Source organism: Hypanus sabinus, chromosome 17 (assembly GCF_030144855.1).
Source record: "Hypanus sabinus isolate sHypSab1 chromosome 17, sHypSab1.hap1, whole genome shotgun sequence".
Taxonomy (NCBI): domain Eukaryota; kingdom Metazoa; phylum Chordata; class Chondrichthyes; order Myliobatiformes; family Dasyatidae; genus Hypanus; species Hypanus sabinus.
The window spans coordinates 79,533,852-79,605,649 of NC_082722.1; the positions used below are offsets into that span (position 1 = coordinate 79,533,852).

The following is a 71,798-nucleotide window of genomic DNA, read 5'->3' on the forward strand; positions in this document are numbered from 1 at the left end:
CAGTGGCCACTTTATTAGGTACAGGAGGTATCTAATTGAGCGGTCACTCAATCAAAGTATGAAAGTAAGGCAGAATAAAAACAGGATGTAGAATATAGCATTATGGAGAAAGCGCAGTGTGGGAACACAAAGGGCAGCACAGTAGCACAGTGGTTACATAACGCGCCTGCGATTGGGGCTCAGTTCCACCTCTGTCTGTAAGGAGTTTGTATGTTTTCCCTGTGACCACGTGGGTTTCCTAAGTGTTTCATCCCCCATTTTAAAGATGTACAGGTTAGAAAGTTGTGGACAAGCTATGTTGGCCCTGAAAACAGAGCAACACTTGCGGGCTGCCCCCAGCACAGCCTCGGACGGTGATTTCACCAAATGTTTTGATGTACCTGTGACAAATGAATCATTTGGAGTTGGTTCTTTGATTATGCTGGCTGCTTTACTGAGGCAGTGAGAACTATGGAGTATGTAGAAAGACCACGTGGAGGGGAATGAGAAAGCAGCAATGAGAGGCTTGTGGTGAGTCTGGGACAACCCAGTACGAGAACTAACCTGCTCCCAGATATCAAAGACAAGAAGATTGGCTTCCTCCCCATCCACCATGATCGATCTGTCGAAAGTGTCTCCTGGAAGAAGGAAGGTGGGATTTAGACTGGGAGTACAATATAGAACCTAGCAGCAGAAGTGGTGAATGTAGTTTTGAGCTCAGCATTTACAAGAAGTTTAGATAAGTTCATGAATGGGAAGGCCATGGAAGGCTAGGGTCCAGATGCAAGGTAGGATGTCTTGACAGAATAATAGTTCAGCATAGACTAGACAGGCCGAATGGCCTCTTTCTGTACCGTAGTGTTCCATGACTCTAACAATGAACATTACAGAAAGTGTAGACTCTTTAGCTAAGATGTTTTGCCAATCTTTTAACCTACTCCAAGATCGATCTAACCCTCCCCTCCCATTAAGCCATCCATTTTTCTTTCATCTATGTGCCCATCTGAGAGTTTCCAAGAGTCAAATGACAGATACTGCAGCACACTAGTGCTGGGATCATCAAACTGCCCAGCCCTTCCCGACACACTCTTGTACTCAACCCTTCTTACAGTAAAGAACAACCTACCGTTTACCTTGCTGCTGATACTATGTACTAAGTCCTGGAGGGATGTACATGAGGACACGCCCTCTTCTCATTGCTACCACCAAGGAGGAGGTACAGCAGCCTGAAGACACACACTCAACAATTCAAGAACAGCATCTTCCCCTCTGCCATCAGATTTCTGAATGGACAATGAACCCATGAAAATTACCTCACTATCTTTTTCAATGTTTCAAGCCAAGGCCCATCATAAGTTCTGATGAAGGGTCTCGGCCCGAAACATTGACTGATTACTCTTTTCCATAGTTTCTCTAGCATTTTGTATGTATTGCTTTGATTTCCAGCATCAGCAAGTTTCAAACCCGCAGATAAGGAGGATACTGTAGTACTCTGGCGTACTGACCTCTACCTTGCAGAGGCCCAGAAGCAACTCTCAGACACCTCCTCTTATTTACCCCTCGAACAGAACCCCACTAAGGGACACCAGGTCATTGTCTTCTACACCATCACCAACCTTATTGATTCTGGGGATCTCCCATCCACTGCCACCAACCTCATAGTCACCTCACCCCGTATCTCCAGTTTCTACCTCCTAACCAAGATCCACAAATCCGCCTCTCCAGGTAGACCCATTGATTCAGCTGTTCCTGCCCCACTGAACTCATATCTGCATACCTCGACTCTGTTTTATTCCCCGTAGTTCAGTCCCTTCCCACTTACATTCACAATGCCTCACACTCTCTGGATCTTTTCAATGATTTCAATTTCCTTGCCCCCCCTTAATCTTACTTTTACTTTGGATGTCCCTCTTGGCACTTATCCTTTCAAGCAGAACAAGTGCTTCATCTGCCCCTACACCTCCTTTCTCACTACCATTCAGGGCCCCAAACAGACCTTGCAGGTGAGGCAACACTTCACCTGTGAGTCTGTTGGGGTCTCCTGCATATCGATGCAACCCAACGTAGATTGGGAGACCACTTCGCTGAGCACCTACGCTCCATCTGCCAGAAGAAGCAGGATCTCCCGTGGCTACCCTTTTTAAATCCACTTTCCATTCCCATTCCGATATGTCTATCCACGGCCTCCTCCACTGTTGTGATGAAGCCGCACTTTGGTTGGAGGAACAATACCTTATATTCCGTCTAGGTAGCTTCCAACCTGATGGCATGAACATCGATTTCTTGAACCTCCAGTAATGCCCTCCCCTTCACCATTCCCACCCTCTCTTCCCTACCTCACCTTATCTCCTTGCCCACCCATCACCTCCCTCTGGTACTCCTCCTCCCTTTTCTTTCTTCCATGGCTTCTGTCCTCTTCTATCAGACTCCCCTTTCTCCAGCCCTGTACCTATTTCACCAATCAACTTCCCAGCTCTTTACTTCATCCCTCCCACTCCAGGTTTCACCTGTCACGTTGTGTTTCTCTCTCTCCAATCCCCCCCCCATCTTTTTTTCCTTTAGCCCTGCCGAAGGATCTCGACCCAAAACATCAACTGGACTCTTTCCATAGATGCTGCCTGGCCTGCTGAGTTCTTCCAGCATTTTGTGTGTGTTGCTCGGATTTCCAGCATCTGCAGATTTCCTCATGTTTGTGATACAATCACTATATTTTTTTCTTTTTTTGCTCACTTTTTGCACTACTTATTTAATTTAATTTTTATGTATAATATTTCTTATTGTAATTTATAGTTTTTATTACTATGTATTGCACTGTACCGTTGCCACAAAGCAGCAAATTTCACAACATGTCGGTGACATTAGACCTGATCCTGATTCTGAGGACAACCCAACCACTAACCACAGGCACCACGGACTCCTCCCCAGACTACACCAGAATATATGGATTGGCCTCCACAGCCACCCCAGGGCCCACCAATAGACAAACTCTTAACAGAACCTTGTACTCAACTTGGCTGATTGCACTGCTCCTACACAAGGATACTCGTCCTTTCCATCTGTCACCCCTTAAAACCATAGATCTGACTGTACATCTATCTGTGACCTTCATCCATTTAATTATCCCGTCTCTATCCCACTGATTCCCTCCTGCAACTTCCTCACAGCATACCACAAACCAAATGTCAGATCCCAATCATACAGTGGAATCCTCAAGACCTGGCATCGTTGGCACAGACAACCATCATGGTCCACCTCACTGCCCTAGAGAAGATAGGGGTGTCCCATCTTCTTCATTTGCTGCAGTCCTCCTGGTGAAGGTGCTCCCACAGAGCCTGTGCAAAGGAAATTCCAGGACTTAGACCCAGCCATTCCTAAGATACACAGGGTGTGGGAGTCTAAGACTCAAGGCCATAGCCTCAGAACGGAAGGACATACGTCGAGAAAGGAGATGTGGAGGAATTTCTTTAGCCAGAAAGTGTTGAATCTGTGGCATTCATTGCCATAGACAGCTGTGGAGGCCAACTTATTGAGTATATTTAAAGCAGAGGTTGATAGGTTCTTGACTATAGGTTCAGGGCATCGAAGGTTGGAGTGAAGGATAGGGAAGGCAGAAGAATGGGGTTTGGAAGGATAATAAATCAGCTATTACTGAATGAGAATGCAGACTCAACGGGCCAAATGGCAAAATTCTGCTCATATATCTTACAGTCTTATGGACTAGAACCTATTGTAAACCCTAAACCAGAGAATTGTGGTAATTTGGTTTATTATTGTCATGTATACAGTGAAAAGTTTATTCATAGAAATCATTGCACTGTGCATCAAGGTAGGACAAGGGAAAACAATTACAGAATGCAAAATAAAGTGGTGCAGTTACAGAGAGAGTGCAGTGCAGATAGTCAACAAGGTGTAAGGGCCATAACAAGGTAGATTGTGAGGTTAAGAGTCCAATTTATTGTTCTAGGGAAGCATTTAACCCTGCCATGGACATTCTCAAGCCCGACTGCAAAAGGAGGAGGGTTGGACATGGGGCTAACAACCCCATCCCGTAAAAACCCAGAGCTACAGAAACACCAACAGAAGCTCCAGGGACCTCACCCCTGGGAGAGGAATGATCTTCGCCTGGAAGACTGAAGAAGTTGTGTGGTGAAAGCAGACGCCGCAGGGCTGATCAGCTTTCTGTCGGCCCAGGACAGAGGCCCCTGACGAGCTGCTGTCAGCAGCCTAGGGGTGATGTCAGCACCCCTAACATAGGGGTAACAGGCTTATGAAGAAAAAGGAAACTGTTTAATAGTCTTATCACAACAGGATAGGACCTGTCCTTGAGCCTGGTGATACATGCTTTCTGACTTTTGTACCTTCTGCCTGATGCGAGGGGGAGTTGAACGTGCATCCAGGGTGGGTGGGGTCTTTGATTACCCTGGTTGCACCACACGCCCATTGTCTCCCTGACCTGCTTTCAGAATATTCCCACTGAGTAACTTGGGCAAAGTCAAGTTAATTTTTTAATTCAACTAAAAATTTTTGCTCTCTTTATTTAATTTACTATTTCCTTAATTTATTTTTATGTTTCTTATTGTAATTGATATTTTATGCATTGCACTTCACTACTGCTGAAAGACAGCAAACTTCACAACCCACAGTGATATTAAACCCGATTCTGATTCTGAAAATTAAGCAAAAAACATGGCAGATAAAATGCTGGAGGAATTCAACGGGTCAGGTAGCATCTACAGAGAGGAATAAACAGTCACTGTTTCAGGCTGAGACCCTTCATCAGGGAGGGGGAAAAGGCCAGAATAGGAAGAATGGGGGAGGGGGAGGAGGACACGCTGGATGGGAGAGGGGAGGGGATTAAGTGAGAAACTGGGATGTGGTAGCTGGAAAGATGAAGGAATAGGAGAGGAGAGTGGACCATGGGAGAAAGGGAAGGAGGAGGGGCACCTGGGGGAGGTGATAGGCAGGAGAGGAGAAGAGGACAGAGTGGGGAATTGAATAAGAGGGAAGAGGGAGGGGCAAAACATTACCAGAAGGAGAAAATGCTGAAAATCTGAAATAAGTGCAGATACTTGCAAAACTTCCACTGGGATTAATGGGATCAGCCTCTCACACTGTGGACAGAGACTGTTTTATGTATGAGTCTCCATCTCTCCATCACTGAAGAGATTCTGTTTAAGATCCATCAATTATTTACGGCTGAGATTAAAGTAGCTGTCGGGGAAACCCTGATCTCAGGCAGTGGGTTCTATTAATATCTCCAGCAAACTTTGCAATTTACTGCCCAGCCTCAGGAGATGGAGAGACCAGGGCCAATTTTAACAGTCAATAAAATGCTCAAGTTTCCGGCATGACTGAGCTGTGCGGAAACCCCGGCCGGAGGAAGGAGGAGAGGACAGGATATTTGGCTTTCTTTTAGAGCATGGAGAACATAGAACAACACAGACAAAATGCTGACCCAGTCCTGATGAAGGATCTCAGTCTGAAACATTGACTCTTTATTCCCCTCCATGCTGAGCTCCTCCAGCCTTTTGTGTGAGTTGCCCAAGACTTCCAGCATCTGCAGAATCTCTTGTCTTTACAACATTACTGTAAAGTACAGGCCCTTCAGCCCACAACATTGTACTAACCCTTTAACCTACTCTAAGATCAATCTAACCCTTTCCTTCCACATAGCTGTCCATTTTTCTATCATCTATATGCCTATCTAAGACTATGTCTAATTATCTGTCTCTATCACCACCCCAGGCACATTCATCACTCTCTGTGTAAAAAAAATGTTACCTCTGACATACCCCTATACTTTCCTCCAATCACCTTAAAATTATTCCTCCTTGTATTAGCCATTTCCACCCTGGGAAAAAGGCTCTGGCTGTCCACTCTATCTATACCTAATCATCTTATACACCTCTATCAAGTCACCTCTCATCTTCCTGATTTCATCGGTTTCTCTGAGAAGCCAGGGTCAAACCCGCGGTGACTACATTCACCCTGCCCACATCAGACAGACGGATCAGGGTTGGGCTCTCAGTGGGACAGTGGCCAGTCAGGAGGCACAGGTGGCGAGTGAATGAGATTCAGTGAGAGTGACTACAGACCACAGCACTCCCTGCGATAGTCAACACCGCCAGGAGTTCGCAGATACCTTCCTGAGCCTGGGCAAACAGATGTGCACTCCTTTCCCTATTGACATTCACCAGGTTCCATTATACAGGGCGCTTTCCATATTTCCTCTAGCTATTTCTGTTTTTGTATCAGTCTCCCTCTCTTCTTTCTCTGCCCCCCTTTTTCTCCATCCCCTCTCCCTCTCTGTCTCACTCCCTTTCTCTCCCTCTCTGTCTCACCCCCTCTCTCTGCCCCCTCCCCCTGCCTCTCCCCCCCTCTGTCTCACCCCTCTCTCTCTGCTCCCCCTCTCCCCTCTCTCTCACACAGTTCCAACATTATTCACAAATCTTGCTCCCCAAGCACTTGCTTCCTCCACCGAGGTTGCAGATGGAACTGCTGTTACTCACCCAGTCTGACTCAACAATGCGTCCCTAACACATAACCACAAAGACCAGCAGAAACAAGGGCAGTGGGAAAGGAAAACCTAACCACCTGCAGCTTACCCACCAAGTCCCACACCAACACACAAAATATTCTCCCCCATCCTTCTGTGCCATCTTGACAATGTCTCTCTCATTCTCTGTGTTGAACTATTAATCTGCCTGGTCCAATTGACACAAACCATGACCATAGCCCTCCATACCCATCCCATCCATGAACTTACCCAAATTTCCCTTAAATGTTGAAATGAAACCAGCATCCACCTTCTCCACTGGCACCTCTCTCTGTGAAGCCCATCCCCTTAAACATTTTTCCTTTCACCCTGAACCCATGACCTCACCCAACCTCAGTAGAAACAGTCTGCTTGCATTTACACTATCTATACCCCTCATAATTGTGTACAGCTCTGTCAAATCTCCCCTCATTCTCCTACACTCTGGGGAATTTCCTAACCTATTGACCTTTTCCCTATAACTCAGGTCCCAGTATTTTACCTCCTCTGAAAGCTCTCTCTCCCCCTTCTTTCCCTTTTCTGTCTTTCCCTCCCCCTACTGGCCCCCTTTCTTTCTCTGGATTCTCCTTCTCCTCCTCCCTGACTCTCCTGCCCCTTCTTCCACACACACCCCTCTCTACACCCCTCTCTCTCCCTCCATCCATCTACTCTTCCCTCCCCTCCTCCCTTCTTCCATCTCTCAATTCTCCCTCCTCCCTCCATCTCTCCATCTTCTGTAAGGGGTTTGTACGTTCTCCCCGTGAGTGCGTGGGTTTCCTCCGCGTGCTCCGGTTTTCTCCCACCGTTCAAAGACGTACTGGTTGGTAAGTTAATTGGTCATTGTAAATTGCCCCATGATTAGGCTAGGGTTGCACCCTGTATTTCAATAAATCTCCTCCACCTCCCTCTCTTCCCCCTCCTCTCCAGCTTTACCCTCCTCCACCTCCCTCTCTTCCCCCTCCTCTCCAGCTTTACCCTCCTCCACCTCCCTCTCTTCCCCCTCCTCTCCAGCTTTACCCTCCTCCACCTCCCTCTCTTCCCCCTCCTCTCCAACTTTACCTCCACCTCCCTCTCTTCCCCCTCCTCTCCAGCTTTACCCTCCTCCACCCTCTCTTCCCCCTCCTCTCCAACTTCACCTCCACCTCCCTCTCTTCCCCCTCCTCTCCAACTTTACCCTCCTCCACCTCCCTCTCTTCCCCCTCCTCTCCAACTTTATCCTCCTCCACCTCCCTCTCTTCCCCCTCCTCTCCAGCTTTACCCACCTCCACCTCCCCCTCCTCTCCAACTTTACCCTCCACCTCCCTCTCCTCCCCCTCCTCTCCAGCTTTACCCTCCTCCATCTCGCCCGTTCCCTCTCCCCCTTCTCTCCCTACGCCAGCGCTTTGCTCCACACTCACCTCTTCCTTCTACCTCCTGAGGTTCGCCATCCTCCTCGCCCCCGAATATCCGCGCCAGGCTGGTCTTGCCCACCCTGTGGCCCCCGAGCAGGATCACCTTGTAGGGGCTGGCGGACTCGCTGCCGCTGGAGGTGACCGAGTCCGAGGAGCCGGGGGTCCAGATGCCGGGATGTGGTTGCCCGGAGCGGCGGGACAGCGGACAGACGTTCCCAGCCTGCAGATCCCGCTCGTCCACCGGCATACTCCGCCGGTGCAGCTGATGAACGTGTAACGGCGTGCTGCCCCTTCGCTTGTCCAGGGCCCGGCCTCGGTCCGTGCGGTTCAGCGTCATGTTGTCCGCTCTGTGGGGACAGGGGAAGAGGAGCGAGAAGGGTTAGGGCAGGAAAGTGGAGAGCGAGAGAGCGGCTTGAGCGAAGGGCTGGCAGAAAATGGGATGAGAAACGGAAGAACGAGAGGGAGGGGAAGGATTGAGAGGAGAGGGCGAGAGAGTGAAGGGTAAACGAGAGAAGAGGGAAGGAAGAGCGGGGAGAAGCGAGGGAGAGAAAACAACGAGCATGAGGGAAGAGGAAGAGATAGTGGAAAGGGGTGGAAGAAACGGGGAGGGGGAATAGAGAGGGGTCCGTGAGGGTGGGGTAGAGGGAAGGGGAGATGGTGGGGAGGAGAGGGGGAGGGAGAGTCGGGAAGAGAGAGAGGGAGGGTGAGGATGGGGTAGCGAGTGTTGAGGAGAGGAGAGAGAAGGGGAAAGTGAAGATGAGCGAAGGGGAGAGGTGAGGGGGCGGAAGAGGGAAGGGGAGTAGTGGGATTACAGGACAAAAGGGGTGAGAGGAGAAGAGAGGTTGGGACGGGGAGTGGGGAGGGAACGAATGAGAGGCTGAAGAGAGAATCCTTCCAAACCCATGTTGCTGCGCCTGGAGTAGGGACCCAATCCCCAGACCCCAACGACGCACCGCTGGACTGGTGTTCTCCATAATAAACAACCAAAAGTTCAGCAGTGACCAAACCAGGGGTGAGTGATGTGAGGGAGCTCCCTTTCAGGCGGAGAAGTCCTGCCGGAGCTGCGACTCGTTTGTCAGCCTGATCTCGGGTCGCGGTTCTCCGGTGGACTGCTGCAACACTGGTAGCCGACTGTCTCCCCACACAGAGCGAGCGTGTGGTCCGTCGGCCGGCGGGGGAAGTGAGGGAGCTCACCAGAGCTCTCGGTCCACACCGCGCAGTCCCCGGGAAGGACGGCCAGCTTGGCCGGCCACGTTCGCCGTCGCCACCCCAGGTGGAGCCAGCAGGGAGTGGGGGAGGGGGGGTTAAGGACATGTCAGGGATGGGAAGAGATGGGTGGGTCACCCGGTCAAAAGCTGGAGACACAGAAGTAGGAATATAAACTGCCAAGAGAAACTCGAACAGTGTTTATGGGGAAAGATGGACTGGAGATTTGGAGCCCAGACCTTTTATCCTGAATGAGGATTTCCCCGCTCATAATTTAACTTACCTCATCTCTCTCTCTCCCGTCCCTCTCCCTCTCTCTCTCTCTCTCTGTCTCCCTCCCTCTCTCTCTCCCTCTCTCTCTCTGTCTCCCTCCCTCTCTCTCTCCCTCCCCCTCTCCCTCTCTCTCTCTCTCTCTCTCTCTCTCTCTCTCTCTCTCTCTCTCTCTCTCTCTCTCTCTCTCTCTCTCTCCCTCCCTCTCTCCCTCTCTCTCACACACACAGATGGGTCTAGGAAGGGATCGGGGTGTAAATCGTTAGTTCCCTGAACGTGGCCGCGCAAAAAGATAAAACCCTCTCTATGACCCGTCCGGACAGAGTCTGCCAGAATCTTTCCCCCAAGGTAGAAATACCAGAGGACACGTATTTATGGGTGGTGGGGGTGGGGGTTGAACAGAGGTGTGCGGGTGAAGTCTTTTTCTTCTCGGAGTGGTGGGTGTCCAGAATGGGCTTCCAGGGGTGCTGGTGGAGCTAGAGGGGTTTCCGAGCACATGAATGTGCTGGGAATAGAGGGACATGGACCATTCGCGGGCAAGAGGAGTTACTTCACTTAATTAGGCATCGCCTTCGGGATAAAACAGGGGACGGGGTGGGGAGGGGGGAAGAATAGGTTCCAAACCCCTTGAAGGTCGAATGAAGAGGCAGAGAGGGGTACCGGGGAGATGTTACCGGACAGAGCATGTTTACTGCGGGGACATCTGATCGAGACGCGAGAGATGAGTTATATAGAGACGAGAGCTCCCTGGGTAGAGGGACAGCGCCGATGGCTCCTGCTCGACTCATCCTCGGGAATCCCTGGGCAGCCCGCCTTTCCCGTCAGAGGCATCTCCCTCCGCTCCGAAGTGCATTCCCCCAGCCGCGCTCGCAGCTTCTTCGGGCAGCGGTCTCCTCCAGCAATCTTTCCCCGTCTCCGAGACATCAGCGTCCCCGCTCCAACAACCCACGCGGCCAACTCCGCTCCTCTCCTTCAGCGATTCAAACGGGATTAACTGATTCCTCGGGGTCCACAAACCAAGGGGAAGAAAGGGATTGAGAGAGGGAAGAAAGATGCCCGGGTCTATCGCAGTAATTCCTGGTTGGGTGTGGAAGGGGGTTCTTCGGCAGTAACGAGACGCGTTGCCCAGAGTCAGTCTCCCGGGCCCGTTCCTACCTGTGAATGTGAATCGATCGTTCGCTCTCCCCGTCTGGCCGGTGTCCTACCAGTGTCTGTCTGCCCTCTGGAAGCTCCGCTCTATTTATGCTCCCCAGCCGCTGAAGTCAGCCTGACATCACGCCTCTCCATTACCCTGCCGCCCAGAATAGCTGGCAGCGAGCGGCCCCGCACTGGGCAAGGCGCCCTCCTACCTCCCCCGCCCACCGCATCGCCTGCTGCAGCCCCGACCTCGGTGTGCAGTTGGCACTGCTTGTTATCACGGGACGGATCATGACACTGGGAATTCCCTGCTGGGATCAGGATACCCCTTTGGCAATAGTTCCTGCTGGGATCTGGGCACCCGCCTGGCAATAATTCTTGCTGGGACTGGGAATTCCTGAAGGCACTGGGGAAACCCTGCTGGAAATAGGAATTCCTGCAGGCAATGGCATACCCTCCTAGCAGGCACTGGGAATTCCTGCTGGGATTATGTTTCTGTCTGTTCTGGGAACACCAGTTGGGAGTGGGAATTCTAGCTGGGATAAGAATACCCTCCTGACAGTGGAAATTCCAAATGGGATTGAGGATTTCTGGTGGGATTGGGAATTCCTGCAAGTGCTGGGAATTCTTACTAGGAAGGGAATTCCTCCTGGGATTTGGAATTCCTGCTACTGCTGGGAAACCCATTTGGTTCTTGCAAGCACTGGAAATTCCTGTAGGATTGAGAATTCCAGCTGGCATAGGCAATTCCCACAGGTACTGGAATTTTCCTGTTATATCCTGGTGGGACTGGGATTTTCTCCAGGGCAGAAAGTGGAATAGGAATTACAGTCAGGAGGGGGTGATAATTGGTGAAGGTGACATCCTTGGCAATAGGATTAGGTTACTTAGGTAATTAACTTTTGGTGCTTCAGGTATGATTCAACATCATTTATTGCCATTTGTAAGCAGACACATAATTAGAACAAAGTTAATGTTACTCCGGAAAGGGGCTTGTTATGTTGTTGCTGTTTGTGTTGTTCTGCTGAATGTTGTGGACTTGCTATGTGAGCACCAGAATGTGTGGCAACACGTGGGCTGCCCCCAATACGCCCTTGAGTGTGCTGCTTGTTAACATAAACGACGTATTTCACTGTATGTTTTAATTGGCACGATCAATCAGAAACTTCCATGACGCAGAGCAGCGGACCCACTAGTGTAACCAAAGGTCTTGATAAAAGGCTAAATAGGTCAGGCTACATGGAGTGTTATGTGCAGATTTGGGGCCCTTATCTAAGGAAAGATATACTGGCAATGGAGAGGGTTCAGAGGATGTTCACAAGAATTATTCTGGGAATGAAAGGGTTAATGTATGAGGAGCTTACAAAGGCTCTGGGCCTGTACCCTCTGGAGTTTAGCAGAATGAGGGGGATTGCATTGAAACCTATCGAATATTGGAAGGCCTAGATAGAGTTGACATGGAGAGGATTCCTAGAGTGGGAGAGTGTGGGACTAGAGGGTACAGCCTCAGAATGGAGGGACATCCATTTAGAACACAGATAAGGAGGAATTTCTTTAGCCATAAAGCAGTGAATCTGTGAAATTCATTGGCACAGATGGCTGTGGAGGCAAAGTCATTGAGTATATTTAAAGAGGTTACAGGGAGAAGATAGTAGAATGGCATTAAGAGGAATAATAGATCAGCCATGATGGAATGGTGGAACAGATCTGATGGGCTGAAGGGCCTAATTCTGCTCCTATGTCTTATGGTCTAAGTCATGAGTAAAATATCACAGGGAGATCTTGAACTTTAATCCTTGGAGTGAGGGAAGCTGAGAGATGATCTAATGGAGGCTTACAAATTCGTAGCAGGGGAGGGGAAGGGTGAGGAGGTATAGATGGCAAGAATATGCCCAGTCTTTTACCCCGGGTTAAGGTGGGGGGGCAAATTTAAGGTGAAAGGGTGGTCAGTATGTAGAATAAGGAGGTGGTTGAGGCCGGTACATAAATGACATTTAAAAGGTTCTTGGACAGGTGCGTGGAGAGGAAGGTTTTAGAGATTAGCTTTATTTGTCACATGAATTGTTTATGCACAGAGGTGCTGGGGGCACCAACAGAGCATGTCCACAACTTACTAATCCTAACATGTATGTGGGAGGAAACTGGAGCACCCAAAGGAAACTCTGATCTCAGTCACAGCCCGAAACGTCACATCCATAGACGCTGCCTGACTTGCTGAGCTCCTCCAGCACTTTGTGTGTATTGCAAAAGGAACACAGGGGAGAACATAAAGACTTCTTACAGACAGAGCAGGAATTGCATCTCGATCATACAGCTGATGGTATTAGCTGTGAGAGATTTGATGAGGTATGGTATTAGCACATACAGGATCTTGTTCAGTATACAGTAGTCCAGCTGGGCCAAGGGGCTTGTTTCTCTGCTGGGTGATTCTACAAGTAATTACCATAAAGACAGAGACTCAATTGGCGATGAATGGGAGAGGGCCTTGCCCACTGTGCTCACAACATGGCTTTTTGTGCATCCACAGGGACCGAGGTTCTACAAGAGACTTCAGCTGCCCATGTCTATTATTTTTCCCAGTCAAGGAGTACACTGTTGCAAGGTCAGAGAGTCTAGACACAAGTGAAAGGAGAGACTCATTACCATATCATACACTCTACACTGGCAGCCTGCCAGAATAACTGACTTGCCTTGGAAAAGTCTTGGAAACATTCCTCCTTGAGTGCACCAAATGAGTTGGTTCAGTTGTATCCAAACAAAAACAGTGGTATTGCGCTCAACGTCAGTAAGGTCAAGGAGTTAATTATGGACTTCAGGAAGGGGAAGTGAGGGAACACACACCTGTCCTCATCGAGGGATCTGCAATGGAAAGGGTGAGCAGCTTCAAGTTCCTGGGCATCAACATCTCTGAAGATCCATCCTGGGCTCAACTTATTGATGCAATCACAAAGAAGACACATCAGGCACATCAAACTACTTCATCAGGAGTCTGAGGAGACTTGGTGTGTCACGAAAGACTCTCACAAATTTCTACTGGTGTGCCGTAGAGAGCATTTTTTCTTTCTTTTTCAATCTTTTTATTACATTTTTCACAGACAAATACATAGTGGTCATAATAGTACAAAGGGAGTGGGAGTACATTGTTGGCAATTCACACATGTGAGTAGAAACTATAGGTAACACCAATATAATTGACCTCCCAAACTCTTAATATAGAAAAGATACAAGGAAATAAAAAGATGGAATAAAAAACCCAAATTGAAAAATCAAAAACAAAGTAAACTAAACTAAACAGAACTAAAACTAATCAAAGCTGGGCTATTATATTGGATAAAATCATTAATGTCGACAACTCCACTCCTCTACTCAAATTAATGAATAATATAAAGGAATCAGAAAAGGTCAAATTACATTCTATGTAAGTATTGAATAAATGGCCTCCAAGTTTCTTCAGATTTAACCGAGGAACCAAAGGTACCACTTCTAATTTTTTCTAAGTTTAAACAGGATATGGTTTGGGAAAACCATTGAGATGTAGCTGGGGCATTCATCTCTTTCCAGTTCAATGAAAGAGATCTTCCAGCCATTAGCGTAGCAAATGCAATCATCCACCGAGCTGCAGAGGGCCGATCAATCATTTGTAAACCAAAAATTGCAGTGATAGGGTGAGGTTGTAAATCAATGTATCAAAAATATCTTTCCAAAATTTTTCCAGGACAAGACCAAAACATATGAGTCAGAGAGGCTACCTCAGAATGACATCTATCGCAGAACAGATTTATATGAGAGTAAAAACAAGCTAATTTATCTTTAGACCTATGAGCCCCATGCACCACTTTAAATTGAATCAATGTGTGTTTAGCACAAATAGAAGATAAGTTAACTAACTGAAGAATTTTCTCCCATTTCTCTGTAAGTAAAAAAAGTTGAAGTTCCTTCTCCCATTCATTTTTTATTTTATTGGATATATCTGACTGTGTTTTCATAATCATATCATAAATGATTGCTATTGATAAGGGTTTAAGCCTAAAAATTTTTCCATGACATTGGTCGGATATGAAATCGGAAAAGTAGGTAGCATTATATTCAAAAAGTCTCTGATTCTAATTGGTTGCATCACTGTCTGGTATGGAGGGGCCACTGCATAGGATCAGAAAATGCTGCAGAAAGTTGTAAAGCTAGCTGCAACATTGAGGGTACTTTCAGAAGGAGATGCCTCAAGAAGAAGCATCCATCATTAAGGGCCTTCACCATCCAGGACACACCCTCTTCTCATTGCTATCATCAGAGAGGAGGTACAGGAGCCTGAAGACAGACACTCAACAATTCAGGGACTCAAATTTCTGAATGGACAATGAACCTACAAACAATACCTCACTATATATATTTGTGCTCTCCCTTTGCTCTACTTACTTAATTTAATTACATACTTTAATGTAATTAAATTATATATATATTTTATATTGTTGTAATTTAATTTTTTATTATGTATTGCAATGTACTGCTGCCGTAAACCCACAAATTTCACGACATCTGCCGGTGATATTAAATCTGATTCTGGTTATGACAAGAGGGATGTTCGTGACTTACGTTGACAGCTGAGGAAACCCTGTGCAGTTAGAGAGATATACACTGTGTCCAACTGACATCATCGCAGATCTTCTTACTGAGACATTTCACCCACTCTCAGATTTCTTAGAGGGTGGCTAAGACTCATTGCAATGTTAATACACCCAAGTGAGTCATGGCATGTGGAGGCTGTCCTGGAAAGGGAGGTTGTGTAAGGTTAGCACGAGGTGGCCAGAGAGCGGAAGAATCAGAAGTGATTTCATCGTGAGCAACACACACAACTCAGCAAGTTAGGTGACAAGGTAGCGTATCAGTTAAAGTAATCACTTTGCGGCAGCAGCATGAACTGATCAGGGTTCACTTTCCACACTGTCTGTAAGGAATTTGTATGTTCTGCCTGGTTTCTTCACACATTCCAAAGTCTTATGGGCTGGGGTTTAGCAGGCCTGTTATATAGATGCTTAAGAATCAGGAGAAATTTCACTGTGAAATCTCAGGACTCTTGTTCCCAAAAGGCTGTGGATTCTCAGTTGTTGGCGATATCAGCAGCAGAGATGGGTAGATTGTCAATAGGTTAATTGATTACATTAGCATAATTGGGAGGTGTGTACTCACTGGGCCTGTTACTAACTCTATCTCTAAATACAATAAAATGTTCTGGTACATGAGAGGGCAGAGTGATCAACTCCTGCACCCGCCCCTTGAGCTCTTCTTTCTTCTCCTGTCTCCCTTCGGGCAGAAGACAGCAAAGCCTGAAAGCCTATGCCTGTACCACCAGGCTTGAGCAGGACAGCTTCTACCCCCTGTTATTAGACTCTCAAACGGTTCCCTAATACAATAAGGTGGACTCTTGACCTCACAATCTACCTAGCTATAACCTTGAACCTTACTGTTTTTCTGCACTGCACTTTCTCTGTAACTGTAACACTTCATTCTGCATTCTGTTCTCACTTTCCCTTGTTCTACCTCAATGGACTGTGTAATGATTTGATCTCTCTGAACAGTGTGGAAGACAAGCTCTCCTCAGTAATTCAGTACAGGAGACAATAATAAACCAATTTACTAATTCACAAAAGTACCAGTTTAAAGGTTTAGAAAAGGTGGATCTGGAGTGTGACTCAGAACAGAAGTCAAAGGGCAATTGGCCTGTGGTGGGACTTAGCAAGTTCCAGCCTGATGGGAACCAGCAATGGGGACAAGCTAAATTTCCCTTACCTCCTGATGAAGTAGAGGCATTGGTGAACTTTGTTGGCTGTTGTATCTATATGATTGGACCAGGCCAGGTGATGTTCACACCTAGACATGGACTGATTAAGGATAGTCCGCATGGCTTCATGCATGGTAGGTCATGTCTAACCAAGCTTATAGAGTTTTTCAAGGAAGTTACCAGAAAAATTACTGCAGGCAAGGCAGTGAATGTGGTCTACGTGGTCTTTAGTAAAGTATTTGGCAAGGTCCCTCATGGGAGGTTGGTTAAGAAGGTTTAGGCACCCAGCATTCAAGATGAGATAGCTGACTGGATTAGACATTGGCTACATGGGAGAAGCCAGAGGGTGATAGTAGATAGTCTGATGATATTGGTCAGGCCTAACTTGGAGTATTGTGTGCAGTTTTGGTCACCAACCTACAGGAAAGATGTAAATAATGTTGGAGTGCAGAGAAACTTTACAGGGATTTTGTTGGGTCTGGAGGGCCTGAGTTATAAGGAAAGATTGTGACTTTATTCCTTGGAATGTAGAAGATTCAGGGGAGATTTGATAGAGGTATACAAAATTATGAGGGGTATAGATAGGGTAAATGCAAGCAGGCTTTTTCCACTGAGGTTGGTTGGGACTGCAGCTAGAGGTCATGGGTTAAGGGTGAAAGGTGAAAAGTTTCAGGGGCATATGAGGGGTGATTTCTTCACAGTGGGAAGTGAGAGTGTGGAATGAGCTGCCAATGCAAGTGGTGCATGTGAGCTGGATTTCAACGTTTAAGAGAAGTTTGGGTAGGTACATGAATGATAGGGGTATGGAGGGCTGTGGACCCGGGGCAGGTCGATGGAGTAGGCAGTTTAAGTACCTTGGCATGGACTACATGGGCCAAATGGGCTGCTTTTGTGCTGCACTTTTCAATGATTCTATGACTCGTGATGTGGAAACTTGGAACACTCGACCTTCTTAACCTCGGCACCTGGTGTGGAAACTCAGACGCATAAGAGGCTACAGAGAATAGTGGGACTCAATTCCATCTTGAATGCACCTCTCCCCACCAGCAACGACATCTACAGAGAGTGATCGGACTCAGTTCCATCTCGAGTACATCTCTCCCCACCAGCAATGACATCTACAGAGAGTGATGGGACTCAGTCAATTCCATCTCGACTACACCTCTTCCCACCAGCAATGACATCTACAGGGAGTGAAGGGACTCAATTCCATCTCGAGTTCACCTCTCCCCACCAGCAACGACATCTACAGAGAGTGATGGGACTCAGTCAATTCCATCTCGACTACACCTCTTCCCACCGGAAATGACATCTACAGAGAGTGATGGGACTCAGTCAATTCCATCTCGAGTACATCTCTCCCCACCAGAAATGACATCAACCGAGAGTGAAGGGACTCAATTCCATCTCGAGTTCACCTCTCCCCACCAGCAACGACATCTACAGAGAGTGATGGGACTCAGTCAATTCCATCTCGACTACATCTCTCCCCACCAGCAATGACATCTACAGAGAGTGATGGGACTCAGTCAATTCCATCTCGAGTACACCTCTCCCCACCAGCAATGACATCTACAGAGAGTGATGGGACTCAGTCAATTCCATCTCGAGTACATCTCTCCCCACCAGCAACGACATCTACAGGGATGATGGGACTCAATTCAATCTCGAGTACACGACTCCCCACCAGCAATGACATCTACAGAGAGTGATGGGTGTCAGTCAATTCCATCTCGAGTACATCTCTCCCCACCAGAAATGACATCAACCGAGAGTGATGGGACTCAGTCAATTCCATCTCGAGTACATCTCTCCCCACCAGAAATGACATCAACCGAGAGTGAAGGGACTCAATTCCATCTCGAGTTCACCTCTCCCCACCAGAAATGACATCAACCGAGAGTGATGGGACTCAGTCAATTCCATCTTGAGTTCACCTCTCCCCACCAGCAACGACATCTACAGAGAGTGATGGGACTCAATTCCATCTCGACTACACCTCTTCCCACCGGAAATGACATCAACCGAGAATGATGGGACTCAATTCCATCTCGAGTATACCTCTCCTCACCAGCAACGACATCTACAGAGAGTGATGGGTCTCAATTCCATCTCGACTACACCTCTTCCCACCGGAAATGACATCTACAGAGAGTGATGGGACTCAGTCAATTCCATCTCGAGTTCACCTCTCCCCACCAGCAACAACATCTACAGAGAGTGATGGGACTCAGTCGATTCCATCTCGAGTACATCTCTCCCCACCAGCAATGACATCTACAGGGAGTGATGGGACTCAGTCGATTCCATCTCGACTACACCTCTCCCCACCAGCAATGACATCTACAGAGAGTGATGGGAGTCAATTCCATCTCGAGTACATCTCTCCCCACCAGCAATGACATCTACAGAGAGTGATAGGACTCAATTCCATCTCGAGTACACCTCTCCCCACCAGCAACATGTACAGGGAGGTAATTCTCAGGAAGGTGATATCTATTGTTTATTTATTTGTAAATAAAGTGTGACACCAGTCGGCTGCCTCCCCCCCGAACATATCCTGGGTTTCAAATGTACATTTAGTGTCAGAGAAATGTATTCAATATACATCCTGAAATTCTTTTTCTTCACAGACATCCACGAAAACTGAGGAGTGCCCCAAAGAATGAATGATAGTTAAACGTTAAAACCCAAAGCCCCCCCAGCTCCCCCCTCCCACACACAAGCAGCAGCAAGCTAATAGTTCCCCCCAATCACCCGCACCAGCAAAAAAGCGTCAGTGCCCTCCACCGAGCATTCAAGCATCAATAAAGGCACAGACTTGCAGTACCCCAAACACTACCCCTGTTGGCTGTGAAGCAAACAACACATTTCACTGTACATTTCCTGGTTCTCATAATAAATAAGCCTGAGCTGTCACCGGGAGACTCTGCTGAGCACTTTCCAGCTGATGTTTGTCACACTGTTTCTGAGAAGCAGGTGAAGGGTGACACACAACAGAGATGTTTCAGGCAGCAGCTTTTTCAATAACAGTTGGCAGCTCAGCTGGTGCTGGGTGACAGTTGGCAACAGTTGGCAGCCACACTGCTGGGAATCAGTGCAATGTTTGTTTCTGACTCCGAATCGGACAGGAAGTCACATCCTCACCTGGAAATCCCACTCCTGGGAAGTGAAGTGGAGCCACACACACAAAATGCTGTCGGAACTCAGCAGGTCAGGCAGAATCTTTGGAAATGAATGAACGGTTGGTGTTTCGGGCTGAGTCCCGTCATCAGGACTGGAAAGGAAGAGGAAAGATGCCAGAATAAAAAGCGAGGAGAGGGAAAGGAGAACAGGCTAATAGGCGGTTGGTGAAGCCAGGTGGGTAAAGAGGGGTGGGATGTGGTGAAGTAAGAAGTTGGGAGGTGATAGGTGGAAAAGTCACAGGGCTGGAGAAGAAGGAGTTTGATAAGAGAGGAAGAGGAGCACTGGGAGAGGTGATAGGCAGGGGAGGTAAGAGTGGAAAATAGAAGAAGGGGGAAGAGGGAAGGAGAAAAATTATTGGAAGTTGGAGAAATTGATGGTCATACCATCAGGTTGGAGGCTACCCAGACAGAATACGAGGTGTTGCTCCTCCAACCTAAGAGTGGCCTCATCATTATAGAAGACAAGCCCATGGACTGTCATATCAGAATGGGAATGGGAATAGGGATTAAAATAATTTGCCACCAGGAAACTCTGATTTTGCAAGTGGAGCAAAGGTTCATGGTGAAGCAGTCCTCCAATCAACATCGGGTTTCACCAAGAGGAAGGTGCTTCGGGAGCACAGGACACAATAGACAAGCCCAGCAGATTCACAAATGAAATGTTTCCCCTTTTGTTGCTTGTAAGAGCAGGTTGGCCATTTGGCCCTCTACCTGTTCGTCCTTCACTAGAATCAAAACTGATCCAACTGTTGACTCGGTTTCATTTTTCTGTCTGCGCCCCGCTACCTTAGACTCCCCATGAAGCAGAAACCGAAGTCTGAAGAAGAGTGAGTCCAAGGCGAGTCCTCTTTCCAGTTCTACCATTGGGAAGGAAAATCAGAATCAGGTTAAATATCTTTGACTCACGTACTGAAATGTGTTGGTGTGTGGCAGCATTTCGATGTTCAAAGTGAATTTATTATCTAAGTAACTGTATGTCACCATATACAACCCTGAGATTCATTTTCTTATGGGCATTCACTGTAACTACTAGAATCAATGAAGAACTGTACACAAGATGGACAACCAATGTGCAAAAGTCAATAAACTGTGCAAATACATAAAAAGCAACCAAAATAATAATAGTAAATAAGCAAGAAGTATCAAGAACTTGAGATGAAGAGTCCTTAAAGTGAGTATCTGATGATTATGATTTATATTATATTTTATATTCTGCACTGTATACCACCACCCAGGACATGCCGTCTTCCCACTGTTGCCATCAGGAAGAAGGTGCAGGAGCCTCAGGACTCACACACCGGGTTCAGGAACAGTTGTTACCCCTCAACCATCAGGCCTTTGACCAGAGGGGATAACTTCACTCAACTTCACATGCCCCATCACTGAACTGCTCCCTCAACCAATGGACTCACTTTCGAGGACTCTTCATCTCATGTTCTCGATATTTATTACTTATTTACAGGATTATTATTATTTTGTTTTTTATATATTTGCGGAGTTTGTTGTCTTTTGCACATTGGTTCTTTGTCCATCTTGTGTGTGGTTTTTCATTGATTCTGTTGAGGCCCAGCATCCGACAACCTGCAACCTGAGTTTGTGGATGACATCACTGTAACCCATGTCCACGCAAGATGGGAATTGGGAACCCCGGACAACGTAGCTGTCTTCAAGGTCAGGAAATCTAGATGCACGGTGATCAAAAAGGGCAAGGTTACTTGCAATTTCAGTCTTCAAGTACAGGGAGAAGTCACTCCATCCATAGAGGACAACTCAGTAAAGTGTCTTGAAAATTGGTTTAATGCAGCAGTGACAGATGGCGCCAACATCACCGACACTTCAAAGCAGACTGAAGAGTGGCTGAAGAAGAATCAGATTCCAGACACCCTGCTAAATTGAAGACATGGATGTACCAACATGGTCTTCTGGCTTTTCACGGTGTAGAAGTTCCCCATGACCACTGTAGAAGGCATTGAGAGGAAAGTCAACAAGCCCCTGCAGAGGTGACTGGCAACACCCCCCAGGTTTTTCTTCAGTGGGGCTATATGTAAGATCAGGCCAGCTACAGCTCCAGTTGTCATCAGTAGTGGAGGAGTTCAAGGTGGCAAAGTGTAGAGAGGGGTTAACACTGAGAGGCTCCGATGCCTAGCTAATAAATCAATATGGGTCACAACAAGATAGGGCCAAAACTGGGCTGCCAACTCAGCCATAGACCCATGGGTTATCATCAGTAACCCATGCCTGGGACAGCAAGGCCACAGCTCTGTACACTGCCAATGATGGGGGAGTGCAAGTGGGATAGGCGAGACATGATGCAGGCAGAGGTTTGGAGCCATGAGAATGAAAGGTGGGTATCGAGGACAATAGAGTCAGGTCACAGGGCCCCTGCATGAAATGGGATCTTCCCAAGTGCAAGATCACTTGGGCAGAGCTTTGGAGACTGGAGCCCCTCTGCAGCTCTTTCCTCCTGTTGTCTATGCATAACACTCTCCCTACAGCTGCACACATGGGGGCTGAGAGAGTCCCTATCTGCAAGCTTTGTGGTCAGCAGGGTTCACTGGCACACAGACTGTCAGGGTGCAAAACAGCTTTAACACAAGGATGGTATAGGTGGCACCACGACAAGGTCCTGCCATCCCTTGCTGCCACACTGGAGCAGGAGAGATGAAAAAAAGAGACCAGCTGGCAGAGAGGCAAACAGGGCAGCCATTTTCATCAAGGAAAGGGCCACACCAGATATATCAAAGAGGCCTAAATCCAATCTGCTGCAAACTGCCAAATCATGGGAGATGAAGGTGGATGTGGAGAGGAAGCTGTAGTACCCACGGGTGGTGCTAACCACACTTCGACTAGACATCTACTGTGGTCCACCAAAGACAAGAAAATCATCCTGGTGGAGCTCACAATACCGTGAGAGGAAGGATGCGAGGAGGCTCGCGAAAGCAAGGCTCTGAAGTACCAGTCCTTAGTCCGAGTGCAGGGACAAACGATGGCAGGCGTGGCTATTCCCTGTGGAGATTGGCTGTTGGGGGTTCTGGGCCAGGTTGGCATGGAGGTTGCTGTCTGTGCTGGGTCTTGATAAGAAGAGCAAGAACCAAGCAGCTCACAGGATGGGGAGGAGGCAGAAAGAGCCTCTTGCTGGATGTGGAGCAGAGGAGAGGAGTTGAGCTGGAAGTCAGGAGCAGACGGGACTTGGCTACTGACCCGCCAGATGGAGAGTGTAGTGGTTAAGGGTCGAAACACTCGATGAAGATTGGGCACCTCCTAACGACATCTGCTCCTGGCCAAAGGCTACGGTTACTTCATCAGGTAACTGAAGAGAGCACACCGGTGTATGGTGCAAGCAAGCATTTCTTTCTATTTACTGTAAATGCCCACAAGAAAATGCATCTCAGAATTATATATATACTTTGATAATAAATTCAGTATGAACTTTGAACTTTGATTCACTCCAATTCCCTCGGCTCATGTTGGGCTGTGTCTCATTGGCGGTCAGTTGGTGGCTTCAGATTATCGCTGAATCATCCGTTTAGATATGAGTGTGCTTGGTGAGGTGACTTTGTGATGTCTAATAAACATATGAGTGAGACGCTTTCCCCACCCGATGGCTGCGTAAGAGCTGAAATCAATATCTGCTTGAATTGCACTTTGCAGTGGGTCCAGATATAAGTGGACAGTGAATCTCCAGTCATGTGCTCAGCATTTGACTTTGGTGTCACGTTGCAGTATGTTACCCACGATTGGTATTTTGATACAGTGAATGACGTATCTCACTATATAGGATTACAATCAAATATACTGTACTCATGATTTCCCACTTCTCATCACTATTAACCCTTACATAGCTGCAGAGCGTGCAGAGACCTCCTCTCAGAACCACGCTTCAATGATTGCATACCTTTCAGGGACCTGCAAAGGTATTGATGACTCAGGGTCTGTACTCACTGGAGTTTAAAATCATGAGAGGGGATCTCATTGAATATTGAAAGGCCTAGAGAGAAAAGGTGTTCCCTACAGTGGGTGAGTCTAGGACCAGAGGGCAGAATAGTCTCAGAATAGAGGGATATCCGAGATAAGGAGAAACTTCTTTAGCCAGAGTGGGGAATCTGTGGAATCCATTACCACAGATGGCTATGGAAGCCAAGTCATTGGGTATACTTATCATGCCGGTGGAAAGAGGTTATGGGGGGAAGGCAGGAGAATGAAGGATAGTAAGTTAGCCATTGAGCGGACCCAATAGGTCGAATGGTCTAATTCTGCCCCCGTGTTGTATGGTCCTATTGTATTCCACACACGGATGGAAGGAAAATGGAGGGCTATGTGGGAGGAAAGGGTTATATTGATCTTGGAGTAGGTTAAAGGGTCAGCACGATATTGTGGGCCAAAGGGCCTGTGCTGTGCTGGATTATTCTGTGTTCTGTGTTTTAAATTACTTTCCCTGTGCTAGCGTACACTGGACTTCTTAGAATACTCTGTGCATCCTCCAAATTCCCAGCATCCCTCGTTACTGAAAACAGGATCAGTACTTCTTTTCTTGGAGAAAATTCCCAGCACATTTTAGAAAATACTGGGTAATCCCCAGCTCCCTGATGATTCCAGTATTCTGGAATCCCGGCTGGTGCGTCACAGCCCCTCTTCACATCCATTCCTACTGCTTGGCGTGACCCACTTGACCCTCACCAATTTTTAATCACCACACCATAGAAAACATCCAATCCAGTGCATCCTGGCTTGGCACGACAAATGCTCTGCTCGAGACCACAAGGAACTGTGTAGAGAGTTGTGGACACAGCTCAATGCGTCACAGAAACCAGCCTCTTCTCAGTGCCTCAGTACCCACCACCCAGCGTCCACGCCAGGAGCACCAGACTCAAAAACAGGATCAACACCTCCACCCACTAACCCAGCCCTGCATCAGATCCACAGTAACAATTATTTCATTCACCATCACGCTTGGGTTACCAGAAATGACATTAAATAAGCTTGCGTCTATCCTAATGTCACTTTATGCATATACAATCAGTCCATGTATATTTTAGCTATCGGATGTTTTTGTGCTGCTTATTCTGTTTTTGCTTATTGTGTTCATTTAATGCTGCATCGGATATGGAGTTTCCTTCTCCTTGACACATGTCTGTTGAAGGATGGCAATCAACAATCTTAAATCAAAGACCCCACTGACCTTGGACAATCCCTTTCAGGAAGCACATACCACCAGGCTCAAAGAGACTTCTACCCCATGGCGATCAGGCAATTGCACGACAAATTGGACACTTCACCTCATGATCTACCTGGATATGACCTAGCTTCCTAATGTCTACACACGCTACAGTTCAGCACATTGCCTTCGGGTGAAGGACGTAGATGCAGCTATTGGCGACGACGTAAAGGTTCTTCCTCAGAGAATGCAGCTCTCCCTCGGAACCGGAGTGTGAGGAGAGCCTGAAGTTCAGTGTGGAGGGCCACTAAATCTGGGTAGAATTCTGGGGATTTACCCCACTGAATGAGATCTGGGATTTACCCCACTGAACGGTGATCTGGGAATTACCCCACTGAATGAGATCTGGGATTTACCCCACTGAACGGTGATCTGGGAATTACCCCACTGAATGAGATCTGGGATTTACCCCACTGAACGGTGATCTGGGATTTACCCCACTGAATGAGATCTGGGATTTACCCCACTGAACGGTGATCTGGGAATTACCCCACTGAATGAGATCTGGGATTTACCCCACTGAACGGTGATCTGGGAATTACCCCACTGAATGAGATCTGGGATTTACCCCACTGAACGGTGATCTGGGAATTACCCCACTGAATGAGATCTGGGATTTACCCCACTGAACGGTGATCTGGGATTTACCCCACTGAATGAGATCTGGGATTTACCCCACTGAACGGTGATCTGGGAATTACCCCACTGAATGAGATCTGGGATTTACCCCACTGAACGGTGATCTGGGAATTACCCCACTGAATGAGATCTGGGATTTACCCCACTGAACGGTGATCTGGGATTTACCCCACTGAATGAGATCTGGGATTTACCCCACTGAACGGTGATCTGGGAATTACCCCACTGAATGAGATCTGGGATTTACCCCACTGAATGGTGATCTGGGAATTACCCCACTGAATGAGATCTGGGATTTACCCCACTGTACGGTGATCTGGGAATTACCCCACTGAATGAGATCTGGGATTTACCCCACTGAATGAGATCTGGGATTTACCCCACTGAATGGTGATCTGGGAATTACCCCACTGAATGAGATCTGGGATTTACCCCACTGAATGAGATCTGGGATTTACCCCACTGAATGAGATCTGGGATTTACCCCACTGAATGGTGATCTGGGAATTACCCCACTGAATGAGATCTGGGATTTACCCCATTGAACGGTGATCTGGGAATTACCCCACTGAATGAGATCTGGGATTTACCCCACTGAACGGTGATCTGGGAATTACCCCACTGAATGAGATCTGGGATTTACCCCACTGAATGAGATCTGGGATTTACCCCACTGAATGGTGATCTGGGGTATCAGTCATTGAATACTACAGTAAGTTTGCATCGTCCACTTTTTGAATCCCATTTCTGGGCTCGGAGCCCTGCTTCACCAAACATTACAATGGATTTCTCTGGCCCGCTGTTGCTCAGACCTCACACCAGTGTGGCTAAATGAACACTTCCTCAGACCTTCTACCTTCCTAGATCTGCCTCTCTCTCTCTCTCTGAGACCCTCTTCTTTCTCTCAGAGCTGTCCCCTTTCTCACTGACACCTCCCCTTTTTCTCAAAACCAATCCCTTTTTTCACAGAAACCCCCCTCCACTTTCTGTCAGACCCATTCCCTTTCTTACAGACCCCTCACCCCTTCTCACAGCCAACTCCTCTTTCTCACGGATCCATTTCCTTTCTTGCAGCCACATCCCCTTTCTCACAGCCCCACACCCTTTCTCACAGACCCACCCCTTTCTCACAGCCCCACACCCTTTCTCACAGACCCACCCCCTTTCTCACAGTCCCACACCCTTTCTCTCAGTCCCACCTCTTTTCTCACAGACCTATCTGCTTTCTCACAGACCCATCCCCTTTCTCACAGCCCCACACCCTTTCTCACAGACCCACCCCTTTCTCACAGCCCCACACCCTTTCTCACAGACCCACCCCCTTTCTCACAGTCCCACACCCTTTCTCTCAGTCCCACCTCTTTTCTCACAGACCTATCTGCTTTCTCACAGACCCATCCCCTTTCTCACAGACCCACACCCTTTCTCACAGACCCACACTCTTTCTCACAGATCATCCCATTTCTCACAGACCCACACCCTTTCTCCCAGTCCCCCTTTCCCACAGACCCATCCCCTTCTCCCAGTCCCAACCCTTTCCCACAGACCTACCCCTTTTCTCACAGACCTATCCCCTTTCTCATAGTCCCATCCCCTTTCTCACAGCCCCACACCCTTTCTCACAGACCCACACCCTTTCTCACAGACCCACACCCTTTCTCAGTCCCACCCCCTTTCTCACAGACCTATCCCCTTTCTCATAGTTCCATCCCCTTTCTCACAGCCCCACACCCTTTCTCACAGACCCACACCCTTTCTCACAGTCCCACCCCCTTTCTCACAGACCCATCCCCTTTCTCACAGACCCACACCCTTTCTCACAGACCCACTCCCTTTCTCACAGTCCCACCCCCTTTCTCACAGATCTATCCCCTTTCTCATAGTCCCATCCCCTTTCTCACAGACCCATCCCCTTTCTCACAGACCCACACCCTTTCTCACAGACCCACTCCCTTTCTCACAGTCCCACCCCCTTTCTCACAGATCTATCCCCTTTCTCACAGACCCACACCCTTTCTTACAGACCCACCCCCTTTTCTCACAGACCCATCCCCTTTCTCACAGACCCACACCCTTTCTCACAGACCCACCCCCTTTCTCACAGTCCCATACCCTTTCTCACAAAATCCTCCCATTTCTTCTCGCCTCATTTGCTCTGTGGAGTCGCTCCGCCCTCTGGCGGGCCGGGGCCGCTATTGATACCCGTTGCCTGTTTCTGCGGGACGAGACGCGGCGGCTCCGCTCTTCCCGTTAATGGAAACTGGGTGGAACAAATTCAACAGCTCCGCGCGCTCCTTGTATCACACTAATACTGAACGGGAGGTCTAATATCACTGACAGATGTCTTGGAGATTAGCTGTTTTGCGCCATCAGAACAGTGCAAAGACCTAAAATTATTGTAACTTACAAAATAAATGAATAGCGAATCAAATGGGAAGATATTGAGGCAATGTCCAAGCGTTATTTGTCCGTTTAAAAATCAGACGGCGGAGAGTAAGAAGTTGTTCCTAAATCGTTGAGTGTGTGTCTTCAGGTTCCTGTACATCCTCCTTGATGGTGGTAACGAGAAGAGGGCATGTCCTGCCTGGGTGGTGAAGGTACTTAATGACGGGTTGTGCCTCTGGAAGATGTCCACGCTGGTGGAGAGGGTTGTGGCCGGGGTGGAGCTGGCTGCGATAACGTACAGAGAATCCTCTTATCTTTACTGATCACCGATTGCTAAGACAGTTGCTCTGCCCGTGACTGCAAGAAATTGCCGAGAATTGTGGACACAGCTCAGCACCGAACACGCACCTCGTCAAAATCACATCTCTCCATCCTTCGCTCCAAAGAGAATACCCCAGGCCATTCTATCTATCCCCAAATGCCATGCTCTCTAATCCTAGTAAATCTCCTCTATGCCCTCTAAAGCTTCCACATCCTTCCTATAAAGAGGCAACCAGAACTCAACACAATATTCCATGCGCAGACTAACTCGGATTTTACGGATCTCTGACATTACCTGATGGCTCTTGAATGTGACGATAAAATTCAAAGCAAATTTGATTATCAGAGAAGATATGTCACCGCATATAACGCAGACATTCATTGCTCTGTTTGCATACTGAGCGAATCTGTGGCAAACCTATAACAGGATCAATGAAAGATCAACCAGAGTGCAGAAGACAACAAACTATGCAAATGCAAATATAAATAAGTAGCGATAAATAACCAGAATATGGGATAATACAATATGGTCCTTAAGGTGATATCCAGATCAGAATTCCGATGTTAATTGTGCACTCGCATCTGGTGGGTAAGTTTTGAGCATTTGTGTTAGGATCTAGGCATCCCAATGTGGCCGCACCCATGGCTGAGTTTGTTGCCGTTTCTGTTCTGTTCCCACCCATGGGTGGCTCAGTGCCACCCACAAAGGAGTCCGGTCCCACTGTGATTGACAGCCGAGGCGGCGCAGCCCCGCCCCTCGCCTTTGGCCAACCAGAGCCCGGCGCCAGCGACCCCGTGACCCGGAGATGGAAGTGCGACGTGTAGCGGGAGGCGGCATGGCGGGCGGGCTGCGGCTGGAGAACGCAAACCCGCTGGTGTTCGGCCGGAGCGCCGAGCGGCCTGTCACTGCCGCCGAGCAGGACGAGCGGCAGGCCGAGCTCATCGACGGCAGGGAGGTCTTCGATATCCGGGCCCGGCCGAACCGGGAGTTGGAGGGGAAGCTCCGGATAAAAGTTTCAGGGCAAGGGGCTACCGGGATGAATTGTCAGGATAAGGGTTTATCCCGGGGTGAAGGGTCAGGATATGGGGATCCCGGAGTGATGGGTCAGGATAAGAGGACCCCGGGGTGAAGGGTCAGGATATGGGGATCCCGGAGTGATGGGTCAGGATAAGAGGACCCCGGGGTGAAGGGTCAGGATATGGGGATCCCGGAGTGATGGGTCAGGATAAGAGGACCCCGGGGTGAAGGGTCAGGATATGGGGATCCCGGAGTGATGGGTCAGGATAAGAGGACCCCGGGTGAAGATGTGTAAAAAGGGTCCGAAGGATCATTGGGGACCCGAGTCACCCCAACCACAAACTGTTCCAGCTGTTACCATCCGGGAAACATAAAACAGCATAAAAGCTAGGACAGCTTCTTCCACCAGGCCATCAGACTGATTAATTCATGCTGACATTGCTGTATTTCTATGTTGACTATCCTGTTGTGCATAATATTTATTATAAATTACTATAATTGCACATTTGAATGTAAATTAAAGATTTTTGCTCCATGTATTTGAAGGATGTAAGTAATAAAGTCAATTCAATTTAAGGATAAGGGGATCCTGGGATGATTAGTCAGAATAAGGGGTTTCCCAGGTTGAAGGATCAGGACATGGGGACCCCGGGGTGAAGGATCAGGATAAAAGGTTTCCCCAGTGTGAGGGGGTCAAGATGGGAATTTTTCCAGAGTGAGGGGGTCATGGAGTCAGAGTAGGGGTTTTCCCAGAGTGAGGGGCAATGGAGGAGTATCAATCAATCGTACACCCATCAATCTACAGGCAGGCCAGAACCTGGGCTTTATTATTTTTTGTTTGGAACTATGTTTTTCTGCTGTCGTAAATATATGTGCTATATGTGAGTGCTGTTTCACACCTGGGCCCCAGAGGAACGCTGATTCATGTGTATGGCTCACTGACAATTAAACTTGAACTAGAGGGGTCATGCAGGAGGGATTCTTCAGGGTGAGGGGTCATAGAGGAGAGATTTCCTGGGGAGAGGGGTCAGCAGGTTGAGGAATTAATGAGGAGAGCTCTAGGGTGAAGGTCATGTCAAGGGGTTTCCATGGGAGAGAGGTTGGGGGCAGAGGGATTCCCCACGGAGAAGGGTATAGATGTGATAACCCCACCCCTGGGATTCAGGTTCCCCAATCTAGCCATGGAAACCTGGTGTTCTGTGTGGGAGACCATCGCGGGATTGAGATCCCGGGTAGAGGTTTGAGGCGAGATCAGGAATTAAAGAGGGGAGAGGCATGATCGAGGGCAGGTATCAGCAGTTCTTACAGAGTGTCTAATGTTGAGTGATTCTCTTTGATCAAACATTCCTTAACATCTACATCTGATCAGATCGATCAATGACCCAGAGCACCCACTGAGTCTGGAGGAACTGAACGTGGTGGAACAAGTTCGCGTTAATGTAAGTGCAATTCAACCTCCGAGATTTTATTAAAATAAGATTGTAGAGATTCTGCAGATAGTGGGAATCCTAAGTAACACAATTTGTGGAGGAACTCAGTAAGTCACGGGCATCATGGATGGAAAAGAGTAAGTCGATGTTTCGGGCAGGTTCCCTTCAACAGGATTCCTGGTGGGATGTGGACCATAGATTACAACAGGAACTGGAAAAGACCTGTCAAAAGTGCAATGTTATAATATTCTTGGGAGATTTCAACATGTAGGTCAATTGGGAAAATCAGGTTGGTAATGGATCTCGAGAGTGAGTTGATTGAATGCCTACAAGATGGTTTTTAAGAACATATAGGGGATGAGCAAAATGGATTGGGTATTATGTACTATAACAAACTGGAGGTGATTATGGAGCCTAAGGTAAAAGAACCCTTAGGAAACGATGATCACAATATGATTGAGTTCAACTTGAAATTTGATTGGGAGAAAGTAAAGTTTGATGTAGCAATATTTCAGTGGAGTAAGGGAAATTACAGTGGTATGATAGGGGAGTTGACCTGTGTAAATTGGAAGAAGATGATGGCAGGGATGATAGCAGAGCAGCAATGATGTGAGTTTCTGGGAAAAGTGAGGAAGATGCAGGATAGTTGTATTCCAAAAACAAAAATACTCAAATGGCTGACAAGGGAAGGAAGTCAAAGCTAATTATAAAAGCAAAAGAGGACATACAACAGAGCAAAAATTAGTGGGAAGACAGGATTGGGAAGCTTTTAAGACCTTTCAAAGAGTAACAAAAAGAATCATTAGGAGGGAAAAGATGAAATATGAAAGCAAGCAAGCAAACAATATCAAAGTAAATAGTATGTAAAAAATAAAAGGGGGGTGAGATTGGATATAGGACGGCTAGAAAATGAGTCAATTGTTAAGGATGAGGTTATGGAGTACTTGGTGACACATGACAAGGTAGTACATGGTTTCCCTCAGGGAAAATCCTGCCTGACAAACTTGTTGGTATTCGTTGAGGAGATTACAAGTAGGATAGATGAAAGGGATGCAGTAAATGTATATTTGGACTTTCAGAAGGCCTTTGACAAGGTGCCACACATGAGGCTGCTCATCCAGTTAACAGCCCATGGTATTACAGGGAAGTTACTAACATGTTAGAGCATTGGCTGATTGGTAGGAGGCAGCCAGCAGGAATAAAAGGATCCTTTTCAAGTTGGCTGCCAGAGATGGTGGTGTTCCGCAGGGGGTTGGTCTTGGGATCACTTCTTTTTATGCTGTATAGCAATGATTTAGATGATGGAATAGATGGCTTTGTTGATAAGTTTCCAGATGATGTGAAGATTGGTGGAGGGGCGGGTAGTGTTGAGGAAACAGGTAGGCTGCAGAAGGACTTAGATTAGGAGAATGAGCAAGAGAGTGGCAAATAAAATACAAAGTTGGAAAATGCATGGCCATGCACTTTGGTGGTAGAAATAAATATGCAGGCTATTTTCTAAATGGGGAGAAAATCCAAAAATCTAAGATGCAAAGGGACTTGGGAGTCCTTGTGCCAAACACCCTAAAGGTTAACTTTTAGGTCAAGTCAGTGGTGAGGAAGGCAGATGCCATGTTAGCATTCAATTCAAGAATGCAAGAATTTGGAATGCAAGAGCAGGAATGTGATGCTGAGGCTTTATAAGGCACTAATGAGGCCTCTCCTTGAGTAATGTGAACAGTTTAGGGTTCCTCATCTAATAAAAGATGTGCTGGCATTGCAGAGGGTTCAGAAGGATGATTCTGGGAATGAAAGTGTTATACAAGGTATGTTTGGTGGCTCTGGGTCTGTATTCGCAGTTTAGAAAGACGGTGGGGGGATCTCATTGAAACTTTTCAAATTTTGAAAGGCCTAGATAGTAGATGTGGAAAGGATGTTTCCCATGGTGGGGGAGTCTAGGACAAGAATGACACAGCCTCAGGACAGAGGGGCATCCATTTAACACAGATGCAGAGTAATTTCTTTTGCCAGAGGGTGGTGAATTGTGTGGAATTTGTTACCACAGGCAGATTTGGAGGCCAGGTCATTGTGTGTATTTAAGACAGAACTCAATAGGTTTGACTGAACATGGCATCAAGGGGAAAAAAGATCAGCCATGATTGATTGGAGGAGCAGGCTCGATGGGCCATATGGCCTAATTCTGCTCCAATGTCTTATGGAAATGTGGACAATATTCATTTTCATCGATGCCGTTCAACCTGCTGAACTCCTCCAGCATTTTGTGTTCATCTGTCTTCGTAGCATCATAATATTTTATGTCTTGCACAGTACTGTTGCTAAAAAAATACAAATTTAGAGACACTGTCAGTGATAATAAACCTGAGTCGGATTCTACCTGACTGTCGACCTGTTTTACTTGCTGCCTGTTACGCTACTGGCATTTAGGGCAGCAATGAAGTCCCTCCATCTCTGGCAGTGTACAGAGTTTCTTTCATCGTGTCATCAGCTTCTTCTTGGTTTTCACCACTGTCAGTCATACAAGTATCGAATGGAGACTCCGGAATATCGTCACACTTGGATGTAGAAGGATTCTTCATTGCTGTTGCCTGAACAGTTTTGTTTGACCAGTTAGGGTTGTTAGCCCTGAACCTGGAGGACACTCAATCTGGCCTCTCCCTTTTAACCTGTTTGGTACCAAGTAGCTCTAAGGGGAGATTGTGGAGAACTGGTTGAAGGTGCATTGAATGTAAAAGTTGTTTCATTGGATACAACAGATAACTTGACAGAATCACAGGTGAAGTGTCAGCTCACTTCGAAGGACTGTGTGGGGCCCTCATCGCTGTTGAGGCTGGCCGTGTGCATGTGTCGTGTTGTCACGTCACGGTTTCCATTAAAGGTAGAATCAGCTCAAGTTGTGGAAAGCGGGGCCTGTTGATTGACGATTGAGCAATTTTATGAATATATAACCCTGAACTTTGCATGCATTCTGTAAGTTAATGCATTTTAAGTCAAATTAGTCAAAAAGAGTGCTGCTGTAATGCGCCGTTTGGGCTAATTGGAGGTCACAAACAGAGCATGAGAGTTTTAGTAGTATATAGATAAATTCAAGCAGGCTTTTTCCACTGAGGTTGAGCGAGACTGGAACTAAATGTCATAGATTTAGGGCAGTGGTTACCAAACTTTATGTTACCATCCCCTTGGCTCCCAGATCTCCTCCCCAGGCCCCCCTCACTTTCTGGCCATTGCATAAAAACTATGAAGAAGTTTGATTGGCTATGTATGGTGTAAGAAAAAAATAGGAACTGCTAATTCAAAGCAGTGACAAGTAACACAATTTCTTCAGTCTGGATTTCTCCTGATCTCTCGAATACATAAGTGTCAAGTTGCTTTTCAACAACTATAACGCACTTCAAGCAATGACTAAGAGAATGGTGGGATAGCAAGAGATAAGATGATTACTAATAATAAATACTTCGTTGATCACAAGTGGGAAATTCTTTTGTTACAGCAGCGACATTTAAAAACAGACTTAATGTGCAGACTTAACCAATAATAAAGTACAGAACAGTAATAATTTACCAATGTACAATAATGTACGAAATAACGAAGCAGAGACTATTGTACTATGATGTGTGTTCATCTATCGCACAGCAATGAACCTTTGCATATGCTTATTGCACTTAGTAGGAAAGATTTTCTGTAATGATCCCTGTGACAGTGGAGCTGAATGAGTCTGTTTGAAAGGATGCTCTGCTGCTCATTCAGTAGGTCACGGAAAGGATGTGTCTCTCCACCACTAAGAGACTGGGTTGTGGTCAAGGACGGATCCAGCTTTTCTGATGAGTTTATTTAGTCCTTTTGCATCACCAGCACTGATGCTGCTCCCCAACATAGAGCAGCAAAGAAACCACAATGATCTCTGTATTATGTGATCATTGCAGTCAATTTTGAGGCATCAAGGATCAAATGCTGATAATTAGTAATGTATTTAAGTATTAATTTCTTAAATTAAGCTTGTAATCTCTCAGCTGCCTCCCCCTTTACTACCAAGTGCCTCCCCACCATCCCCTTAGATAAAACCACTAAATAAAACCACCCCAGGATAAAAGGTGAACTATTCAAGGGGTCCTGATGGAGAACTTACACACCCAGAGGGTGGTGTGAGTTTGGAATGAGCTGCCACTGGCTGTTGCGGTTGCAGGTTCATTTGTAACGTTGTGAGAGAAAATTGGGTAGATAGACGGATAAATGAGGTATCGAGGGCCATGGTCCGGGTGCACATCAATGGGTCTTGGTAGAAGGTCAGATCTGCATCGACTAGATGGGCCAAAGGGCCTGTTTCTGTGCTGAAGTATCCTACAAACACCAGTGAAACCTGTGACATTGCACATTTTAAACCAAGTTCTTTTCTCTGTATTTTGAACAAAACGAGCTGTGCAAAGGTTAATTTTGGGAGGCGTGGAGTTGCAGCCAAAGAGATCTTATGTCAGAGCAACCCGAACTCTCACCGTTCATTCACCCATCTGTCCTGTTTGCTGATCTGTACTGGCACATTCTTGTTGTTCAGATTTTTTCACAGACCTCCCTCCCAGTGTTACAACTATCAAACATACTTTTTTGACCATATTCTGGGGGAGTTGCAGCTTAAAAATAAAACATAGAACATTACGGTACAGTACAGGCCCTTGGGCCCACAATTTTGTGCTGACCTTTAAACTTGCACTTAAGTTTAATCTAACCCTTCCCTCCCACATAGCTCTCCATTTCTCTATCATCCATTTGCCTATCTAACGGTTTCTTAAATGTCTCCAATGCAATCACCTTACAATTATGCTCCCTTATATTAGCATTTCTGCCCTGGGGAAAAAGGCCCTGGTTGTCCATTTACCTATTCCTGGTATAATCTTGGACACTTCTATCAATCACCTCTCATCCTCCTTCACTACAAGAGAAAACCCGTAGCACGCTCAACCTTTCCTCGTAAAACATACTCTAATCCACGCAGCATCCTGGAAAATTCCCTCTGTGTCCACTCTAAAGCTTCCGCATCCTTCCTGTGATGATGCAATCAGAACTGAACACAATATTCCATGTGTGGTCTAACCAGGGTTTTGCCCCAGTTCACCACCCTCCTCATCCAACCAGCACATCTCTATGTTCCTGTTCAAAGGTTAAATTTAATGTCAGAGAAATGTATACAATATACATCCTAAAATGCTTTTTCTTTGCAAACGTCCATGAAAACAGGTAAGTGCCCCAAAGAATGAACGACAGTTAAACGTGAGAATCCCAAAGTCCCCCCCAGCTCCCCCCCCCCCCCGCGTAAGCGGCAGCACACAACGATCCCCCTCCCCCCACCAGCAAAAAAAATGCCCATCGGTACCATCACCGAGCCCAAGCATGTGTTAAGTTCTCCTCTTGCCTTTAAAGTTAAGAAAAGCTTCCATTACATGATGCACTCCAAGAGAATCTACAGAATCTGGTATTTTAGAAGATTATGTACAAGATGTTAGATCTGATCAGAATAAGCTTTATTTATCACTGACCTATCGTGGAATTTATTGTTATGTGGCCTCTTTACAGCGCAAGACATAAAATTACTATGTTAGAAAACTAGTGCACAAAATCCTCCAGAGTCCATCAAAAACTACAAACTACTGTCCATCCCAACACTGACATCTCAGACAGGCTTCCTCTCCTGCAACGAGAGGGGAGACCAACTGCTTGCTGTTCCAATGTTACAATCTGCAAGAAGGCAGACAGGTTGATGGGGAAGTGGGGAGGGTGACAGATGTAGCTAGAGAGCATTCTGACTGTTTACATCACCACCTATATGAAGTCTCCAATGCACAGGGTCAAAAGAAACTGCAGAGAATTGTAGATTAGGGCAGCTTCATCGTGGGCACAAATCACCCCAGCATCAAGGACCTCTTCAAAAGAACATCCATCAGAACCAGAATCAGGTTTATTATCACCAGCAAGTGTCGTGAAATTTGGTAACTTAGCAGCAGCAGTTCAATGCAATACATAATACAGAAAAAAAAACAAAATAAAATAATAAATAACTAAATCAATCACAGTGTATTTATATGGAATGGATTAAAAATCATTCAAAAAACAAATGGGCATGGTTTGAAAATAAGGGGTAGGTCATTTAGGACAGAGTTAAGGAAAAACTTCTTCTCCCAGAGAGTTGTGGGGGTCTGGAATGCACTGCCTCGGAAGGCAGTGGAGGCCAATTCTCTGGATGCTTTCAAGAGGGAGCTAGATAGGTATCTTATAGATAGGGGAATCGAGGGATATGGGAAGGCAGGAACCGGGTATTGATAGTAGATGATCAGCCATGATCTCAGAATGGCAGTGCAGGCTGGAAGGGCCGAATGGTCTACTTCTGCACCTATTGTCTATTGTCAATATATATTAAAAAAGTGAGGTAGTATCCAAGGGTTCAATGTCCATTTAGGAATCAGATGGCAGAGGGGAAAAAATTATTCTGAATCGCTGAGTGTGTGCCTTCAGGCATCTGCACCTCCTTCCTGATGGTAACAGTGAGAAAAGGGCCATGCCCTGGGTGTGGGAGATCATTACTAATAGGCTAAAAGCCCTCACCATCTGGGACCTCAAACGAGAAAATGTGCAGATGCTGGAAGTCTGAGCAACACACACAGAACGCTGGAGGAACTCAGCAGGCCAGGCAGCATCTACGGATAAAGGTACAGTCGATGTTTCGGGCTGAAACCTTTCTGCAGGACTGGAGAAAAATAGCTGAGGAGTAGATTTGAAAGGTGGGGGGAGGGGAGAGAGAAAGACGCCAGGTGATAGGTGAAACTTTGAGGGGGAGGGATGAAGCAAAGAGGTAGGAAGTTGGTGAAAGACAGAACACCACGGAAGAAAGAAGATGGGGTGGGGGGAAGCACCAGAGAGAGGCAATGGGCAGCCAAGGAGATAACATAAGAGAAGGACAAAGGGGTAGGAAATGGTGAAGTGGGGGAGGCATTATTGGAGGTTTGAGAAATCAATGTTCATGCCATCAGGTTGGAGGCTACCCAAGTGGAATATAAGGTATTGTTCCTCCAACCTAAGTGTGACCTTATCCCGTCAGTGGAGAAGGCCATGGATGGACATAATTGGAATAGGAATGAAAAGTGGAATTAAAATGGGTGACCACTAGGAGATCCCGCTTGTTCTGTGTCGGGTCTCGCCAATATATAAGAGGCCATACTGGGAGCACCGAACACAATATATGCCCCCAACAGACTCACAGGTGAAGTGTTGCCTCACCTGAAACAAAAAACACAATAAATATTGAGAACATGCAATGAAGAGTCCTTGAAAGTGAGTCCATAGGTTGTGGGGACAGTTCAGTGTTGAGGTGAGTGAGGTTAAGTGACGTTATCCCCTCTGGCTCAAGAGCCTAATGATTGAGGGGAATTAACCGTTCCTGAACCTGGTGGTGTGGGTTCTGAGGCTCCTGTGCTTCCTTCCTGATGGCATCAGTGAGTAGAGAGCATGCCGAGATGGTGGAGGTCCTACAGCGCTCCATGTAGGTGTGCTTAGTGCCTTTACCCATGATGGACTGGGTCAGATATCCTCTAATTTTTTGTATGCTTTTCCATTCAAGTGCCTGGGTGTTTCTATACCAGACCATGATGCAGCCAGTCACTGTACTCCCCACTGCACATCTATGGGAGTTTGTCAAAGTTTTAGATGAAATGCCGAATCTTTGCAAACTTCTGAGGAAGCAGATGCTGAGGGTTTTGGGCAGAGCAGTTGCCATACCTAGCTTTGGTGCATTGAGATGGGATGCTTCTATGTACAAATTGGTGAGTGTCAGTGGGGGCTTGCTAAAATTCCTCAACCTTCCATGTTCACAGGTTACTCAGAAAGCAGTGCATACAAACAATTTGATTCTAATTTTCACACTGTTGGTGTCACAGGTTGCCTTGATAGTAGAATCTGAACCTTCCAGCTTTGCCCCTCAGACAGGTTTGCCTGTGAGACAGACTAACAAGGAGTTTCTGCAGATTGTACTGACCTTGCTTTGCCTGTCCTTGTCCAGGTGGTCGATCAAGAGAACAGTGTGTCAGTCGCCTTCACGCCAACAATCCCTCACTGTAGTATGGCCACACTGATTGGCTTATCCATCAAAGTCAAGCTGCTGCGATCTCTACCTGCCCGCTTCAAGGTGAGAGCTGCATAACAACGTGGTTGCATACCAGTTACTGTAGAGCGACTGGGTGTGCGAGAGTGCATGTATGTGTGCGCACAAATGCAAGGAGGCATCACTTGCATGGTGATCCATGCGTGACTGAGTGTATGTGTGTGTGCGCAAGTTTCATTTGTGGGGTGATGGGCTTTAATCAGAATCATGTTTGTTATCACTGACAGGTTATGAAATTTGTTGTTTTGTGCCAGCAGTGTAGTGCAAAAGAAAAATTTGTTGTAAGTTACAAAAATAAGTAAGTAATGCAAAAAAGGAATAAGAGATAATGTTCATGGACTCTTCAGAAATCTAATGGCAGAGGGTAAGAAGCTGTTCCTAAAATGTTGAATGTGCATCCTCAAGCTCTTGTACCACCTCCCTGATGGTAGTAACAAGAAGAGGGCATGCCCCAGATGGTGATGGATCCTACCTTCTTGAGGCACCACCTCTTGAAGATATCCTCTAGTCGGGAGGCTTGTGCCTATGATGGAGCTGACTGAGTCTGCAGCCTTTTCCAATCCTGTGCATTTGTCTATCCATATCAGACAGTGATGCAACCAGTCAGAATTCGTTCAAAGGTTCACATGTTTGTTCATTATGGGCCATGTACGACACTGGTGACCATGATTGATCTTGGTAAATTTTTCTACAGAAGTAGTTTGCCATTGCCAGTGTCTTTACAAGACACGTGACCCCAGCCATTATCAATACTCTCCAGAGATTGTCTGCTTGGCGTCAGTGGTTGCTTATCAGGACTTGAAATAAGCACTGGCTGCTCATGCGACCATCCGCCACCTGCACCCATGGCTTCACATGACCCTGACTGGGGGAGCTACGCAGGTCTTGCACCTTGCCCTAGGGTGACCTGCAAGCTAGTGGAGGGAAGGAGTGCCTCACACCTCTTTTGGTAGAGACATCTTCATCCCACCACCCATGTCTTCACAGTAGAAATTTGCGAGAGTCTTTGGTGACATAATGAATCTAAAACCCTAATGAAATATAGCCATTGCTGATCCTTCTTTGTAATTCTGCCTCAGTGACGATTTCATATTCGCACTTACATCCACAGTAATGAAGTGTTTCCAGAGGCTGTTGATGAAGCAAATTAGCTCATGCCTGAGGGGTGATTTAGATCCACTCCGTTTTGTCTTCTGGAGGACCAGGACCATGGCAGATGTCATCTCATTAGCTCTTCACTCAACACTGGAGCATCTAGATAGCAAAGATGTACACATCAAAACGTTCTTTATCCATCACAGCTTATTTAACACCATCACCCCTTCTAAACTAATCAATAAGCTTCAGGAACTACCGGTGGTGGGGGGAGTGCACAGTGACCGGGTCTCTGATACCGAGTCTGGTGCTGTGGCTCAGGAGAGCAGAGGTAAAGAGGACTGCAATGTTGATAGGAGATTCCTTAGTCAGAGGAACGGAGGCAAAGTTCTGTGGGCGCAATAGAGACACTGGGATGGTAGTTGCCTCCCTGGTGCCGGGAACAGGGAACATGTGTCAGATCGGGTCCATGGTGAGGGTGAGAAGCCAGAAGTCTAGATACATATTGTCACTGATGACATAGATATAGACAAGGTGAAGAGGTCCTGAAGAGAGATTTTTGGGAGCTAGGTAGAAAGTTGATAAACAGACCTCTCTGGATGGCCTGTGCCACAAGCCACTAAGGGTAAGAATAGGATGATTTGGCAGGTGAATGTGTAGCTCAGGGGCAAGGGCAGGGATTCAGAGTTGTGGGTCATTGGGATCTCTTCTGGGGAAGGTATGTCCAAAGGGCAGATTACACCTGAACCCGAGAGGGTTCACTATAAGGGCATAAGGCATATGAGCAGCCCATCGAGTCCGCTCCACCATTTCATCATGGCTGATCCCAGATCCCATTCAACCCCATATTCCTGCCCTCTCACCATATCCCTTGATGCCCCGATCAATCAGGAATCTATCAACTTCTACTTTGAGTATATCCCATACTTGGCCTCCACCAGTATGTGGCAGAGCATTCCACAGATTTGCCACTCTTTGTCAAAAAACATTCCTCCTTACTTCCATTTTAAAAGGTTACCCCTTAATTTTGAGGCTCTGCCCTCTATTTCTAGCTACCCCCACCAGAGGAAACATCCTTTCCACATCCACTTTGTCAAGTCCTTTCAACAACAGAGTTGTGACTGGATTTTGTCCCTGTGTTGCCATTTTGCCACCTTGATGGCTCTATGTAAATCATAGTGGCTTCTCTGGAGCTGAAGGCTTTATCCCTTGTGCTGAGAGCAACACGCACTAAACTTTTTATCCAAGGCTTCTGGTTTGGATAGACTGGGACAGATTTTTAGGGAGCAATGTCTTCAGTGTGCTTCCAAATGAAGCTTGTGGCCACTTCTGGGTATTCGGAGATGTTGTCAGCTCAAAATGATTCCCAGGTGATGCTACCAAAGCAGTCTTGTAACATTGGGCAGTGGATAGTTTTCACTGTGGCCTCTTCCTGTTTCAGTTTCTGCCTTTCGGCAAGCAGGCAGGCAAGAGCAAAATGGAGGAATGGTCAGACTTTCCAAACGGAGGGTGGAGAAGTGCTTTGGAGGCATTGCGGAAGGGAAAGTAGCAGTGGTCATGTATGCTTCCTCCCCATCTGCTTACCTCGATGTGTCGGATAATTTGGAAGGGAGATTTTGCAGGAAAGGTCTAGTGAGCAAAGAGGTGCTCATTGATCGGGCGGGACACAATGGGCTACGGAGTTAACATGCCATCCTTTCCTCAGACCCTGCTTTTGCTCACCATTCTTGACTTTATGCCCCTCCAACTTCTGTCCTGAACTTGACCTTCTGTTGTGGGTTTATCCTCCCTGCAGGTGGATGTTCACATAACACCAGGGACCCACGCATCTGAACATGCAGGTAAGCAAGCCAGTATCATCAGCAAACACTCTAATTGTGCCTCGTATATTCACATCCAGATCAATTACATAAATGCTGACTAATAGGGATCTCGACACTGACTCCTCCTGGGGCACCCCACTCGTCACAAGCCTCCAGTTGTTGAATTAACCTTCAAACAATATCTTCTGCTTCCTATCATTGAGCCTATTCTGAATCCCAGTGAACTCAGCCTCAAGATCAGGGGCCCATGGTGGCCTAGTGGTTAGCATGATGCTATTACAGCTCGGAGTTCAATTCCAGCAATGTCTGTAAGGAGTTTGCACATTCTCCCTGCAAGTCCATGGGCGTGCTCCTGTTTCCTCCCACATTGCAAAGGCGTATAGCAGTAAGTTAATCGGTCCTGTGATTAGTCTGGGGTTAAATCCATGAGTTGCTGGGTGGCTCGGCTCATTGGACCCGAGGGGTCTGTTCCACACTGTATCTCTTAAAAAAAATAAAATCTGCTTGCCTTGCGGGACCTTGTCAAAGGCCTTATTAAGATGCATGTAGGCAGTAGCCTCTCCCCTACCTTCGTCTCTTCTTAATAGCTCCTTAAAATCTTGAAACGATTCCTTGGAATATCCTCTTAAGCCCTGATGTATGTCTTCCCTTATTACAAAAAATAAACAATAATCCCTCCGTAGAACGTAGAACAATACAACACAGGAACAGGCCCTTCGGCCCAGAATGTTGTGCTAATCCAATTAAATGGCCAACTAATCTCTTCTGCCTACACAATGTCCATATCCTTCCCTTTTCCTCATGTTGATCTGCCTAACAAAGTTATAGAGCACGCAGCGCAGAATCAGTATCCCAGGACACTGAGCTGCCAGTCCTGACCTTCTGCCAGACATAATTCTGATATGGCCACATTATTGAATATTGGAAGGCCTATATAGAATGAAGCTGAAGAGAATGTTTCTAATAGTGGTGGAGTCTGGGACTGGAGGGCACACACGTCTCTTTAGAAAAGATATGAGGAGGAATTTCTTCAGAATGAGGAGGAATTTTCTTAGAGAATGGTAAATCTGCAATTCATTGCCACAGAGTCTGCAGAGGCCAAGTCAGTTGAGTATGTTTAAAGCAACCTTACTAGTTAAGAACCTATCAACCTTTGCTTTAAATATGCCCAATGATTTGGCTTCCACAGCCTTCTGTGGCAACACATTCCACAAATTTGTCACCCTTTGGCTAAAGAAATGTCTCTTAATCTCTTTTCTAATGATGTTTTCTGATCCAAGACTCCTCCACTGCAGGAAACGTCCTCTCCACCTCCACTCTATCTAGGCCTTTCAATATTAGATAGGTTTCAAAGAGATCTTCTGGCACCAACGTGGCCTGCCCTAACTTACTAACCCCAACCAATACATCTTCGGAATGTGGGAGGAAACCCATGCGGTCACGGGGAGAACGTACAGACAGTAGCATGAATTGAACCGCGATAGCTGGTGCTGTAAAGTGTTGCAGTAACCACCGCGCTACTATGCCGTCCATTGCAGGGGAAACCTGTGAAGCTTAGAGTTTAAAACTTTACAGCACATTAACCCCTTACAGACAACAGGAGGAAGTGAATCCAGGTAACGAGTGCTGTCGAGCAAACGGTGATGTCACCCTGTGGAGTTTTTCTAGCCTTTATATTTTTATATCAGATTTCTTCAAGGAAGCATCAATAGCTAGATCAACACTCCAGTCACCCAGAGAAAGGAACTATAAGACCATAATACAAACAGAATTGGGCCATTTGGCCCTTCGAGTCTTTTCCACCATTCAATCATGGCTGATTTATTTTCCCTCTCAACCTCATTCTCCCTCCTCCCCGTAACTTTTTACACCCTGACTAATCAAGAACCTATCAAACTCCATTTTAAATATACCTAAAAACGTGCCCTCCACAGACATCTCTGGCAATGAATTTCACAGGTTCACCGCCCTCTGGCTAAAGAAGTTCCTCCTCACCTTCATTCTAAAGGGACGTCCTCGTATCGTGAGGATGTGCCCTCTGGTGCTAGACTTCCGTACTGTAGGAAAAGGTGTAAATGTAGCCACCTCTACCACTTTCTCTGGCAGTTTGTTTTCATCTTCTAGTACAGAATCACTTTATTGCCAGTATGTGAAACATACCAGGATTGATTGTGGTTCAGTGCCAAGCAGAAATCACAGGACAATACCATAACAGACAATAGTGAGCAGAATGGTCACATGTGCAAATGTCAATTATCAAACTTAAATAAATGTGAACATATAAACCAGTTAAATAATCATCAACAGAAGGAGAATACGAAAGACCACTTAACGAATGTTGTGCAGGGACAGTTAAGGTATTACACTTGACTGAGTTTTGTTGGGAAACTTTCCCTCTCCTAAGTATTTCCTCTTTCGCCTTAAACCTATAGACTCCCTGGCCCTAGGAAATGTTGTGATCATCCACTTACCTTACACTCCTCATGGTTTTATAAACTTGTGTAATGTCACCCCTCAGCCCCCTTCACCCCAGGTAAAACAATTCCAGCTTATCCATCTCTCATAACTCAAGCCTTATAGTCCTGACAACATCTGTGAACCTGTTCTACACCCTCTCCAACTTAATGACATCCTTCCTATAACTAAGTAAACTGCTCGCAATACTCCAAATGCAGTCTTACCATCATCTTGCACAACACAATAAATTATTTCCCATGGTAGGGGGATTTTAGGACAACAGGACATGACTTCAGGATTGAAGGAGATCCATTTAGAACTGAGATGCAGAGAAATTACTTTAGTCAGAGGGTGGTAAATCTGTGGAATTTGTTGCCAAGGGCGGCTGTGGTGGCCGAGTCATTGTGTGTATTTAAGGGAAAAGATAGATAGGTTCTTGATCAGCCAGGGCATCAAAGGGTATGGAGAGAAGGCAGGGTGGTGGGGATGACTGGAAGAATTGGATCAACCCATATTTGAATGGTGGAGCAGACTCAATGGGCCGAATGGCCTACTTCTGCTTCCATATCTTATGGTCTAATGCTTTAAAGCAGCCAGCTATATGTGCGGGTTCATTTCCTGCCGATGATGCTAAGGAGCTTGTATGTCATCCCTGTGACCACATGAGCTGCTCTGGCTTCCTCTCACATTCCAAAGATGCACAGGTTAGGGTCACTGAGTTGTGGGCCTTCTGTGTTGGTGCCGGAAGCTTGGTTACCTTTGCAAGCTGCCCTCAGCACATCCTCGCTGATTTGGTTTCATTTTGCTGTATCTTCTACGTACATGTGACAGCTAATCTTTGTCTTTTTATCAATCCATTCCAACTCCATGTGCTCAGTGCCCTGACTGTTGAAGGCCAATGTGTAAACGCCTTCACCAGCCTGTCCGCCTGTGTCACAACTTTCGGGGAACAATGTACCTGTTTCTCCAGTCTCTTTGTTCTTCAACACTGCTCAGGGCCCTGCCGCTGACTGTGTGCGAACGGGCAGCGGACCAAAGCGTCTGTTTCTGTAATGACTGGGACCACCCGTGGATATGGGAGCCTGAGGGGTGACTTGGTTTTGTATGTGACTCTACTGATGGGATTTACTGTGCCTTGCACTCTGCTCATTCTCAGCGAATGTCTGCTTCCTTCCCCAGTGAACAAGCAGCTGGCAGACAAGGAGCGAGTGGCTGCAGCTCTGGAGAACTCGCACCTGCTGGAGGTCGTCAATCAGTGCCTGTCAGCCAGAGTCTGAGCCTCCTCTCTGAGGCTGGAACACTGGGTGCTGGCGGGCCAGGCTCCTGGGACAAGGGACAGGGTTTTGGTGATGTGTCTGCAGGTGTCTGTGCACACTTGTGTACATGGACGGGGTGTGCCTGTGAGTGTGAGTGTGTATACACATTTGTGACATGGAGTAGCTGGCCAAGCGATATCTGTGCACGTGTGTGTGTGTGTACATGGAGCATGTGGGTTAGTGTGTGTGCATGTGTGTGTTTGGGATGTGGAATATGTAGAGTATATGTCTGTGGGTGGACGGATGGATGTGTGCATCTGGGTGTTTGCCTCCTGGAGTCACAAAGCTAAACAAAGGTCTCTCTGTAGTCTGAATGAGAGTCAGACATCATTCACGTCTGCTGTGGGTTGAAGGTGATTGCACACTGTCCCTTCTCTCCTCTCTCGGCCCGATGGAATTGGCCACTGTTGGTAGGGGTGGGCAATGTTACTGCCAAGCCTGGCACTGGGAGGGATGGAAATCAGTTAATGAGCCCATCCTCAGCAATAACCTCTGGCCACCATCTAAGATTAGTCTCTGGGGATCGGGCGAAGCTGTCTTCCCGTTCTGTTATTTTATATCCCACTCTCACAGGTGTTACCTGTATTTGCTGACACGCTGCTTTGCGCACATGAGTCCCCTCAATCCCAGGTACTGTACGTTGCGGCCAGTTGCATTCGGAATGTTGGCCTCTGGATAATTTTCTGCAGATTATTAACAGAATCAACTCTGTTAGTTCGGCAGTAGCTTTAAAATGTATTGTCTTTGGAAACAAATACAGACTAGATATACTTGCAATCCCTGACTTACCACAGTGGGTGTTAAGTCATTCAGGTTAACAAGATGAGCAAATATTTTAACTTTTCTAATTACTGTATCCACTTGTCTGGGAAGAGGCTGAAAGATATTACCCCCCCCCCCCACCCCAAAGTTATCGTCAGTAGCACTGCTGTCAGAGTAACACACAAAATGCTGGAGAAACTCAGCAGTTCAGGTAGCATCCATGGAGAGGAATAAACAGCCAATGTTTTCTGACAAAGAGTCTCTGTCTGAAACGTAGATTGATTATTCCTCTCCATAGATGCCACCTGACATGCTGAGTTTCTCCAGCTTTTTGTGAGCTACTTTAACAACAGTGTTACTGTATTTTGTATTTTACACAGAGGATGGTGCATATATGGAACAAACTACCAGAGGAAGTGGTAGTATTTTGTGTGTGTTGCTCTGAATTTCCAGCATCTACTAAATCTCTTGTGTTGATATGTTGCTGTCAAATCTCTTTTATTGGCAAATGTGTGAAACTGGACTGAATTAAAGCTACAAAATGTGTTGATTCTTCTGTTAGCTGTGGTTGTGTTATGTTTCCTCTGGACATGTGTTTTACTCATATATCAGCACAACATTGGACAGGCTGTCCTAAGTCAAAGTAAATTTATTATCATGTACACTCAGAGGTCAGAGGAGAATGGCCAGACTAGTTCAAGCTGAGGGAAGGTGACAGTAATTCATATAACCAATGTTACAACAATGGTGTGCAGAAGAGTATCTCTGAATGCACAACACGTTGAGCCTTGGAAGTGGATGAGCTACAGCAACAGAAGACCACACCGGGTTCCACTCCTGTACCTAATAATGGCCACTGAGTGTATGTATTCTGCACACCACTGTTGTAATGATTTTCACCTTCCAGTCAGCTAGAATTAGTCTGTCAAAACTCTGACCTCTCATTAACAAGATATTTGCCCACAGAATTACTGTTCACTGGATTTTTTTTTACCATTCTCTATAAACTCAAGAGTTGTGTGTGAAAATCCCAACTTTCTACAATACTCAAACCACCCCATCTGGCACCGTCAATCATTCCACAAAGTCACTTTAATCACACTTCTTCCCCATTCTGATGTTTAATCTGAACAACTGAACCCCTTGATCATGTCTGTATGTTTTTATGCATTGAGTTGCTGGCACGTGTTTGGCTGATTAGATATTTGCACTAATGGACAGGTGTACCTAATAAAATGGCCACCAGGCATTTCCAAGTTGGGATGTTGTGTGACTCGGAGGGAAATTTGCAGGGGGTGGTGTCCCCCATGTTTTTGCAGTTGGTAGAGATGGTGGGTTTGAAAGGTGACATCTCAGGATTCGATCAAAACCTGTTGAATACTGAAAAGTCTAGATAAAGTAGATGTGATGATGTTTCCTATTGTGGGGAATCTAGGATCAGAAGGCACAGCCTCAGTAAAAGGACGTTCTTTTAGAACAGAGAAGAGGAGAAAGGAAGTGGTGAATCTGTGGAATTCATTGCCACAGACAGCTGTGCAGACCAAATCATTGAGTATATTTTAAGCAAAGGTTGATAGGTCCTTGATCTGTCAGGGCATCAAAGGTTACAGAGAGAAGCCAGGAGAATGTGTTTGAGAGGGAAAATAAATCTTCCATGATGGAATGGCGGAACAGACGTGATGGGCCAAATGGCCCAATTTGATCCCTTCTTTCTTTCTTTTTCAATCTTTTTATTAAATTTTATGTATAAAAAAACATAACATAGTATTGTATCAAATAGGTTATGAATACATTAGACAGAATTAAATTAGTAACAAGATAACAATATCTTAATAAACTATCAGCAAAAAAAAGGTCATACAATAATCAATCTAACCTATATTGATTATACATGTAAAAGATTAAAAATAATCATCAAAAGAAAAAAATATATAAAATACAGGAAAAAATGTATATTAAAAATTTTTTTAAAAATAAACCTAAACTAACATGGGCAATAATAACAGTTTATATGAGTCTGATAGTGTCAAAAACTCCGGAACTCCATACCAGAACAAGAATAAAAAGAGTAAAGGTCTGGAAGAAGCCAAATTAATTAATATGAAAGTGTGGAATGAACGGTCCCCAAGTTTCTTCAAATTTAATTGATGAATCGAAAATAGTACTTCTAATTTTTTCTAAACTTAGACAAGAAATAGTTTGAGAGAACCACTGAAATATGGTAGGAGGATTTACTTCTTTCCAATTTTGTAATATAGACCTTCTGGCCATTAATTCGTCTAATTGAAGGGGAAAGTTGACTATCATCCTCATTTAGTATACCAAAAATTGCAGTGATAGAATGAGGTTGTAAATCAATATTCCAAATTGAGGAAATGGTAGCAAATATGTCCTTCCAATAGTTATATAAAGTGGGACATGACCAAAATATGTGGGTCAATGAAGCCACATCTGAATGACATCTGTCACATTGAGGATTAACATGAGAATAAAACCGAGCAAGCTTATCTTTAGACATATGAGCTCTATGTACGACCTTAAATTGTATTAAAGCATGTTTAGCACATATAGAAGAAGAATTAACCATTTGTAAAATTTTTTCCCATTTTTCCATTGATATATTGTATTGAAGTTCTTTTTCCCATTCCTGGTTAATTCTGTCCGATACCTCTGGTTGTATCTTCATAATCATGTTATAAATAAGAGCCACTAATCCCTTCTGACAGGGATTTAAAGTAAAAATCATATCTGAAAAATCTATCAAAGTTGAATTAGGAAAGGATGATAAAACTTTATATAAAAAATTTCTAATTTGTAAATATCTAAAAAAATTTGATTTAGGTAACTTAAATTTGTTGGAAAGTTGGCCAAAAGACATCAAACTACCTTCAGAAAAAAGATCACGAAAACGTTATACCTGTCCTTTTCCATATGCTAAAAGCTTGATCTGTTAAAGAAGGTTTAAAAAAAAAGTTAAGATAGGGCTATCAAGAACAAAGTTTTTCAGAGTAAAAAACTTACGAAATTGAAACCAAATTCGTAATGTATGTTCGACAATAGGGTTAGATATCTGTTTATTAAGTTTAACTAAATCAGCAGGGAGAGAAGAACCAAGAACAGAGAATAAAGAATATCCTTGTGCATCATTACATTCTAAATTTACCCACTGTGGGCACAATGGTAAATCTAAATCTAGTTTCCAATATATTAAATTTCGAATATTATTTGCCCAATAGTAAAATCTAAAATTAGGTAAAGCTAAACCACCATCTTTTTTAGATTTCTGTAACTGTCTTTTACTTAATCTGAGGTTTTTATTTTGCCACACAAATGAGGAAATTTTTGAATCAATGTTATCAAAAAAAGATTTAGGAATAAAAATTGGTAAGGCTTGAAATAAATATAAAAATTTTGGTAAAATCATCATTTTAATAGCATTGATCCGACCAACTAATGATAAGGATAAAGGAGACCATCTAGTAGTAAGTTGTTGAATTTGAAGAAGCATAGGTAAAAAATTCAATCTGAATAAATCTTTATATTTCTTGGTAATTTTTATACCTAAATAAATAAAATTATCAGTAACAACTTTAAATGGTATCCTATCATTCAGTAAAGTTTGTGCATTTAAAGGGAATAATTCACTCTTATCCAAATTTAGTTTGTAACCAGAAAAGCTACCAAATTGAACCAACAAGGATAAAATAGCGGGAATAGACCTGTCAGGATCAGAAATATATAACAACAAGTCATCAGCATAGAGTGATAACTTGTATAACTTCTCATTACGGGTAATACCAAAAATATTAGGAGATTCACGAATAGCAATGGCTAAAGGTTCTAATGCAATATTAAATAATAAAGGACAACCTTGTCTTGTACCACGAGATAATTGAAAAAAAGAGGATCTATAATTATTCGTAAGAACAGAAGCAACAGGTTTATAATATATTAATTTAATCCATGATATAAAATTAGAACTAAAATTAAAATTTTTCAAGGCATTAAATTTGTCCATAGAGTTGTCCATTCAACTCTATCAAAAGCATTTTCAGCATCTAATGAAATAACACATTCTGGGGTTGTGGGTGAAGAAGTATAAATTATATTAATCAATTTTCTAACATTAAAAAAGGAATATCGGTTCCTAATAAAACCAGTTTGGTCTCCTGAAATAATCTGTGATAGTACCTTCTCTAACCTAATAGCTAAAATTTTTGTAAGAATCTTAGAGTCTACATTTAGTAGCGATATAGGGCGATAAGATGCACATAAAGTAGAATCCTTATCTTTTTTAAGAATTAAAGAAATAGTAGCTTCATATAAAGACTGGGGTAGTCTCTTCTTAATGAATGCATCATTAAAGATTTCACATAGCCAAGGGGAAAGCAAAGAAGAAAAAGTTTTTAAAAAATTCTATAATATAACCATCAGGACCAGGAGCTTTCCCTGAATTCATTGATGAGATAGCCTCTCCTACTTCGGCCATAGAAATAGGAGCGTCAAATAAACTTCGATCTTCATCTGTCAGTTTGGGAATATTCAAATTGTTAAAAAAATTATCCATCACAGACAGATCGCCATCAAATTCTGATTGATATAAAGATTTATAAAAATCTTGGAAAGTATTATTGATTTCTTTATGATCAGTAGTCAGATTACCGTCTTGTTTACGAATTTTAATAATTTGTCGCTTAGTCGAAATAGCTTTTAATTGGTTAGCTAACAATTTACCAGTTCGATCACTATGAATATAAAATTGAGCCCTGGTCTTAATTAATTGATTCTCAATTGAAGAAGATAATAATAAGCTATGCTCCATTTGAAGCTCAACTCTCTTCTTATAAAGTTCTTTGGTAGGAGTCACGGAGTAAATCTTATCAATTTCTTTAATTTTATCCACCAATAAAGCTATATCTAAATATCTTTGTTTTCTTTTACCAGCGGAATATGAGATAATTTGTCCACGAATAAAAGCCTTAAAAGAGCCCCAAAGTATTCCTCTGTCAATCTCTTCGGTATAGTTTGTTGAAAAAAATAAGTCAATTTGTGTTTTATGAAGGTAATAAATTCTGGATCTTGAAGCAAAATAGCGTTGAGTCTCCAAGATCTAGTATTAATGGAAGAGTCCGAAATCTTGATAGATAACTTCAAAGGTGCATGATCCGAAATAGCAATAGAATCATATTTACAATCAGTAACATCTGTTAGTAAACGATGATCAATAAGGAAATAATCAATTCAATTTGATCCTATGTCTTATGATCTCACATCTGGTCTTGTTACCAACTCGCCAAGCTGTGTCAATTATTTTCTCACTCTACCACCTCAGAAAAAATAATCATTTGAAGCAGCTATCAGATTTCCTAGTCCAGTGTAAAGAGCTCCAGTTCTTTTATTGCTGTCCAGGTCAGTTACATTCTTCAATTATCAAGTGTACTCGCCATGTATGTTTACCCTTGTGTAAGGGTGGCCTTACTGAAGTACTTCTGTGGTCACTGAGTCATTGTACAGAGATGATCCACCCACAAACAATCTAAACCTTTCAGACTCCCTCACTCCCTGACTACCACCTTGACTGCTGTGTGCACCTCCAAAATGCACGACAGCAGATCACCAAGACAAAGACTTTGGAGACAAATGAGATAACAGGTGCTGGAATCTGGAGGATCACACAAGATGCTGGAGGAACTCGGTGGGTCAGGCAGCGTGGCTGCACACTTGGTCACAGCCTCTCGAAGTCCAACCAAAGGTGTAATTGTTTGTCCTTGACATCTTTTTCACGATCGCAAGACATTGCTGGTTATCAAGAACATCAAGTATTGCAGGTCAACCCCATCAGCAAGTTGCTCGATAGCGGATGACTGGATTTGGTGTGGATGTGTTGCTGTCTGCTAAAGGAAGACAACAGTGTAGGTTTGCAGTCTAACAAATGGCATGAGTGATCATCTTGGACATTTTTCTTGTGATTGCAAGCACCTGATGGACATTAGGCAATATAGAATACTCAAGTCTGGTTCATTGGTGAGACTGATGGCAAAAGAGCTATGTGGCTTTGGTTGCGCAGACTGGACCCTCATGCCATGATGTATCCTTTTGCAGGTGCCCAGTAGAGGTGGTGTGGTGCAGCATCCATGCTAGATTGTGTCTCTTCTCTCATCAGAGCTGCCTAGTGTTCACTGGGTGGAAGACAAGCTGGACAGTGTTTATCTGCAGGTTGCCATGGGCTTGTTCTTGCCAACGACATTCCATGCACTATCAGGACATGTCAGTTAGGAACTTGGGCTACATTATATTATTTTTGTGAGACTTATGTTTACTGCTATCTTATCTGTGCCTTGAGTACCTGGTCTATGCAAGACCTCAGATAGCTGCTCATGAACAGGTGTTTGATTTGTCATCACGTGAACAGAGTTCCAATACACAAAAAAGTTGCCTTCCTTGTTCATCACTTTAATAGATTTCATGAAGGTTTGGATAAACCCTTCAGCTAACCCATTTGTTGTTGAGTGGTGAGGAGCTGACTTGAAATGTCTGATGCCATTTTTCTTCATGAAAAGTTGGAATTCTTCTGATGTGATCAGAGTGGAGACAGTCTACTGTGGTGATTGGCTTCATTGGTATAACCTCTAGCCACTTTGAACGAGCATCCACAGCAATCAGGAACATGAAGTCCATGAATGGCCCAGCAAAGTCAGTATGTACTCTGCCATGGTGATGACAGCCACTCACACGGGTGTAATACTGCCTGCAGGGGTGCATTTTGAACTTGTTGGCATCCCAAACAGCTTTTGGCCAAGTCTTCCATCTATTTATTCCCTTCTCAGATGCCTTCTCATTAGCATTAAGCAGCTTTGCCAGTCTCTGGTTAGTGTTACAATTTGGGCTGCAATTGCCTGTTGATACCACACTGAGAGCTTTGATTGAGTGCCAGTCGAGTTGGATTTTTCTCTACTATTCATGCCCCTCAGTTTTCAATACATAAAGCTCCAATTGCTGTGTTTGGTCTCCGTACATCACATTTATTTCAGTTTGCCTTTGGGAGACTCTTTTTCACCTGTGTATGTCTTTGGCATCACTGAAATCTTCTCTAATGGTTTCTTAGAAAACAGTCTGTTGTAGTCAGCCTCTGGATTCATAGACAAGGCTGACACTGGGCCCAGTTCCATTTTCAGCTTTACACCCAGACACATCTATTGCGATCCCTATTATGTTGCAATCTGCTTCAGTTATACTATGCAGTTCTAGGTGTGACAGTTCACCTTTGTCAGACTCTTGTTTATAATTTACATTTAATAACAATGCATTTGCTTAGTTTGGTGTTAGAGACTTTTCACTTGGTTGTGTATTTTGTCTGACATGCACACTCTCTCTATGTGACCTTGTTTGTGACACTTTGCAATTTTTTTTCTTTGAACCAACGGTCATTTGTATCATGAGATTTGCCACAGAGATACCATTTTTGGCTTTTTGCACCATTTGTGGATATTTTGTGCATTTCACATTCTAATCTCCTTTTCTGTAGTTCTGCTACATCCTTTGCTGCAGTATCTAACGATATTGCAATGGTCATTGCCCATTCTAAGGTTGGGTCTCTTTCGGACAGTAGCCTCTTTGGAGTGCTTTGACTATGCATGCCACATACAATCCTGTCCCTTAATGCATCAGAAAGTCCATCACTCTTCATCTCTTCCCAGTCACAGTACTGGGAAAGTTTGCTCAGTTCTACAGTGCATTCAGAAATGCTCTCATCTTTTGACTGGTTTCTTTAGTAAAATCAATCTCCCAGCTATTACCAGCAGTTTGGGGCTCAAGTGATTTTTGGGCCCATTAAGCTAAGAGAGGAGGGGCTCTCTTTTGTTTGCGATACAATAGAGTCCCATCCTCTCAATATACAACACTCAGTCTTCATTAGCACTATCAAGTTTGTCAACTTTCCCGACTGAAGCCATCATCACATTATTTTCACTTAAAATTCAGCACATTTTTCACTGTCACTAACAAGTTTGTTAGCACCTGAGACAGTCTTCTCGTGCTGTTTTACTCATCCCGACTGTCAGTGCAGTTGGTGATATTCTCGTTAGGTTTGTACTCGTTAAAAATATGTTGTGTCTTTAGGTGGTGGGAGCTTATCCCCACCCCACCCCCACCTGTGACAACCTCAGGAACCTGGCAGTGTACAAAGTTTCTTTCATCATGTCATCAGCCTCTGATGATTTTCACTACTGTCAGCTGGAGACTCCGGAATACCGTCACACTCGGATGTAGAAGGATTCTTCATTGCTGTTTCCATAACAATTCTGTTTTTCCAATTAGGGTTGTTATCCCTGAGCTGAACCGCCGAACCTGGAGGGCGAGTAGACCACCCATAGTCTGACCTCTACCCTTTGACCTGTTTGGCATGGGTGGTGAGAGAGTGGAATGGCCTGCCAGTGGAAGGCCTGGATGCGGGTTTGACTGCAACATTTAAGAGAAATTTGGATAAATGTGGATGGGAGGGGTGGGAAGAGATAAGTCTGACTGCAGACCAGTTTGGCATGGATCAAAGGGCAGGTTCTCTGCCCCATGCCTCTGTGTCTGAATGGAAAAAATCTGCTGGTCTGTAGGAAGTACGTAGCAGATCAGGTTATTGTTCAAGCCCAGAATCAATAAGCCCTACCTTTGTCCTCTCTCCCTGCTGAAACCTGAGCACAGTGTTTTTGGGTCAGGCCTGGATACATCCAGCTCTTGGCAGAGTTTTAAAGGCTTGACAGTGGGTGTGTCTGCAAAGAGCCCGACACACACTGGATATTCGAGACCGAGGCAGACTCACATCGGTGCGGCCAGCTGCCACTCTGGGTCACCAAGAACCTACTGACCCTCATACCACCCACCTCTGTACCAACAGGATGGAGCAGTGCCCCCACAAGATCCTCCTCACCCTCACCTGCGCTGCTCTGTGGACGATCTCCTCGGCAGGTAAGTTGAAAGCCTAGGGGGAGAAAGAAAGTGGATGACAGGAAGGGGGTACGGGAGTATCAGGACTGGGACTGCCAGACTGGGTAACAGCTTCTTCCCTCAGGCTGTGACTGCAGGAAAGTGGCACTGACTTTATTATCATGATTTTATTGCAAAGCAGGGCAGGTTCAGAGGGACACGGGCATGCCTCTGCATTCTCAAGAGTACCTGACGATAAGACCACAAGACACGGGAGCCATTTAAGCCATTTAGCCAATCAAGACATTTCCCTCACAATCCCCTCCTCCTGCTTTCTTCCCGTATCCTTTCAGGCCCTGACCAATCAAGAACCTATCAATTGCCACCTTAAATGCACCCAGAGAGCTGTCCTCCACAGCTGCCATTGGTTCACCACACTCTGGGTAGAGAAATTCCTCCACACCTCTGTTCTAAATGGATATCCCTCTGTGCTGAGGCTGTGCCATCTGGTCCTAGACTCCCCCACTGCAGGAAACATCTTCTCCGCTTCCAGTCTGTTAAACTCTTCAAAATTCAGTAGGTTTAAATGAGAATCCCCCTCATTCTTCTAAATTCCAGCGAATACAGGCCATCAAACGCTCCTCATACATTAACCCTTTCATTCCTGGAATCATTGTCATGAACCCCCTTCGAGCCCTCTCCGATATCAGCACGTCCTGTCTTAAACAAGGGTCCCAAACCTGCTCACAATGCTCCAGGTGAGGACTCACCGGTGCCTGATACAGCCCCAGCATAACGTCCTTGCCTTTACATTCTGGTCCTCCTAGAATGAATGTGAACATTGCATTTGCCTTCCTCAACACCAATTCAGCCTGCAAATTAAACTTTGGGGAATCCCGCACAAGTCCCTTTGCGCGTCCGATTTATAAATTTTCTCTCCCTGTAGGATATAGTCTTTGCCTTTATTCTTTCTAACAAAGAGCGTAACCATTCACTTCCCAACACTCTATTCCATCTGCCACCTCTTTGCCCATCCTCCTAATCTGTCGAAGTCCTTCTGCAGCCTCTCTACTTCCTCAAAACTACCTGTCCCTCCACCTATCTTCATATCATCCACAAATTGATCACAAAGCCATCAATTTCATCATCCAACTCATTGACAAACAACGTAAAAAGAATCGGTCCCGTCACAGACTCCTGTGGATCACCACTGGTCACTGGCAGCCAATCCAAAAGGGGTCCTTTTTTCCTCACTCTTTGCCTCCTGTCAATCAGCCAATGCCAATGCTCTATCTATACTAGCTTCTTTCCTGTAATACCACGGGCTCTTAAGTATAGCACCTCGTCAAAGACCTGAAAATCCAAGTACACAACATCCACCAATTCTCCTTTGTCTATCCTGATTGTTGTTTCCTCAAAGAATTCCAACAGATTTGTCAGGCAGGATTTTCCTGCGAACCATGCTGACTATGGCCTATTTTATCATGTACCGCAAAGTACACCAAAACCACATCCTTAACAATCAACTCCAACACCTACCCAAGCACTAAGGTCAGACCAACTGGCCTACAATTTCCTTGCAATTCTCCAGTCTTCTGGAACCATTCCAGAATCAAGTGATTCTTAAAAGATCATTACTAATGCATCTACGATCTCTTCAACCACATCTTTCAGAACCCTGGGATGTACACAATCTGGGCCAGGTGATTTATCTACCATCAGACCTTTCAGTTTCTCAAGAACCTTCTCCTTCTCAAACTTCCTCCATACTGCTAGTGGATTCCACAGTGAAAACTAATGCAAAATACTTATTCAGTTCATCCGCCATTTCCTGGTCCCCCATTGCTCCCTCTCCAGCATCATTTTCCAGTGGTCCAATATCCACACTTGCCTCTCTTGTTGGCATGTCATCTAAAACTTTAACAAACTTCCAAAGGTGCATTGTGGAGAGTATACTGACTGGTTGCATCACAGCCTTGTATGCAAACATTAATGCCCTTAAACAGAAAATCCTACAGATGTAGGAGCCTGGTCCATCACATGCAAAACCCTCCCCATCATTAAACACATCTACTTGGAGCACTATGGCAGGAAAGCAGCATCCATCAGTAAGGACCTTCACCATCCAGGCCATGCCCTCTTCTCACTACTGCCATCAGGAATGAGGTACAGGAGCCTCAGGTCTCACATCACCAGGTTCTGGTACAGTTATTAACCATCAGTCTCCTGATCCAGTGAGGATAACTTCACTCACCCCAGCTCTGAACAGATTCCACTCTTGCCGACTCGAATATTCATTCTCTCAATATTATTTATTTAATGATTGTTTTCCTTTTTGTATTTGCAGAGTTTGTTGACTTGAACGTTGTTGTTTGTCCATCTTTGTGTGTACTTTTTCACTGATTCTAAAGTGTTTCTTTGTATTTATTGTGAAACCCACAAGACAAATGAACCTCAGGGTTGTATATGGTGACACATACAACTTGATGATAAATTTACTTTAAACTTTGAACTCAGAAACACAGGCAACTGGGACTAGCTTAGGTAGACAGGGGTGGGATAGGCCTAAGAGCCTGTTTCCCTGCTGTATTGTTGTATGAGTGGGAAGGGAATGATTACCAGTCACACTCATGATAAAGACATCTTACTGTACACGGCATCTTCCAGAGGGCACACCACTGTGAGGCATGTCTATCAAATAAAGTTTAATACGGAGTCACAAGAGAAGGTTTGCAGAAACTCGAGGCACTTGGCGGGTCATGAGTAATGGAGCAGAGAGCAAGAGAGACACATAAAGTTCCCAGCTGATATCGTAACACCATATGACCAAAAGACAAAGGAGCGGAGTTAGGCCACGCGGCCCATCAAATCTGCTCCGCCAGGTCCATCATCTACGTCTGAGAGAGCAGGACAGGGTTAGTGACTCACTCTTTCACTCTGACCCACCACCCACTCCTTTTAAACTAAGCTTTATTCACCAACAGAACTCTGTGCAATAATAAATGTAGGGGCAGAATTGGGCCATTCAGCCCATCAAATCTGCTCGGCCAATCCATCACGGCTGATTTATTATCCCTCTCAACCCCATTCTCCTTCCTTCTCCCTGCAACCTCTACCACCTTGACTAATCAAGAACCTATCAACCTTCACTTTAGGTATACCCCCAATGACTCGGCCTCCGTGGCCATCTGTGGCAGTGAATTCCACAGATTCACCACCCTCTGGCTGAAGAAATTCCACCTCATCTCTGTTCTAAATGGACATCCCTCAATTCTGAGGCTGAACCCTCTGGTCCTAGACTCCTCAATGTAGGAAGCATCCTTTCCATATCCACCCTATCAAGCTCTTTCAGGATTCGTTAGCTTTCAATGAGATTCCCCCTCATTCTTTTAAACTCCAGTGAGTACAGACCCAGAGACATCAAATGCTCCTCATATGTTAACCCTTACATCAGGACTGGGGAAGTGAGAAATGGAGAGAAGGGGGGATTAGAGAAAAAAGAGGGGGTGTCTGTGATGGGCTGGAGACTGATCTTGTCCAGGTAACACAAACCCTTTCAGAGGGTGAGCTGAGGTGTTGCCACGCTTCCTGCACTAACACAGCATGCCTGCAATTTACTGATCCTTTCCAACCAGTATGTCTTTGGACGGTGGGAACCATGAAACCAGGGCAGCCAGAGGACACCCACGTGGTCTGACGGAGAACGTGCAAACTCCTTACAGGAAGCAGTGGGAATTGAAACCGGGTCACTGCTTCCATAAAGCATTATGTTAAAAGCCATGCTTCTGTTGCCGCGTGGGGGAGATATTGATAGGAGTGTTAATGCTCCAGTTCTTACCTTGCAGGCGTCCAGCGCTTGACTCCCACCGTCTTGACGGAAGATGGGTGGCTTTGGGGAAGGCAGATGGAAGTGGAAGGAAGTCACAGACCAGTACACGGGTACTTGGGGATCCCGTTCGCTGCACCTCCGGTCGGCCCGCTAAGATTCGCTCCTCCCCAGAGACCACAGCCATGGACAGGGATTCGGAATGCCACCAGCCATCCTCCCATGTAGGAAACTTTCCTTATTCCAGCCCCAAAATGGAATTGGTTTATTCTTGTCACATGTACTGAGATACAGTGAGAAGCTTGTCTTACATACTGTTCACACAGATCAGATCATTACCCAGTGCATTGAGGTAGAACATGGTAAAACAATAACAGAATGCAGAATACACTCACTGGCCACTTTATCGGGTCCAACAGTACACTTGCTCGTTAATGCAAATATCTAATCAGCCAATCATGTGGCAGAAACTCAAATCATAAAAGCATGTAGACATGGTCAAGAGGTTCAGTTGTTGTTCAGACCAAACATCAGAATGGGGAGGAAATGTGATCGAAGTGACTTTGACTGTGGATTGATGGTTGGTGCCAGACGGTGTTGTTTGAGTATCTCAGAAACTGCTGATCTCCTGGGATTTTCATGCACGACAGTCTCTGGAGTTTACAAGAATGGTGCAAAAAACAAACAACATCCAGTGAGCAGCTGTTCTGAGGGTAGAAATGCCTTGTTAATGAGAGGTCAGAGGTGAATGGCCAAGCTGATGGTGGTACAGGGAAAGAGGCTAAGGAGATGGTGGGAGGCAAAAGAGATGGTGGGGGGAGATGATGGGAGGGAGAAGAGATGGTGGGGGGAGATGATGGGAGGCAAAAGAGATGGTGGGGGAGATGATGGGAGGCAAAAGAGATGGTGGGGGAGATGATGGGAGGCAAAAGAGATGGTGGGGGAGATGATGGAAGGCAAAAGAGATGGTGGGGGGAGATGATGGGAGGCAAAAGAGATGGTGGGGGAGATGATGGGAGGCAAAAGAGATGGTGGGGGAGATGATGGGAGGCAAAAGAGATGGTGGGGGGAGATGATGGGAGGCAAAAGAGATGGTGGGGGAGATGATGGGAGGCAAAAGAGATGGTGGGGGAGATGATGGGAGGCAAAAGAGATGGTGGGGGGAGATGATGGGAGGCAAAAGAGATGGTGGGGGAGATGATGGGAGGCAAAAGAGATGGTGGGGGGAGATGATGGGAGGGAGAAGAGATGGTGGGGGAGATGATGGGAGGCAAAAGAGATGGTGGGGGAGATGAGATGATGAGGGGGGAAGAGATGTTTGGAAGGGGAGAAGATGGTGAGAGGGAGAGAAGATGATGGAACATAAGAACATAAGAAATAGGAGCAGGAGTAGGCCATTTGGCCCATCGAGCCTGCCCCGCCATTCAATAGGTTCGTGGCTGATCTGTCTGTAAATTCAGCTCCACCTACCTGCCTTTTCCCCATAACCCTTAATTCCCCTACTATGTAAAAATCTATCTAACTGTATCTTAAATACATTTAGTGAAGAAGCCTCAACTGCTTCTCTGGGCAGAGAATTCCACAGATTCACCACTCTCTGGGAAAAACAGTTTCTCCTCATCTCCGTCCTAAATCTTCTCCCCAGAATCTTGAGGCAATGTCCCCTAGTTCTAGTCTCACCTACCAATGGAAACAACTTTCCTACTTCTATATTATCTACCCCTTTCAAAAGTTTGTATGTTTCTATAAGATCCTCTCTCATTCTTCTGAACTCCAAAGAGTATAGTCCCAGGCGACTCAATCTCTCCTCATAGGTTAACCCCTTCATCCCTGGAATCAACCTGGTGAACCTCCTCTGCACAGCCTCCAAAGCCAGTCTATCCTTCCTCAAGTAAGGAGACCAGAACTGCACACAGTACTCCAGGTGCGGCCTCACCAGTACCCTGTACAGTTGTAGCATGACCTCCCTGCTCTTGAATTCAATCCCTCTAGCAATGAAGGCCAACATACCATTCACCTTCTTAATAACCTGTTGTATCTGCAAGCCAACTTTTTGCGATTCATGCACAAGCATTCTCAAGTCTCTCTGCACAACAGCATGCTACAATCTTTCAGCATTTACACAATAATCAGCTCTTCTATTATTCCTTCCAAAGTGGATGATCTCACATTTACCAACGTTGTATTCCACTTGCCAGACCTTGGCCCACTCACTAAACCTATCTATATCCCTCTGCAGACTCTCCACATCCTCTGTGCAATTTGCTTTTCCACTCAGTTTAGTGTCATCAACAAATTTTGCTACGCTACACTCAGCTCCCTCTTCCAAATCATCAACATAAATGTTGAACAGCTGCGGGCCCAGCACCGACCCCTATGGCACCCCACTCACCACTGACTGCCAACCGGAGAAACACAAGGGGAAGAGATGGTGGGAGGGGGTGAAGATGGTGGTTGGGGGAAGAGATGGTGGGAGGGGGTGAAGATGGTGGTTGGGGGAAGAGATGGTGGGGGGAAGAGATGGTGGGGGGGGAAGAGATGGTGGGAGGGGGAAGAGACGGAGGTTGGGGGAAGGGTTGGGGGAAGGGATGGTGGTTGGGGGAAGAGATGGTGGTTGGGGGAAGAGACGGTGGGAGGGGAAGAGATGGTGGGAGGGGGAAGAGATGGTGGGAGGGGGAAGAGACGGTGGGAGGGGAAGAGATTGTAGGGGGGGAAGAGACGGTGGGAGGGGGAAGAGACGGTGGTTGGGGGAAGAGACGGTGGGAGGGGGAAGAGACGGTGGTTGGGGGAAGGGATGGTGGAAGGGGGAAGAGATGGTGGGAGGGGGAAGAGACGGTGGGAGGGGGAAGAGACGGTGGTTGGGGGAAGGGATGGTGGAAGGGGGAAGAGATGGTGGGAGGGGGAAGAGACGGTGGGAGGGGGAAGAGACGTTGGGAAGGGGAGGAGACGGTGGGAGGGGGAGGAGATGGTGGGAGGGGGAAGAGATGGTGGTTGGGGAAGAGACAGTGGGAGGGGGAAGGGATGGTGGAAGGGGGAAGGGATGGTGGGATGCTGCCTTCCCCATCCCTCTCTCTTTACTGCCTTCCCCATCCCTCTCTCCTCTGTCTCCCACGCTCTCCCATCCCTCTCTCCTCTGTCTCCCACGCTCTCCCATCCCTCTCTCCTCTGTCTCCCACGCTCTCCCATCCCTCTCTCCGCTATCTCCCACACTCTCCCATCCCTCTCTCCTCTGTCTCCCACGCTCTCACATCCCTCTCTCCTCTGTCTCCCACGCTCTCACATCCCTCTCTCTCCATCCTACTCCCTCTCACACCCTCATTCTCTTTCTCCGCCTGCCTCCCCTCCCCTTTCCTCTCCGTTCTTCTCCCTGTCCTTTTCTCTCCTTTACCTCTCTCTCCCTCTCTGCTTTAGGTGTCTGCAGAGGATTCGGAGAACCCCGGTGCCCTTTGTCGTAGCAGCCAGCGAGGACTGTCTATATCTCAGTGTCTACACGCCCGCCTCTGCTGCTCAGCACAGGAGCCCTGTACCAGTACGTACACAGTTCAATGCCCCTACACCCACCCCCTTGCCAAACTGTCTGAAGGGAAGGGAGATGTGGGGGTGTGGGCATTCAGAGGCAAGGAGAGGTGGGAGGTGGGGAGTCAGTGAGTTTAGAGGAAGAGGCCTGAGGATCCATTCTGTGAGTGGGTGGGGAAGGGCTTGTCTTACGGGGGCCTGTCGGTGTGTGTGAGTGGGTGGGGAAGGGCTTGTCTTACGGGGGCCTGTCGGTGTGTGTGAGTGGGTGGGGAAGGGCTTGTCTTACGGGGGCCTGTCGGTGTGTGTGAGTGGGTGGGGAAGGGCTTGTCTTACGGGGGCCTGTCGGTGTGTGTGAGTGGGTGGGGAAGGGCTTGTCTTACGGGGGCCTGTCGGTGTGTGTGAGTGGGTGGGGAAGGGCTTGTCTTACGGGGGCCTGTCGGTGTGTGTGAGTGGGTGGGGAAGGGCTTGTCTTACGGGGGCCTGTCGGTGTGTGTGAGTGGGTGGGGAAGGGCTTGTCTTACGGGGGCCTGTCGGTGTGTGTGAGTGGGTGGGGAAGGGCTTGTCTTACGGGGGCCTGTCGGTGTGTGTGAGTGGGTGGGGAAGGGCTTGTCTTACGGGGGATGCATGGTGACACTTGTGGGCTGCCCCCAGCACCTCCTTAGGGTGTGTTGGTTGTTAACACAAATGACACATTTCACATAGAAACGTAGAATACCTACAGCACAATGCTGTGTCGAACATGTCCTTACCTTAGAAATTATCTAGGGTTACCCACAACCCTCTATTTTTCTAAGCCCCATGTAACTATCGAAGTCTCTTAAAAGACCCCATCGTATCTGCTTCGACCTCCGTCGCTGGCAGCCCATTCCTCACACTCACCACTCTCTGCGTAAAAAAACTTACCCTTGATATCTCCTCTGTACCTACTTCCAAGCACCTTAAAACTGTGCTCCCTCATGTTAGCCATTTCAGTCCTGGGGAAAAGCCTCTGACTATCCACACGATCAATATCTCTCATCATCTTATACACCTCCATCAGGTCAACAGCACACACATAGCACATATGGTTCCGAAACACAGCAGGGCAGCACTGAGTGAACACCAGAGGGCAGCACTGAGCAAACACAGCAGGGCAGCACTGAGTGAACACCAGAGGGCAGCACCGAGCAAACACAGCAGGGCAGCACTGAGTGAACACCAGAGGGCAGCACCGAGCAAACACAGCAGGGCAGCACTGAGTGAACACCAGAGGGCAGCACCGAGCAAACACAGCAGGGCAGCACTGAGTGAACACCAGAGGGCAGCACCGAGCAAACACAGCAGGGCAGCACTGAGTGAACACCAGAGGGCAGCACCGAGCAAACACAGCAGGGCAGCACTGAGTGAACACCAGAGGGCAGCACCGAGCAAACACAGCAGGGCAGCACTGAGTGAACACCAGAGGGCAGCACCGAGCAAACACAGCAGGGCAGCACTGAGTGAACACCAGAGGGCAGCACCGAGCAAACACAGCAGGGCAGCACTGAGTGAACACCAGAGGGCAGCACCGAGCAAACACAGCAGGGCAGCACTGAGTGAACACCAGAGGGCAGCACCGAACACACACAGATGGGCTGCATCGAGTGAACACGAGGAAATCTGCAGATGCTGGAAATTCAAGCAACACACACAAAATGCTGGTGGAACACAACAGGCCAGGCAGCATCTATAGGAAGAAGCGCTGTCGATGTTTTGGGCCAAGATCCCTCGTCAGGACTAACTGAAAAGGAAAGATAGTAAGAGATTTGAAAGTAGTGGGGAGAGGGGGAAATGTGAAATGATAGGAGAAGACCGGAGGGGTGGGATGAAGCTAAGAGCTGGAAAGGTGGTTGGTGAAAGTGATACGGAGCTGGAGAAGGGAAAGGATCATGGGATGGGAGACCTCGGGAGGAAGGGGGAGGGGGAAGCTCCAGAGGGAGATGGAGAACAGGCCGAGTGATGGGCAGAGACACAGAAAAATAATTAAATATGTCAGGGATGGGGTAAGAAGGGGAGGAGGGACATTAATGGAAGTTAGAGAAGTCAATGTTCATGCCATCAGGTTGGAGGCTACCCAGCCGGTATATGAGGTGTTGTTCCTCCAACCTGAGTTTGGATTCATTTTGACAGTAAAGGAGACCATGGATAGACATATCAGAATGGGAATGGGATTACAGATGGGCAAGCACCGAGTGAACACCAGAGGGCAGCAGCGAGCGAACACAGATGGGCAAGCACCGAGTGAACACCAGAGGGCAGCAGCGAGCGAACACAGATGGGCAAGCACCGAGTGAACACCAGAGGGCAGCAGCGAGCAAACACAGAGGGTCAGCACCAGGTGAACAGCAGAGGGCAGCAGTGAGCAAACAAATGGTCAGCACCGAGTGAACAGCAGAGGGCAGCACTGAGTGAACAGCAGAGGGCAGCAGTGAGCAAACACAGATGGTCAGCACCGAGTGAACAGCAGAGGGCAGCAGCGAGCAAACACGGAGGGTCAGCACTGAGTGAACAGCAGAGGGCAGCACTGAGCAAACACAGATGGTCAGCACCGAGTGAACAGCAGAGGGCAACAGTGAGCAAACACAGAGGGTCAGCACCGAGTGAACAGCAGAGGGCAGCACTGAGTGAACAGCAGAGGGCAGCAGTGAGCAAACACAGAGGGTCAGCACCGAGTGAACAGCAGAGGGCAGCACTGAGTGAACAGCAGAGGGCAGCAGTGAGCAAACACAGAGGGTCAGCACCGAGTGAACAGCAGAGGGCAGCACTGAGTGAACAGCAGAGGGTCAGCACCGAGTGAACAGCAGAGGGTCAGCACCGAGTGAACAGCAGAGGGCAGCACCGAGTGAACAGCAGAGGGCAGCACCGAGTGAACAGCAGAGGGCAGCACCGAGTGAACAGCAGAGGGTCAGCACCGAGTGAACAGCAGAGGGCAGCACCGAGTGAACAGCAGAGGGCAGCACCGAGTGAACAGCAGAGGGTCAGCACCGAGTGAACAGCAGAGGGTCAGCACCGAGTGAACAGCAGAGGGCAGCACCGAGTGAACAGCAGAGGGTCAGCACCGAGTGAACAGCAGAGGGTCAGCACCGAGTGAACAGCAGAGGGCAGCACCGAGTGAACAGCAGAGGTCAGCACCGAGTGAACAGCAGAGGGTCAGCACCGAGTGAACAGCAGAGGGCAGCACCCAATCCAGCATGCCATCCAATGAGTCTGGTGATCTGGATGAAAGCTATGTTTCCACATTTGTTAGTCACACTCACAGAGAAACACACACAAAACAAGGCTGCATTGAAGCATCAGATTACAGACATATTAAACAAATGGGGAAAAAGATGATTAATAAATTTAAATCTGAATACGAATCTCCTCCTCACCATTCTCCCATCAGTACGTCAATCTGTGCCCATTTGTTTCAATGAATATTAGAAATCTGAGTTGGGTGTGTGGTGTGTGCTCACATAACATCTCTGCTCCCCACCCCCTCACCTCCAGCCACCAGCTCCTGTCTCTGAGTCAGAAGAGACCAGCTTCTGAGGAGTGTAACAGCAAAAGTAAGGCTAGTGGTCTTTGTGGGAGCAGCATGTATCCGGGGGCAATATCCGGATTCGATTCCAGCCACTGTCTGTGAGGAGTTTGTAAGTTCTCCCCGTGACCGTGTGGGTTTCCTCCCACAGTCCAAAGATGAACAGGTTAGGGTTACTAATTTGTAGACACCTCACACAAGATGCGGGAGGAGCTCAACACGTATGGAAATGAATAAAATGTAGGTGTTTCAGGCCACGAACTTTGACCAAGCCTGGAGAGGGAGGGGGAGACATCAGAATAAGAAGGTGGGGGGGGGGGAAGAGAAGGAATACAAGCTAGAATGTGATAGGTGAAGCCAAGGTGGGTGAGGGAGAAAGTAAGAAGCAAGGAGATGATAGGTGGAAAATGTAAAGTGCTGAAGAAGAAGGAATCTGATAGGAGAGGAGAGTTGACCATGGGAAGGAGGAGGGTCACCAGCGGGAGGTGATAGGCAGGTAACGATAAGAGGGAGGTGAGAGGGGAACCAGGGTGGGGAACGGAAGGAGATGGAAGGGAGCAGGGGAAAATCTACTGGAAGTTCGAGAAATCAATGTTCATGCCATCAGGTCGGAGGCTACCCAGACAGAAGATGAAGTGTTTCTCGTCCAACATGAGAATGGCCTTATTGTGAACGTGGAAGAGACCATGGACAGACATGATGGGAGGTCTAATTGAAATGTGTGGCCACCAAGAGATCTGACCTTTTGCGGTGGACAGAGTGAAGGTGCTCGATGTGCTTACAAAAAGTAGGAGTGGGGAGGCCACCTGGCTGCTCAGTGTGCCCCACAGATGCTGGCTGAGTCAGAAAGACACAGACTCCAATTACCTACTTAAAACTACATCTATTAGGACAGGGCAAACATTGAAATACTTATCTCGGCATACACGGGTACCTCTCTCTGCAGCACACCTCCCATTCTCCCAAACCGTCGCTGAAGCCTGGAGAATTACCCCAATGCTCTGCTTGTTTATCCTGCCCAATGATAGGGAAGACTGTAGTGTGAACCACCATTAGCAGCACCTCAAACCACCGAACCAGACCGCTCTTCGCCAGCCCCACCCCTGTGCTCAAGTAACATTCATGTTCTCATGGTTGTGCCCACAAGCTATTGCATTCTCATGGTCAAGGTCACCTACGCTCAGGCCACAGTGGTGGTGAAGACATTCAACTAACACAAAGATCAGTCAGTAAAATACACCCAGTCATTCAAATGTGAATCATACAGAACTGTGCAAAAGTGCGGTATAGCGAGGGCACAGTACTCTAGTCATTTTATGTATTGCATTGTACTGCTGCCACAAAAAGAAACAAATTTCATGACATACGTGAGTGATGATAAACCTGATTCTGATAGGGATCTCTATTGTGGACTGAGAGTGAGAAGGAGGCAGGGAGAGGGGAATCATGGCTGGGAAAAGGGGAAGGAGCGGGAAGCACCAGAGAGACATTCTGTTATGATTAATAAGCCAATTGTTTGGAATCAAATGACCTTGCCTGGTGTCTCAGGGCTGGGGATGTCTACAACTACCCCTGGCTCTCCTTCTCTGCCACCTGTCCCACACCCTGGTCATGCCACCAGATTTACAACCACACTCTCCACTCCACATCAACAAATACAGTACTGTGCAAAAGTCTTAGGCACCCCTGCTATATGTACGTGCCTGACACTTTTTCACAGTGCTGTACTTTCAGCTCAGTACTGTATTTCCACCTGAAAAAAAATCTGATCTCTCTCCTTCCACCTCTGGGGGGAGAGAATTCCAGATGCTGCCCTCTAGTGTTTGCTCGCTGCTGCCCTCTAGTGTTCACTCGCTGCTGCCCTCTAGTGTTCACTCGCTGCTGCCCTCTAGTGTTCGCTCGCTGCTGCCCTCTAGTGTTCGCTCGCTGCTGCCCTCTAGTGTTCGTTCGCTGCTGCCCTCTAGTGTTCGCTCGCTGCTGCCCTCTAGTGTTCGCTCGCTGCTGCCCTCTAGTGTTCGCTCGCTGCTGCCCTCTAGTGTTCGCTCGCTGCTGCCCTCTAGTGTTCGCTCGCTGCTGCCCTCTAGTGTTCACTTGGTGCTGCCCTCTAGTGTTCGCTTGGTGCTGCCCTCTAGTGTTCACTCGGTGCTGCCCTCTAGTGTTCGCTCGCTGCTGCCCTCTAGTGTTCACTTGGTGCTGCCCTCTAGTGTTCGCTTGGTGCTGCCCTCTAGTGTTCACTTGGTGCTGCCCTCTAGTGTTCGCTTGGTGCTGCCCTCTAGTGTTCGCTCGCTGCTGCCCTCTAGTGTTCGCTCGCTGCTGCCCTCTAGTGTTCGCTTGGTGCTGCCCTCTAGTGTTCGCTTGGTGCTGCCCTCTAGTGTTTGCTCGCTGCTGCCCTCTAGTGTTTGCTCGCTGCTGCCCTCTAGTGTTCGCTCGCTTCTGCCCTCTGGTGTTCGCTTGGTGCTGCCCTCTAGTGTTCACTTGGTGCTGCCCTCTAGTGTTTGCTCACTGCTGCCCTCTAGTGTTCACTTGGTGCTGCCCTCTAGTGTTTGCTCACTGCTGCCCTCTAGTGTTCACTTGGTGCTGCCCTCTAGTGTTTGCTCACTGCTGCCCTCTAGTGTTCACCTGGTGCTGCCCCGCTGTGTTTGCTCGCTGCTGCCCTTTGACAGAAGACTTTAAGACATTTCTAGGACCCTGGTATTAAATGATTTGTGGCACTAAACCTTTCTGGTTCTTCCCATTCCCCATTCCGATCACCTCTCAGGTCATGGTTTTCATCCATGGAGGTGCCTTCATTCTGGGAAAGAGTTCCTTATTCTATGGGTCGGCATTGGCCAGCGTCGGGAACGTGGTGGTGGTGGTGGTCCAGTACCGGATCAGCGTGGCCGGATTCCTCAGGTAACCCTGTGTGTTCAAGAGCGAACGTCACTTGCTTCCCCAGGTTGCTACGTATTGGAGAGCAGTGATTGGTTCTTCCCTAGGCAATGGTTAATTGGTTCTCTAGATAACTGTGTGCCCGCAAGACAGGAAGTGGTCTATGTTTCCGAAGTAAGATATGTACCCTCTGATACACAGCTACCCGAGGCTCCAACCAACCAAACACACTGGGATGGAAGGTGTCCGCGAGCCTGGTGGGAGAAGGGAGAATAGAGACTGTCTGGGGTGGGAGGGGGCGTTGATGATGCTGGCTGCTTTACCGAGGCAGGGAGGAGTGCAGACAGAGTCCCTGGAGGGGAGGCTGGTTCTTGTGTCGTGTTGAGCTGTGTTCACAACTCTCTGCAGTTTCTTGGGGTCTGAGGCAGAGCAGTTGCCGTGCCAAGACATGATCCGTCAGAGAGGATGGTGCATCTGGTGAGGGGTGATGGAGACATGTCAAGTTTGTTTATCTTCCTGAGACAGGCATTCACGAGCTTCATCGATATCAATGTGTCAGCCTGGACAAGTGTACTCGATATAGTTTGATGAAAACTTGGGTGGAGAAAATGCAAGTAAAATTTAATCATCCCTTCCTCAGCACTCTCACTGCCTCAGTAAAACAGCCAGTGTGATCAAAGACCCCACCGTACTCTCTTCTCCCCCTCCCATTTGGCAGAAAATGCAGAGCCTGAAGGCACGTACCCTGTTGTTGTTAGACTCGTACAATAAGGATGGATGCTTGACCTCACAGTCTACCTGCTTATGCCCTCGCACCTGATTGTGTGCTGCACTGCACTTCCTCTGGAAGGGGGACACTTCATTCTGGTCCCATATCCGTGGTTCTGTTATTGTCCTCCCCTGGACTATCTCAATGGGATGAAATGATCTGTGTGGATGGCATGCGAAACAAAGTTTTCACTCTATCTTGGGATATATTGAACTATTAATGCAGACGGGCGTGAGGTGTACTTTGAAAGGCTGAGAGTGAGCAGAAGGCGTACAGTGAGTCCCCGGGTTACTGACGACCTGACGTACAGAAATCCAACTCTATACCCATTCTCCCGTAGGTGTTTGAATCATTTTACAAACTACTGCTGATAATGCAACGTTTCGTGCCATTTATGAGATGCGTCTCTACCAGAGGAAGTGTGAAGCACTTCTTCCCTCTGCTCGCCTGCAGGTGACCCTCGGGCAAGGAGAGGTACCTGCTTCGTCCCCCCAGATCATGAAGCCATGGGAGCAGGTGCTGGGTGGTCGTATGAGCAGCTGGTTCCTATCACAAGTCCTGCTTATGCGACCACAAAGTATTGAGAATGGCTGAGGTCACCCATCTCGTAAAGACTTTGCCCAAAAGAAGGCAATAGCAAACCACCTCTGTGAAAACAATTGCCAAGAATAATTATGGTCTTGGCAGGATCATAAGACGACAAGACATAGGAGCAGAATTAGGCCATTTGGCCCATTGAGTCTGCTCTGTCATGGCTGATCCTTTTTTCTCTCCTCAGCTCCACTCCCCGGCCTTCTCCCCGTAACTGATGCCTTGTCCAATCAAGAACCTGTCAAGCTCTGCCTTAAGTACACCCGGCGACCTGGCCTCCACAGCTGCCAGTGATAACAAATTCCACAAATTCACCAACCACCCTCTGGCTAAGGAAATTTCTCCAATCTCTGTTTTAAATGGACACCTCTCTATCCTGAGGCTGTGCCCTCTTGTCCTAGACTCTCTCACCATGAGAAACATCCTCTTCACATCTTCTCTGTCTAGGCCTTTCAACGTTTGAAAAGTTTCATCCGTAACATCCCCTCTCATCCTTCTAAGTACCAGTGGGTGCAGTCCCAGAGCTTTTATTCCCAGAATCATCCTTGTGAATCTCCTCTGAACCCTCTCCAATGCCAGCACATCTATTCTCAGATGAAAAGCCCAAAACTGTTCACAATACTCAGGACGAGGCCTCACCAGTGTCCTCTTGAAATGAATAACATTCCTCACCGCCGACTCTACCTGCAAGTTAACCTTCAGGGTGTTCTGCACAAGGACTCCCAAAACCATTTGCACCTCGGAGTTTTGGATTTTCTCCCCGTTTAGAAAAGAGTCTGCACATTTATTTCTCCTACCAAAGTGCATTTTCCAACATTGTATTTCATTTGCCAATCTCTTAATCTGTCTAAGTCCTTCTGCAACCTACCTGTTTCCTCAACACTACCTGCCCCTCCACCAATCTTCATATCATCTGCAAACTTGGCAACAAAGCCATCTAGTCCATCATCCAAATCATTGATACACAGCAAGAAGTAGTCCCAACACTGACCCCTGTGGAACACCACTGGCCACTGGCAGCCAACCAGAAAAGTATCCTTTTATTCCCACTGGCTGTCTCCTACCAATCAGCCAATGCTCTAAACATGCCAGTAACTTTCCAAGGGCTTTTAACTTGGTAAGCAGCCTCATGTGTGGCACCTTTCAAAGGCCTTCGGAAAGTCCAAATACACAACATCCACTGCATCCCCGTTATCTATCCTACTTGTAATCTCCTCAAAGAATTCTCTTTGTGATTATAAACTACCAGGATGAAGTAGAAGGGTGGGTTAGTAAGTTTGCTGATGACACAAAGGTTGGGGGCGTTGTTGATAGTCGGAGGGTTGTCAGAGGTTACAGCAGGGCATCAATAGGATGCAGAACTGGGCTGAGAAGTGGCAGATGGTGTTCAACCCAGATAAGTGTGAAGTGGTTCACTTTGGTAGGTCCAATTTGAAGATAGAATATAATATAAATGGTAAGCCTCTTAGCAGTGTAGAGTGCTGAGAGATCTTGGGATCCATGTCCATAGGACACTCAAAGCTGCTGCACAGGTTTTCAGTGTTGTTAAGAAAGTGTATGGTGTGTTGGCATTCACCAACCATGGGATTGAGTTCAAAAGCTGTGAGGTAATGTAACAGCTATATAAGACCTTGGTCAGACCCCACTTGGAGTACTGTGTTCAGTTCTGGTCACCTCACTACAGAAAAGGATGT

The 71,798-nt window shown here is 46.6% G+C and overlaps 3 protein-coding genes across 10 annotated transcripts in view; 2 read left to right on the plus strand and 1 right to left on the minus strand.

Annotated features, from left to right (window-relative positions):
* Positions 1–10,634, minus strand: part of rrad (Ras-related associated with diabetes) — a 12,948-nt gene extending 2,314 nt beyond the window's left edge. The window contains exons 1-3 of one of the 3 annotated variants that reach the window (XM_059993309.1): positions 10,537–10,634; positions 7,912–8,252; positions 544–617 (exon numbers count right to left, since the gene is read on the minus strand). In XM_059993309.1, the coding sequence (XP_059849292.1) occupies positions 544–617; positions 7,912–8,242 (405 nt within the window). In that variant the 5' untranslated portion in view covers positions 8,243–8,252; positions 10,537–10,634. Of the gene's footprint in view, positions 1–543; positions 618–7,911; positions 8,253–8,805; positions 9,076–9,099; positions 9,164–10,536 lie in introns of those variants that run through there. The other 2 variants (XM_059993310.1, XM_059993307.1) reach the window with 2 other exon arrangements.
* Positions 10,635–28,838: 18,204 nt separating this feature from the next.
* ciao2b (cytosolic iron-sulfur assembly component 2B) lies at positions 28,839–46,630 on the plus strand. The gene is made up of 5 exons (XM_059993312.1): positions 28,839–29,002; positions 30,417–30,496; positions 38,526–38,651; positions 41,518–41,563; positions 45,182–46,630. Exons 1-5 carry the CDS (start codon positions 28,846–28,848, stop codon positions 45,277–45,279), a joined length of 507 nt encoding a protein of 168 aa, XP_059849295.1. The 5' UTR covers positions 28,839–28,845; the 3' UTR covers positions 45,280–46,630.
* An 8,150-nt stretch (positions 46,631–54,780) lies between these two features.
* The window catches only part of LOC132407063 (carboxylesterase 5A-like), an 82,246-nt gene continuing 65,228 nt past the window's right edge, over positions 54,781–71,798 (plus strand). For 3 of the 6 annotated variants that reach the window (XR_009516367.1, XR_009516366.1, XM_059993316.1), the window contains exons 1-4: positions 54,782–55,038; positions 58,842–59,046; positions 62,234–62,351; positions 68,635–68,768. Coding sequence is in view for 4 of the 6 variants with exons in the window: in XM_059993316.1 (XP_059849299.1) it covers positions 54,969–55,038; positions 58,842–59,046; positions 62,234–62,351; positions 68,635–68,768 (527 nt within the window). In the remaining 2 variants the exon portion in view is untranslated. Of the gene's footprint in view, positions 55,039–58,841; positions 59,047–62,233; positions 62,352–68,634; positions 68,769–71,798 lie in introns of all 6 variants that reach the window. The other 3 variants (XM_059993315.1, XM_059993314.1, XM_059993313.1) reach the window with 3 other exon arrangements.

Coding starts and splice junctions, on each gene's coding strand:
- ciao2b (XM_059993312.1), top strand. CDS start 28,846: ATGGAAGTGCGACGTGTAGCGGGAGGCGGCATGGCGGGCGGGCTGCGG. Junction 29,003..30,416: donor CGACGGCAGGGAGGTCTTCG/ATATCCGGGCCC, acceptor CTTAACATCTAC/ATCTGATCAGATCGATCAAT. Junction 38,652..41,517: donor CTCTACCTGCCCGCTTCAAG/GTGAGAGCTGCA, acceptor TCCTCCCTGCAG/GTGGATGTTCACATAACACC.